This window comes from Manacus candei, unplaced genomic scaffold, assembly GCF_025592945.1.
Source record: "Manacus candei isolate 608988 ecotype Guabito, Panama unplaced genomic scaffold, ASM2559294v1 h1tg000072l, whole genome shotgun sequence".
Lineage (NCBI taxonomy): Eukaryota > Metazoa > Chordata > Aves > Passeriformes > Pipridae > Manacus > Manacus candei.
In genome coordinates this window covers 2314806-2381806 of record NW_026138120.1, presented here as the reverse complement: position 1 = coordinate 2381806, position 67001 = coordinate 2314806, and the positions used below count along the sequence as shown (strand labels likewise).

The 67001-nt window shown below is 39.2% G+C and overlaps 2 protein-coding genes across 5 annotated transcripts; one reads left to right on the top strand and one right to left on the bottom strand.

Annotated features, from left to right (window-relative positions):
* The first annotated feature begins 6293 nt into the window (after nucleotides 1–6293).
* KAT2B (lysine acetyltransferase 2B) lies at nucleotides 6294–46593 on the top strand. 3 transcript variants are annotated; one of them, XR_007907840.1, is made up of 19 exons: nucleotides 6294–6524; nucleotides 14930–15056; nucleotides 19898–20043; nucleotides 20540–20629; nucleotides 22373–22554; nucleotides 24835–25026; nucleotides 27397–27503; nucleotides 28183–28308; nucleotides 29685–29821; nucleotides 31163–31371; nucleotides 33667–33793; nucleotides 36133–36243; nucleotides 37870–38013; nucleotides 40054–40168; nucleotides 40918–40954; nucleotides 41300–41363; nucleotides 41461–41545; nucleotides 41659–41843; nucleotides 44601–44709. XR_007907840.1 is itself a non-coding variant. In XM_051808372.1 (18 exons), exons 1-18 carry the CDS (start codon nucleotides 6309–6311, stop codon nucleotides 44792–44794), a joined length of 2409 nt encoding a protein of 802 aa, XP_051664332.1. In that variant the 5' UTR covers nucleotides 6294–6308; the 3' UTR covers nucleotides 44795–46593. The 3 variants fall into 3 exon arrangements, 2 of the variants coding, with proteins under 2 accessions (XP_051664332.1, XP_051664333.1); XM_051808372.1 differs by lacking the exon at nucleotides 41659–41843 and having other exon boundaries at nucleotides 44601–46593; XM_051808373.1 differs by lacking the exons at nucleotides 41461–41545; nucleotides 41659–41843 and having other exon boundaries at nucleotides 44601–46593.
* Nucleotides 46594–48168: 1575 nt separating this feature from the next.
* SGO1 (shugoshin 1) lies at nucleotides 48169–53427 on the bottom strand. 2 transcript variants are annotated; one of them, XM_051808379.1, is made up of 9 exons: nucleotides 53307–53427; nucleotides 52815–52957; nucleotides 52535–52731; nucleotides 52047–52151; nucleotides 51514–51581; nucleotides 51213–51352; nucleotides 49705–50634; nucleotides 49030–49201; nucleotides 48169–48774 (listed from the first exon to the last, which is right to left on the bottom strand). In XM_051808379.1, the coding sequence occupies exons 2-9, from the start codon at nucleotides 52948–52950 to the stop codon at nucleotides 48696–48698; spliced, it is 1827 nt and encodes a 608-aa protein (XP_051664339.1). In that variant the 5' UTR covers nucleotides 52951–52957; nucleotides 53307–53427; the 3' UTR covers nucleotides 48169–48695. The 2 variants fall into 2 exon arrangements, with proteins under 2 accessions (XP_051664339.1, XP_051664340.1); XM_051808380.1 differs by having other exon boundaries at nucleotides 51213–51349.
* Between the last annotated feature and the right edge of the window lie 13574 nt (nucleotides 53428–67001).

Here is a 67001-nt window from a genome sequence, read left to right as displayed (position 1 = left end):
GACACCATCAGCACCTGCCAAGGAGTCACTGTGTAAGGCGGTAGCATTTGCCTGGTGCAGCCTGGCTGTGCTGTGCAGTGCATGCCCAGTGGCACAGTCAGAGCCAGCCTCTGCTTTGCAGGTGCTGCCTTAGCAGGTCCCAGCTTTATGTGGATACCTTTGGCTGAAGCAGCAAAGAGCCAATATCTTATGTGAAAACCCTTATGTAGCCTTTCTTAAACTCATATAAGGCCTCTGAAAAACTCTTCACCTGAAAAGATGAACTCACTTGCTAACTCAGCAGCCATGCCCTATACCTTTCACTACTTTTAGAAGACCTGGCCCTCTTGTTCTCTAAAACCATCTGCAGTGGGAATCGTGCCGAAGGAACAAGACATCTTCTCCCAAGTGAGTCAACTTCGATATGCATAGTATGGCCTACTTACTGCATCCCCAGAAGCAACAATGCAGTTTCAAGAAAATCTAGTTATGAAAGGTGTGGGAAGAGATAAAGACTAACCTGGTGAGTCACAGGAGCATGCCACGGGCAGAGCCTGCATTCAGGACTTGGGAACAGTCCTGCCTCTAGACCTGATGATAGGCAAGAAAGAAGGAAGTGATTAATAATTAAAATAATTATGGAATAAATTAAGATAATTAGTCTCCTTATTTATCTTCCTAAGTGTTGTCCAAAACTATAATCTTGGGATTCCAGGCCCACTGGTTTTGTGTCATCCTATAAAATAAGAGTCCCCATCATTAGGTCTTCTTGGACAAGAGTTATAATTTGTGACGCTGTCCGCTTGGGCAGAGATGCAGCTTCTCAGCTGGGAGGAAGCATCAGACTGGGAAATGGGAGTAGCAAAACAATTGCAAACCTAGTTCTGTTTACACTCCAGATATTTAGCAGCTCTTCCTTGTAGATGGGTTAGTCTTGGTGGGGCAAAGGTAATAGTTTGCAGCCCACCAAGTGCCTGTGTTAGGCAGAGAGGCAGTGAAGCATTGAGCGGGGATGACAAGCCTGCTGGCCTTGCCATGGGAGGGGAGGTACATGAGGTTTTGGAGATACTCAAAGAGAAAGCTGTGGCAGAAAGTGGAACACGGGTGAAGACAATGTAACTGTGCCTTCTGCATTCCCAGTGTCATCCTGTCTCCCTCACCTCACAAACCCACATCTGGGGTTGCTGCCGTATTCTTGGGGTTCCTCTATTTTTTTCAGCTGTACACAGCACTATTACATTTGATCTAAATGGAGATTTTTAAACTGTTTAATTTCTTCTGCTTGGCCAAGCTGTGGAGCTTGAGGCTGTGTTCCCAGTTCCTAGGGTTTCCAGTGCCCTTGCACACTGATATAGGGAAGGCCCATGACTGGGTTTGCACAGTTAGATGTTCTTAGGCCACTGTAACTTCATCTTATAGAAATAATATGAATTTTCTATGCAGAGTTTTGTTATCTAAATTGGTATCATATTAAGGGTGCTGGCTGGCAGCTACTCGGGTGCAGGTAGCAAAAAGGAGGTCCCTTCCCTCTCACCTCTGCCAGCAGAGCCTGTGCCAGTCTCCTGGTGGTCTGTCAGGCTTCCAGCAGCAAATGACCTGCCCTACATAGGAATGGGGTGGTTTGCAAAACTGTCAGAGCACAGGCAGTCAAAGTATGCCAAGTGGGGTCCCAGAGAATTGTGGAGATCTCTACCACAAATAAAGAAGAAGGAAGAACAGAAAAATATGTTAGAGAAAGGAATCGACAAAAGAATTGTGGGGAGTCAGAAGAAAGAGAAGGTAAGGAAAAAATAGATAGTATATCCCATGTTTGTATGAAGCAATCCAGAGCTCTCAGTACCATGAAATAACAGTGTTAGCCTATGTAGTAACTGCTGATAGCTAAATAACTTTAACAAACAGCTTCTGAACTTGACACGCACAATTCACACTGAGCAAAGGCACAAGTGACTGTCCTGTGCTGCATGATTCCAGCCTTCGGTTTTCTCACCTGGTTTGTGCTAAACCAAAACTCTGACTGCAGTCAAGAAGAGCATCTTCTGTGTAAGAAGCATATAAAAACTGCTAAATGCTCCATTACTAACAAGAAGTTTGTGTGACTGAAACAGCCCTGAGTGTTGCAATGACATTTTTTCCATTTATTTTCCCTCTTTTTTTCCTTTAAAAACTGGGTAATTGGGGTGTGAAGTTTCCTATGACAGACAAAAGCCTAATGGGAAGGTCTGCCATCTGCATTATTAAAGTCACATGTTAGCGTCATGGGAAGCAGATGAGGTGCTAGAGACAGCATAATGAACAAAACCTTTGCACTGTTAATACTACCAGTGACTCATAAGATATTGATAGCAGTCCTGAACGCGTGGTGGCCAAGAGGGAGGTCACTTCACCCATAAGGAATGCGCTAATGAAAGGACACAATAGGATTTTTTTCTCATAGAAATTCCCTGGAGGAGAAAGAGATGCACTTTGCATTGAATGGCAAGAGTAAAAGCAGGTGGGAGCACTGGAAGAGAGACCCATCTTGAATAAAAAGGGAGACAAGGCTGGGTTGGGCACACTGGATCTGACCAGGCTGAGAGGCAGGGAAGAGGGGTAGAGGTGGGCTCCCAGAGCTCGGCTGCAGGCTGGGTGGTCCCTGTCAGAGAGGTAGCATTCCGCATTAGGCTGCTATTAGTTGAGTAATTTTTTTTATTTATATGAGCAAGATAGGCCCCAAAAGCCCTAAATGACAACTAGGTAATAACCAGGAGTCTGGTACACCCTAACCAGCATTTTAATTTCTCTTTTGTGACTCAAGAATGCAACCTTTGATGGAATAATAATAACACACATACTCTTGCATTTAAGCCTGTCAGGTGTTCACAGGGAATTTGTGCGGGAGCAACAAACATGAGATGCACCTGTGACCTGCTGGGAGCAAGGGCTCTGAGCAGGCACCTCCTCGGGGCTATCAGTAACCTGAGAGAGACCTGAAACCCACAAGAGCTGGGACTTGTGTCTCACCCAGCTCCTGGTTTACTTAATTTGATGTAGATGAGTTGTCTTCCTGACGTCACCCAGCTACTCACCTGAGTTTGCGGGCTGAGCAACACAGGCAGGCCAAAGGCAGCCAGGATCACCCGCTCCCACCAGGACTTCCTAATGCAGGTTTCAGAGTCAGCTCAACTTGTGCAAACCCACTGATGTACCCCAAAGGACAAAAAGTGAAAAAGATGGCAAGGGCTTTTCAGACAATGCTCTGAGTTTTAATCTAATTTAATATCTTCATAGTGCATGTTAAATGATAAAAAGCAACCAACAGAGGAATTGTATGGTGCTCAGATTTATGCACGTATTATAATTAGAAAATTAGTATGTGCTCTGCTGGCGAATTCAGCCAACAGAAAAAGCCAGCTTGGATATGCAATCAACAATGACATGTGTCCACTCATATGTCAAAGCATAGGCTTTTTTGTTTGTTGTTTTGTTTTTTTTTCCTACTGTAGTGCAACCTGTTGTGACCTAATTGCATTCACTGGAGCCACCACAAGTCAACATAACCCAAGTTATAGTCCCACATTTCCAGACAGCAAATGGTCTTTTCACTCCTTATTCTTGCCAAAATTGTGAATGCAACATTTTACCTTTCACTGGAGCAGTTTAAGACAAAGTCAAGCTTTTTTTCTTTAAAAATATATTTGCACAAAGTTAGAATGTGAGCAATGATTTAAATTAGGTTTAAAGTTAAAAAAAAGAAAAATATTTACCTATATGCAGCTAACGAGTGATTTCTTTCTCAGCTGCTCCTAGCAGGCAGCAGTTCTGCATGTGTAGTGACATTAGTGTTTATAAATGTTACTATAGTAACTGTACGTGTAGTCACAGACTGGTAGACTTACTGTTCTGGTTATCTGGTGAGCAACAAGGTATAATGGAAAAAAAAGACACAGCCATGCTCTGGAGGATTCAAGAAGGAACTGCAGAAAAAGTATTTTTTTGCCTTTATACCAACCAGTGCCTTACTGTGTGCATTATGGCAGTGTTTTTCCCATTAGACCCTCATAAACACACCATAAAATGTAAAGACACATTCAGGCATTTAAACCAAAGTCACTACCTGCTTCCTAACAACTTTCACATTTAATTCTACTTTAATGGAAGCAATAAGTTTTCAGGCTTTTAAGGACCCTGAAGAATGAATGAGGTGAAAGAATAAGGTTATTCACCTGTGTAGCTTCAGACATAAATGCCTGCAAGTTGCCTTAATGAACATCAGTGGAGTTACTCACCTGTGTGAAAACAGTAAAGGTATTTTCAGTATCAAAATTTATAATTTATTATATGCAAGTGTGCAAACTTAATGCTGGGTTAAATATAATTAATTAACTGGTTAAAGGAGAAGCTGATAATTTTGGAGGGAAAACAAATAAACAAACAAAAAACGTCAGAGAGGATTTAAAAGCTACAGCAACTCCCAGAAAAACCAGGAGTGTATGTTCAGGCGTGGGTATTAAGTGGTCCATCGGAGCTAGAGTGTTGTTACAGATGCGCTCTTCGCTCATAACATTTGCTGCCGAGGAGGAGTCGTGGGAAAGCTGAAAGTGAAACTAAGCAGAACAGTTTCATTTTCAATTCCGAAAGTAGAAACCCGAGCTGCATAAAAAAATGCAAAGAACTTCTTAGGTAGCTGCTACCATACAGCGGCTATTTTTTCTTTTAAAACATGATTCGGACACTTAAAAAAATTACAAGGATAATTCTTAAATTTCAGAGAAACTGGATTTTTTTTTATCACGCTTGATTTGCTGTCAAGCTTGGGGCAGTAACCGCCAAGGGCAGCGGCTCCTCCACCTTAAACAGTCCGTCTTAAAGCAGCGGGGATGGCAGCAGCCATCTTACGGGTCGCTGTCACAGCTGCTGGGAAGCCCGAAGCCAGTCTCGACCTCTGCCGAGGGCTCCCCGGGGTACCCCGGCTCCAAGGAGCCCGTAGTGGAGGCCGGCGAGCAGGTCCCGACTCCCACCCGCATCAACGCTGTTGATTTTAGGACCTCAGCAAAATAAAAATATTAAATAAGTAAATAAAGGAAAACAACAGAACTCCCCCCCCCCCCCATTTCATGAAATATTGTAGCACTTCACTCCATTTTTTTCCTATCGTTTAATGAAAGTGCAAACTCGCCGTATAAACCTATCTCCAGAAGCTGAGAAGAGGAAGGAAGAAGGAGACGTCAGGGAAAGGGTTTTGTCACAACCCCGCACCCCCTCCACCTTTAAATGCTACAACTAACTTCGCTCAAGTCTGGAGTCATCTTTGCTTGCCCCATGCAAGGTGGCAAGGCCCTGTGCCTGCGAGAGGTCTCTACGCTGAGATTCCCTTCCAAACTCATGCTACTACTTTAGGTTTACACATCAAAGAGCCGTAGATCCTACGCAAGCGCCCAGCCTCAATCCCAACCTTTTAAACCGCGATGCTGTTCTACAGAATTGCCATTTGTGGTTTCTCACGGCTCAACCACGTTTTTACATACGTGCAACGGGGCAGAACCGCCTTAAACTCAATGCACTTGGCTCTTGTATATGGAGTACAGTCTCTATGGCAGGATCATTTGCGTAATTTTACCTTTCAATTAAAAGGTAATCACTTGAAGACATAAACTGACCTGCTGTCAACACTTGTTTCCGGATACAAAGAAAAAAAAATTAAAAAAAAAAATCAAGCCCCAGAACCATGACACGAGGAGCTGAGCAGAGAGTTTTTGAATTATCCGGTATTTCAAACTGAGCCATGTTTATCTATTGAATTAGAAATCATCTGGGGAGGGGAAAAAAAAAGAAAAGGACCCTTTAAAGGCGGCCTCAAAGTGCACAATGTGGAAACGCAATGGTTAAGCCAAACAAAGTAGCGGCACTTCGAGGGGCCACAGAGGCTGCGGCGGCTGCACCACGGGCTCACCGGGGCTCGGGACCGCTCGACACCGCCAGCGATGCCGCCTCCTTCTGGGGCAACTTTGCGCGCAGCCTCCCGGAGGGCCAGGATGGCTCCGTAGCGGCTCCCGCACCCAGCGGGTACCGCCGCCGCCGCCCTTCCCGCGGGGGCGCCGCCCGCCCCGCGCAGCCCCCGCGCAGGGAGGCGGGCGCGCCCTTGCGGTGCGCAGCGGCGGGAGGCGAGCGCCGGCCCCCCCGCCACCGCCGCCGGCGGGGCAGGAGCCGCCCGCGGAGCGGCGGGTCCCTCCTCCTGCCCCCCCCGGGGAGCAGCCGGCGGCGGCGGAGCGGCGAAGGGGAGGGTCTAAGGCCGGTCGCCCCGCACCGCGCCGGCTGGCCGGACGGGCGGCTGCCGCCGCGCCGCGGGTATGGCGGAGCCTGGCGGCGCCGGGGCCGGGGCGGCGGGCGGGCCGCAGCAGGGCTCCCCGGCCGCCGCGGCGGTGACCGCCGGGGGGCCGGTCCGCGGCGCCGCCGAGAGCTCCGGGGGGCCCGGCTCGGCGCGCACCGCGGGGAAGAAGGCGCAGCTGCGCGCCGCGCCGCGGGCCAAAAAGCTGGAGAAGCTGGGCGTCTACTCCGCCTGCAAGGTACCCGGCCGGGCGGCCACGGGCGCCCACCCGCCCACGGAGGGTGGGGATTGACGGGAGAGGAAGGAGGGAGGTGGCGGGGAAGGGCCGTGCCCCGCCGCGCCGGGCGCGGGAGGCGGCCCCGCTGCCGCCCGGCGCTGCCCGCGGAAGTGGCGGCTCTGGCGGTGCCGGCGGATCCTTCTCCCCCTGGAGCTTTCCGGCTGGCGGTGGCAAAAACAAAACACACGCGCACTCGACGCGGGTACTGCCAACTCCCTGCTGCCCGTCTGTCTGTCTGCCTGTCCCTCCCTCCGTCTGTCCGTCCTTCCGAGGGAGGCGGTGGCGGGCGGGGCAGCCCCCGGGCCGGCGGTAAGCGCGGAGTTAATTAACAGGGCTGCCGCAGCACCCGCCCGTAAACACCTCGGCGGGGAGCGGGGACCGGGGACATACCCGGGGCGGGCGGCCCCGGGCGGGGGCTGCTGTGGCCCCGCATCGCAGAGCTGTTGACCCCGCCGGAGCCGCTGCCCCGATCCGAGAATGGCACCATCGCCACCGCTCTGGAAGAGGAGCCATGGGGCGCGGCCTCCGCGCTTGGGAAAGTTGTGTCCCTGGCGGTCACGTAGCGCCGGGCCGGTGCCCGGTGTGTGGTGAGCGAGCTCCCCCGGCCACCCTCACCCTGCCCTAGTGGGGGTCTCTTCGCCGTTGTCTGTCCGGCACTCGTATTCAGGAGAGCTGCCCTGGGTTTCCCTCCACAAGCACTTTATGTCCACCTGCGATTTTTCTCTTGGTGAGAGAAACAGGACTCGCCTGTTTATTGTAGAGCGCGGTGAGAGCTGTCGCTCCCGCCTCCGGAGCTCAGTGACCGCGGGCATTGTCGCCTGTGCGCACGTGCGGGGTGCAGGAGAGGACCAGGGAGCTCAGGACACGGACTGCACTGCTGCTGTCAGGGCAATTCCTGGATGCACAGGAGTGCTGACATGTTGAGATTGGCAGTGCTGATGTCAAATCCTCTAGTAATGCTTTCAGAGTTGAAGAATAGCTGTTTGTGAGAAATGTGCGTCTTATTTTCTCTCTTCCGCATGCAGATGTTAAGTGAAAGGCCAAACTAAATGCTAACATACAAGAGGAAACATCACTGTATGGCTCTGTAGTCCTGTGGTGGTGTGAGGAGCTTTAACTGTATGCTGAAGGCATGCCACAATGCTGTCCTCGGAGGGCAAATTACACATATTGCAGTTACTTAGCTGTTTCCAAATGTGCAGCCACCTACGCTTCAGCTTTGGCACATAGCTGGGACATTGCAAGATTACACTGGTGTCAGCAGTTTGTGTACTTGAACCTTGTGGCCCTCATTGCAGACTGGGTGCCATGAATTGAAGCTTTCCCAGTGTTGAGTCTCCTTTGCACCCCTATATTTTAATGTTACTAAGACTTGCTGTTAAACGTAGCTGGTTGTGGAGTGGGTAAATTTTTCATGGACTGCTAGAGAAATGAGTGTGTGCTTGAATTGCTTTTTTCTTCCTTGATTGGTGCATTTTTTCTTCCTCTGATGTGTCTCCAGATGATGTTTTTGAGGATTAAAGCTTTCTCCTATAGTGCTTTGCCCCACAGAGGTGGCTGTGCTATAAGGAAGTGCAGGCAGCCTTGTCTCTTCCCAAACCCTTTGCTTTTTTGGGGACTCACTGGCCTCACATATGTGCTGTCACAGTGCCTTGTTGTCAGGGACACATACCATTTCAGATGGGAGGAGGGCACGCTGTGGCCTGCTGTCAGCCCCTCTTTTCCTCTCACAGGACTCTGGTGCTGGAGTGCAGATTGGGGACCACTTGTATTGTCAGTCTTCTGCTGGGGTGTCCTTGCTGGCCCTCATCCACGACATGTCCTGGATGCATGTCCCATTGGCATTCCAGTGATGAATGGAACAGGACCCATGTCTGGGAGCACACCAGGGCCTCTTCCTCTTGCTAGGATGTAGGCACAGCGCCAGCACTAAACACTGTTTTGTATTAAGATTAGAATGCAAACTCTACCTTTGGTATTTGACTTCTCTTCAGTAATTCAGTGGCAGGCACCTTGCTTTCAGGTCTCATAACAGAAACAGGTGGGCAGACGGGAAGCTCCCTGTAAACTAACCACACAGTTTCTCCTATGGGATAAAGGGGGAAGGATGCAGCAGGATGGAAGAATGTTTTATTTTCCTTCTGGAAGACCTGGCAGGTGCTCCAGAATGACATTTATTGGCTTGTAACATTAGTGGTTTACCAGAAACTGTAGCAGTGCAGAGTGTAACTTTGAACTTTTTCTTACTTTGAGTTGCAACTTCTCTTCCATTTGTTTTGTGTTTCTGTGCGTGAATGCAGGCCAGTTAAGAGAAGGCAAAGACTTATGCCATCTCCACTGGGGATGTCTGTGTTCATTCAAGTAGTGACCATATTGGATCTTGTACAAGTTGGAGTGCTAAAATATGTAATGGCGTCCTTAGTGTCAGTCACCTTCTTCCACATAAATTTCATTGCAAGATTCAGCATGCAGAATTTATTAGGAGCCTAATTTCAGAGATGTTGAGAGTAACAGAGGCAAGGAGCATCTGTTTACTGGGGATGAAGGTGGAGAGGTCAGTGACCATGCAGAGGGTGAGTCTCACTGGTGATAGCAGAAAGATCGAACAGAAGAGAGTGAAAGGCACTTCTCTGGAGTAGGGTGCTTGGTCCCCAAGTGAGGGACCTCCTTCTTCAAGAGGGGTCCTTTTACAAGCTACTCCTTTTCTTCATAGGAAACATGGACAAAGCCTGCTGGGAAAGACATGTTCAGCATGCATGTATCCTGAGCAGAACGAGACTGAAGTTTGCGCAGCTGTTACCAAGGCTAGACAAATGGGGGTTTGCTTCTTTTTCTTGATAAAAGAACTGCAGAAGAGAGTTGTAGGTGTTGGGCTGCTCCACTTGACTTGTTCCCCTGTGACAGAAAGTCTGGATGGAAGTGACAGGACAGGTTCTTTTGAGTAGAAAAAACCTTCTTAAAAGGCCCAGGTTTCAAGGAGGAGGGTGGCATTCTAAACAAGATATTAGAAGTTGGCACAGTTTTCTTGACTTTTGGGGGTACACAGTAGCACTGTGTGCTGTGAGGGATTTCGTATTTGGCACTTGCAATATCTGTGCACGTATGAATGGCTGCATACATCATTTTGTTTTTGTTCAGTGTGAAATTGAGCATTAGGCATGCGAACTTGCAGCACTTTATATAAAAGCAGCACTGTGTGACTTACACACGTACATATATTTAATGAAGATGTCGAAAGTAAACTCCTCTGCAGTTTTTTTTCCCTATTGGTTTACAGTATGTGAAAATACAACTCTCTCTTCAGTCTCCCTGGGAGTTTTTTTTACAAACAAGGTGAAATATGTACTATTTTAGTACACTAAGTTTTCTGTAAAGTTGTTTATTTCTCATTTTATGTATCTTACGGTAATGCCTGGGTGTTTATAAATATAATTATAACCCAGTAGCCTAAGGCATTTGCACAAGTAACAGGTAATAATACCTCCTTGAAGAAAGACTTTGTGCTTTAGATAAACAAAGTACACAGAGTGAGAAGGGTTGTGATGAGATGACATGGCCAAAGACCTGCAGCAGGTGAGCCACAGATCTGAGTAAACTCTGGGTCCCAGGCTCCAGACCATCTGCTGACCCTTGCTAGAAGCACTTCTTCCCCCTTATAATCCTTGAGTGACCTCTATGGAATTTTCCCACACATGAGTTCATAAGGTAAACTTGTACCACCTTTTCATAAGGATTTTTACAAGGCAGATTAAGATGAGGCAGACTTGACCATGTTACTGCTGGGCTCTGTATAGAGCTCCTTGAAGCTCAGCTTGAAATGTGTATTTAGATTATTTTCTGCACAAGTGTATAGGAGACATACGAGACATCTAAAACTTTCTTGTAATCATTTTTGTATTGGGGCAGATCTGTTTTACAGTGTCTTACAGGCCCAATTAAAGCATCTTCCATTAAATTAAATAGGAAATTTACCATTAACTTTACAAGGTAGAAACAGGGTGTCTATTATTAATAAAAGCTTTATATGGTAGCCTAATTTTCTTCTCTAAGTAAAACTGGAAAATACATGGAATGAAATAATTGGATTGATCAGTAAATGAACAGCATGTCCTTAGAGCTGCCCATTGAACTGATTTTTTTGTATTTTTAAAGATAAATGGGTCAGCTAATTTCCTGATATGTATGAGTGGCTCTCCAAGCAGTGTCTAGCTGTCTGGTTGCTGGGTACTGGACGTTTGAGTGGGAAAAAAATGTATTTTAAATTCATCAATGTATTTGTTATCATTTGTGTGGAGTTCTTTGAAATCATCCATTTGAGCTTGTTGCTTGCAGGAAAAAGCTTATAGGGTGTTTTACATGGCTTTTGTGTTGGGAGGACGAGTATTTTTTCTAGAGTAATTATACTTGCTGGAAATAAAAAAGATCTGTAATGTTTTGTGTGTATAATGTGTTGAGTCTGCTTTGCATCTCAGTTACCAAGCAGGACAACCTGTATGATTTTGAGTTGGAAAGAAAAGTCCAATACAACAGCTATTTGAAACTCAGTCTTAAAACTGTTGGGTATTTTACTTTATAATTAAGTTAGCTTGAAGTTTCCATGTTCTTAGGCTCATTTCACTGTCTGAAAAGGGGAGGAATGTTTAAGTCCATAAGTTACTGTAACATTCTTCATTTATTCTTTATTATTTGGACACCTGGAATCCACTTAAAAGGAAGTAAGATGTGCAATGTTGTAACATTCATGTGTTTCCTTTCTAAATGAAAATACTAGCAAGGCATGTAAAATGTGCTGTATTTTTTCACTGTCCATTTATATTCAGTGTATATCAATATATTCAGTATTCTAAAGGAAATGGTAACTTTAGTTTACCCAGTCCTGTAGATTTCCCTGCCTAGGGCTACTGGACAGTTTGATTTCCCGCCTTGTAACACTCAACTGAACATGGAAGGATTAAAAAAAAAAGCAAAAAAACCCCAAAACCAGATTGAAATTATAATTCATTTATATTTCAATTATATTACATTTGCAGTGCAAAATGTACATAATTTCTGCCCGTTTGTTTTTGTGGTTGGGGTTTTTTTTGGAGGGAGAGTGCAGGCAACAGTTGTGTAGTTGTTGTGTTTTATTATATTGCACTCACCCAATTTTATTAAAAACCACTAATGAGGGTGCAATGTTCATGATCCCTGGGCCTATAAAAATGACAGTCATTATGCTGAAGGCCTTGGTAAGGCAGAAGTCATCCCTAGCTTTCTCCAATGGATTTATTAAAGCTCTGCAAATGTCCCAGAAAAAAGGCTTTAAGGACTAGATATGCTAGTTCAAATGCTTTTTTCCTTCCTCTCCTCAAAACTGTTTTGATCTGGAATTGAGTTTTTGAGGAGGTGAAGTCATACTTTATTTTCTAATGAAAAGCAGATGAGTGACATTAAAAAAAAAGCAATAAAGGAAAAAGCTGAAGATAGTCAAAGAAAGGTCTGAATGAACAAAATGCTGTGGAGGATTTAAAACAACTCAGCAGTTTAAGCCATTGAGGAATGCACATTGCATATTCACTGCAAAATACTTGCACTGTCAACAGCTACAGTGAAAGCTAAGTTTTAAAGAGGACCTTTTTGGGTTCTGTTTCTCCTTGGTTAACAGAACATTTCTGTTCTGATTCTGGTGTTTCGTAGAGAGATTAAAAAAAACCAAACACCCTGGTGGTTGTTTGAGAGAGGTCTCTGAAATAATTTGAACAATACAAATTAACAGCTGCTGCAAAAAGATCTGGCGAGGAAATACCAACGAGGGCAGAAAAATTTGCCGTTGAACACGCTGTTTTTATTCTTCTGTGGGTGGGTTGATATTTATTTTTGGCAGTTTAACTAAGCTGTTATCACTATTCGTGTATCTGTTTGCAGCTTTGCTGCTAATTATTGTGTGACACTAAAGTTTGTGTAGTTACTCGCTGTTTATAGTTTTTTGCTTTGATAGTAAACATTGTTTGGTGAGTTTCTGTGAAATACTGCCTCCACTCAAAGAAAAAACTCTTAAAAAGCTTGTGCCTTGTTTGAGGACACGTTTCATTATGGCATGATTTAAGATAATTAATAATAAGCATTATATTATGTCATTAATTTAGAGTGTTAAACATTTGTCTGGACAGCTGCATGGGAAGGATCAACTCTTACTTCCCTAGAATAATATTCAATCATTTTTTGTTTGACAGCTCTTTCACAATTGTATCTTTTATTTTCTTTGGCAATAATCTCACTTTCAGACTTTTTTTTCTAGCAGTTTCTCTATCATTGTTTTCAATGCAAAAACTTTCATGGCAACGTGTCCTTTCCCACAAAACAAATGTGTAAAGTTTATTTGGCCTCAGTTTTGTCTAGCTTGAGGTGCTAATGGAAAATGGTGTTTCAAGTCATCTTGCAGATGTCCAAAGTTCTTGCACTAGGGCAATCTGTGGTACACAGGTATCGCTTAGTCACTGATCTCTCTAGTAATTAAATTTTAAGAGGTGCTGTAGGGCTGGATGACAAACAAAAGTAAAACTGGCTCAATGCCTGTGAAACTGTAAGAGATAAATAGCTAAATAAAATAGATAAATGCTAAAATAGCATTGGACTGCCTTCAGTTCTCTGCCAATCATATTAGTCATAGAAAACATGATGGGTGAAGTTTATGTTCTTTTTCTAAGTCTTTTCAGATTGCATTTTATGAGACTTAAAAAAACGTGTTCTATTCTTCCCCTCATTTCGTTCTGAAACCTTCCTGAATACATGGGGTGGCAGGTGGTCTGCACCCATACAGTGAGTTTGGAGAGCCAGGAGGCTCAAGCACTGCAGATTGTTCTTTTTTCAAGGGAAATATGTGGATGTGGTTTTGCTGGGCACTTACAGGTTAATTTCTGAGTCATCTTGGTGGCTCTGGCTGTTGAAAATGCCACTCATGGCCCTTGGTACCTGCCAGACTGCCCTGGGTGCAGGCAGAAGCCATGGCACTCAGGGCCAAGAGCCCAGCTGGATAAATGTTTAAGTGCTAGAGATGGTAAAAATATCGTGTGGTGCTCAGCAAACTGCAGGCAGCAGTTTTCTTGGTGCTCAGGTTGCTGAATATTAAAATTAGTTTAGAAGATCAATTTACCAGCCATCTACAAAACTGTCAGTGTTAGGAGCTGTCAAGCTGTGATCCCTTCTGCTTCTCCCGGGTGCTTCTTCCTTAGGTAGGGTGGGATTTGGAAACTTAATAGGAAAATGAAATAGATTCCTGAAATAGGTTGCATTAAATGTATGCAGAATCGCTTTTGAAAAATGACATGGGTGCTGGATATATTAACATCACAATTTTTCCTACTAAGATTGTTTCAGCCATAAATATTACGCAGCACTTGGCATACTTTCCTCACTGAGGTCTTGGCAGTGCAATTTCCTGAGTATCTTTTTACAACCCAGTGCACAGATATCTCTGAACAGTAGAAAAGCAACTTTCCTTCCAATTAGATCTTCAAATAGGAGCGTGAATGATGTACTTTGCCATCAAAATAAATAAATAAGATCTTTTGGATATGCAGAAGGAAATTCCCTCTTCTAAAGCTGTTCTTTGGATAACTGGAATCCGAGCTTTGAACTTCTGAGTGATTTGAGATATGATTACCAAAGTCACAACCTCTCCCTTCATGATCTTCCCTTTTAGCTGCAGTCTGTTGCTGATGTTTCACACTCAGTGAGTGTAAACAAACTTTCCAGGGAAAGCAGCAGGTTACAGTGGAAGTGTCTTTGACATCTTTTGCCTTTGTGGCCAAGCCTTACCTTGAACAGCATTCTCCAATAGTGCAGTTATTGTTTTGTTATTTCAGCATTGGTTAACCCTTGCTTGGGTTGTCATGGGCTTGGTTTCAGTTGCATGATTCCTTGTTGCCGGTGTAGCTGATGAGGCAGTGATTAATGTGTTTCCTGCTAGGTAACCTGTTTGTGTTTAAATCATTAAAACTGTCTCAGTGGCATATACCAGTCAATGTTTGAAAACTTCTTTCACTTGTGTGAGGGCTTTCTCTAAAGGAATTAGTCAGGGTTTGTGTGTGTACTCTGTTTACCATAACTGTGTTAATATCTCTGTTTGGGGTACTATTCTGTTTCTGACTATTTCAAGGGCCAGTAATGTGGTCGATAAAAATGCAAACCCGGGCAAAACAACAGCAAAGCACCTCAAGTCCCCCTCCCCTCAACATCAATCCCCTTCCCCCCCAAAAAAGCGTCTTGTAATTAAAAAAAAACCAACAAACAACAACTTGTATTTCTTTTTATGTCTTTTGAAATAACACGCTATCAAGTTCCTGTGTTTTACAGTGTTGATCGATATCCCTTTGCTTTGATTTCAGGCTGAGGAATCCTGTAAATGCAATGGCTGGAAGAACCCCAACCCGCCTCCCACGCCACCCCGGGCCGAGCTGCAGCAGGCGGCTGTCAGCCTGGCTGAGCCCTGCCGCAGCTGCAGCCACACTCTGGGTAAGTGTCTCCCTTTCTCCTGCAGTCCGTGCACCCATGCCCCGAAATCTCTGCTTTGGCGAGATGAAAGTCAAGATGCCACGCCAAGACCTAGAAGTGGAGATTACGGTTAGATGTAAATGTCAATAACTTTGGTTAAATATGTTTAATATTTAAGAAGCATGTTTAACATAGAAATATCCTAAAATTAGTTTTGAATAAATTCAGCTATGGTAAAACTTCTAACAACACAGACATTCAAAGCTGTTAAAATGCAAAAGCACTGTTAAGCTACCCATTGCACTTTTAATATTTTGTGTTACATATGCATTAACCTCACATAGATTTATGTCAGCTGCCTTAGATACCACATGAATGACTCTTTGGTAAGCTGTATTAGGTTTCCTTATTTTAGCATTAAGTATAAAATATTCTTAAAAGCAGGTACTCCTACCTACCAAAAGAACTGTGCCTTTTCTGTGTCACACAAAATAATACCTAGGTTGTACATCTTAACATTGTCTAAGTTATGTGCAGACAGCTTGCATATCTTGGAAGCAACTGCTGAAAATCCGCTGTTAAATACTGTTGTGGTTTTGGGGATTTTGTTTTTCAGACAGAATAAATAACAATTTATTACCCACATAGCCTGAAAAATAGTGGTGAATTACTGTAGTAATTATTTTAAGAATTTATACTTATCCAGAATAAAAGCTGATGACTTTTTTTGTATTTATTGCAATCACAGGATAGTTCGAGTTTGAAGGGATGTTTTAAAGGTCCAACCCTCCTGCACTAAGCAGGTACAGCTACTAAAGCAGGTGCACCTTCCACTAGATCAGGTTGCTCAGAGCCCTGTCTGACCTGAACTTGAATGTTTCCAGGGAAGGGGCATCCACTACCTCTTTGGGCAACCTGTTCCAATTTTCTACCACACTCATTGTAAAAAAACTTTTCTTATATCTAATCTAAACCTAGTCTCTTTCAGTTTAAAGCCATCACCCGTTGTCCTGCATGTCCTTATAAAAAGTCCCTGTCTCTCTTGTAGGCCCCTATAGGTGCTAGAAGGCTGCTCAGAGGTGTCTCTGGAACATTCTCTCCTCCATACTCCCAGCTCATAAGAGAGGTGCTCCACCCCTCTGATCACCTTCGTCACCCTCCTCTAGACTTGTTCCAACTGATACATGTCCTTTTTAGCAAATATCAAATAAAAATTGAGCTAAAATAAAATTCAGAACTAATTGAAAAGGAGCAGTTGCTATTTAATTGTTGTTGCTGTCCAAAACTTAGGACAGTGAAATAAGAAAAAGGAAATTTAAAACCTTCACAATAGATGATTTATTTTTTTAGTTTTGAAAAATAATCTTGCAGTTTGTATGGCATACTTTTTTTTTTAAGTTGGGGTTTGTTTCCATTTCTTCTCTATTCTTTTTATGCTCTCATTACATGCAATTTATTTCTAGGCTTTTCAGCAGTTCTTTCCTTTCCTGATACTCCCAATCTCTGGGTTTCCTTGCAGGAGATTAAGAAATGCATGGCATCCCAGAAAATTTAGTCACTTTAACCAAGTTAGTTCCAACTTTTCATCACATAGCTTCTCCGTGCTGCTTCTGTTTATGTGGTTGAGGTGGCTTGTGTTACCCATCCCTTTAATTCCTGGCCTTTGAAGAAAGAGCTTATTCTTTTATTTATTTTTTTTTTAATTTTCTTTTAAAGTAGCAAGATGTGCCTGTCAGTTCTCTGTTCTTCAGCAGAATTTGTGGATGTTATGTATTTGTGTAGAAAACTTCACTTTTCTAAAGGCTGAGGCCGGTTTTGGTCTTCACTCATTACCTAGGGAACAAGGGAAACCCAGTAGTGTAAAACCAGTAAAAGTACTTTATGGAAGAAACTGTATTTTTATTTACTGCTCTTTTTAGGAAAGTTAAAGTTTCTTATTCTTCTGACCGCAGCAAATGAGGAAGATGTTTCATTTGAAATAACTGAAATGAGTTGCTGTGTGCTTCCTCATACTACTGGCAAAAACATGTCTTCCAGTGGTGTTTTCCAAGATAATTTTCCTATTCATCTCCTCTAAATGAGTGTGTTCCTGCTGAACACCTTTGAAACCAAATTTACGACAAGGTGTGTAGGCTTCAGATTATCTGTGCTGAATTTTCTCCTCCTTGGAAAGCCTTTGACATAGCCATGTAGAAATTCCTGTACTGGTTAAAGTTGTACCTGATGTAAAATGTAGGATGTTCTTTTTTTTTTTTCCCTTTTTAAGATTTATTATTTTCTTTCAAAGGTAAGGTAATCCTAGATACTTGTCTTGCTTGAGATGTCTCTTTTTGGCAGTGTGGTTTGATCTTCAAGCCAGTGCAGGTTTTAGTGCATAAATCTATTTAATGGTGTGTATTAATTTTTAGTCTACTTACCTACAACTTGTATTCATCTCTTTGGTGCTCAGCCCCACAACTTGGCTCAATATGGTTGTTCTAATGAATATTTCTTTTATTTGGGTGATATGTTGCTGTGAAGTGGTAACTGAATTGGGTGCTGGGAGAATTCACTTCCTGCCAGCCTCAAGACCAGGTGTTGTGTAGTTAGAGACTCTTTTTTATATTTGATTGTTTTTTCCTGTTACAGGGTTTATTTTTCTGTTGGTAAACATTTTCAGTCTTGAATCACTTTAAAAACTAGTTAATTAATATGCTAATACTTTGTATACACATTCAGCCCCTTTTTTTTCCCTAGCACTGCCTTCAGTTCCTGCTATGCACCTTCATGAGCATATTTGGGTATTTCTTGGTTTGTCTGTCCAATATACATTGCTAGTGTTTTTATGTACACACTGATTTTGAGACAGACTTTGGACACATTCCTCTTTTTTCACTGTTCCTAATTGCAGTACTTGCTTATTGAATTTGCAGGTCTTCGTATCAGTGCAGACCTTTGCTATTTCTACTTGTTTCCTCTGCATGCTGCAGCAATCTATACATGTGATATTTGAATTTTTTTTTCAGGCATGACAGCAGCTGAGGAAGGGTGTACCAGCTGGGCAGTGCATGTGACTGGGACTGTGTGACTCTAGTCAAGAGTAATGCAGTATTTGATATCAGTGTTCTAAAACTTTGATTTTAACAGAAGGTTTACTAATGGCCACAGAATTCGGGAATGGGCTGTGAACATCTGAAAAAACAATAGTTTGTTGGGCTGATGTACAAACACTGGTGTCTTTATGGGAAATGGTAACAGGTACTAAATACATGCTGTTAATACACTTATTGTACTTTTAAATTCACAGTAGGGGTAATAATTGTCTAGTTTAATAAAATGTTTAAACATGGCCACTAAGTAATCAAGGTTCAGTATTGTTATGGATACTGTATAGAAATGGCTTCCTGTGGTGATATTTTATTCATTTGTTAGTTGATGCAAAGTTTCTTTACAATGTTATCAGTTTCTAATGCAAAGCTCATCTAGGAGGCTAGTCATTACTTTTAAACATCGGGGCAGACAGCTTGGAATATTAACCCTTCATGCCTGTCTCAAGGACAGAAATTAAATCATTTTATTCTACCTAGAATGCTGAATATTTGTCCTTAAAGGAGGCTCATGATAGCCATCCTCCTAAGATACTGTATTATAAATGTTCACTTAAGTGGAAACAATTGCTGGTATCTTTTTCGTGTTCTGAGCTATGGTGTGCTTTTTACTTGAAGCTGAACAAATTTTTTGAATTTAAATGTTTTGGTGTCATACTAAACTTCTCAAAACAAACCATCTTTTTTGGGTGGCCAATAAATATGATCGTTTTCAAATCAGGTGTTATTTTTCCTCACTACCTCCCCAACTGAGGACTCAGATTTCTGATGAAAAGATACGATGTTAATCTTAAAAAGTAAATATTGATAAAATTCATTAAAATTCATTAAAATATAGAAATGCTAATGCCCAAAAAGAAATGCCCAAACTTTAAAGTTATTTTCCCTTTCTTTGTAACGTGTTTTGTTGTCCTTTCAGAGGAAAGGATATGCATACCATGTACATTGGCCAAGAGTCACCGAAGATCTTGTTGCTTTTTGTAATGCAAATATCTTCTTTCTGGGAATTGACCTCTTGTTTTACATTGCCTTCTCTCTTCCTGGGGCCAGTTGTTCAAACCAGCTTGAACTGAATGCCCTGTTTTACATGTAGAAACCTCAAGCTTTTGAAAATTACAGATGAGGAGCTGTATTTACCTTTGGAGATGATAAAAGGGAGTTTGTCACTTAGAAATTACAATAAATGTAAAGATACTCTTTTGTAAACTTCCAAACAAATGAGCAGCTAAAGTCTGCAAAGTCTCTGTTAATGTATTGTGCACAAAGCATAGTTTAATCTTACATCATATGAAAGTAAGAGACTTAGCCAATAATTTTGTTTTCCAGGCTGATTTTCAGCACTGATTTTTTTTTTTTTTACTTTTCACAAAGTGTCGTGCTACTTGCACCTGGATTACCTAATTTATGGGAATTATGGATTTATTTTCTTTAGTCAAGAAACCTTGTCTCAAAGGGACAAAAATGTATGTAGTTATATAGTGCAACATATTAATAAAAGCAGGACTTGTGTGGTCAGCTTTAAGTGTTAACAGATGATATCATTCCAAGCAGCCATCATTCCTCTGCTGTGGAAATTACCACCACTGGACAGCCTTTACAAATTGCTTCGATGTGATACATGTTTCAGTTACCTCTGATAAGATGTTCTGTTTAAATAGGTTATTACAGGATCAGTGCCTTTATGGTTATGGCTTTGTTAAAGATCTCCTGGGGAATCCTTGTGTTATTGGTTCTCTCAGTAGGCTCTTAATAAGTTTGAGTTTTTATTTTGTTTAGCTGCTCATGTTTCTCACCTGGAGAATGTGTCTGAAGAAGAAATGAATAGGCTTCTGGGCATTGTATTGGATGTGGAGTATCTGTTCACCTGTGTCCACAAAGAAGAAGATGCAGACACCAAGCAAGTTTATTTCTACCTGTTCAAAGTAAGCTGAACTTGTGAAGTGTCTTCTTGGATTTTTCATTCTCCCACACATAAGCCAATTTCACTCATGCATGGATTGACTTTATCTGATGGGACGTTTTTTCACTAGGGTGAGGCTCTACTGAGTAGATCAGTGTGGGCTGGACATTCTGGTACTTGAAGTGTATTGATTCTTATTCCAAAAGTCATCCAGATGATAGAGGAACTGACCCTGAGTCCCATCTATAAACTGCACAACTTTACTTACATAAAATAAAGTCAGTTAATATCAAAGCTAACTTAGCTGCCTACATTTCCTCAGAGAAACCTCTTGTATGCATTTCAAAGAAGGCGAATTAACAGTGAAGTTTAGTAATCACAAATTCAGATGACTAAACAAGCAGATATATAGCCAAGAGATTTACAACACTGCTCGCAGTGTTTTGCACTTGTGACTTCCATTGACTCTGTGTATGCAAATATACTAATTTTAAAAAAAATCTCTATGTTTCAAACAGCTTTTGAGGAAGTGCATTTTACAAATGGGAAAACCTGTAGTAGAAGGATCTTTGGAAAGTCCTCCATTTGAGAAACCTAGCATTGAACAGGTAAAGAGTCAAGATGTGGGTTTGGTTTGTGTGGTGGTCTTTATTTTTTGTTTTTGGGGTTGTTCTGTTTTTATTTGTTTGATTTTTAATTTTTTATTTACTTTTTATTATTTGGTGAGGGGTTGGGAGTGTGGGGATTTTTTTGTTGGATTTTTCTTTTTTTTTGGTAAATGTATGCACTGGTTTTGAAAACAGGGCAATTTAGGCACTTTGCAGAAGTTTCTATGTATTGCTTAGGACAAATGGGGGACTATAGGAGACTTCTGCTGATTCTCCTTTAGTATTGGCACAATAGTTACATTATTTGACTTCTCTCATCATTCATCTTATGCTTTAATGAAACTGACTTTTTTGTGAGTTCAGAAAATTAGCTTGAAATGCTACTTTTATGTGGGCACTTCTAATCTTTCTTTGTTTCAAGTGATGAAAAATGCTGTTGAAGTTTTGAAATCCAATATTAAAATGACACTTGCCTTCTGTAAATCAAGGAAAATGTTGCAATCCAATTCAGTGAGATCATAGCCTTCTCTTTCAAAGGGTACACAACAAATGAGCAAAGCCAAAACCAAAGAATAACTGAGGCTTTTGTAACTCACGATGGATAAAGAACATATGACAAATTCAGTTTTTCATGAAGTGAGCTCCCAAGAATGCACTTTTGGCAGACAAGTGGGCCCATTAGCTCCAGTGAGACTATGCAGTGGCTCACATACCTTGCTGAAATGGGAGCTCAATGTTTTCCCATCAGTGAATGAATGGATGCTCTATTCTTAAACAGGGTATTTTAAATGTGAGGACTGTTACCTGTAGTAATTATTTCTTGCAACCGTCACTTCTTATAATTTAGAAAATCAAACCACTTTATTGCTGAATTTCTGAGAAGTCTTCACCTGAAGTTCTCCTTTAGTTTGAATATAAACAAAAAATGAGGGTATGTAATCTCCATATACTCTTAGTCCTTAAAATACACTATTAAAAAGGTGTATATAATAAAAATTATGCAATATAATTTTTTGTCACCTTCTTTTTACTGTTTGCTCAATTTGCCTAAGAAAATAAAGCATAGAGATAAAAGAGTAATTCTTCTTACAGTTTATTTGAAATAATTTTTGCTTTAAAATAGACCAGTATTTTCCATTCTGTTTTTAGCAGCTCAGCAACTCAATCAAACAAAATTATTTGCTAAGCATAGGTGTTATAATTGATTTATAATAAATATATATTGCAACACTTTTAGTCAAATATTTTAACTATATTCAGTAGATTTTTCTTTAAAGTGGACAGTATCCAAAGTGCAATGAGGAGATATGCTTCTGAAGTAGTGTCACTTCTTGAAGAAGTAATATGATGTGTAGAGACAAAGTTAAGTAGAAGTCCACAAGCCCTACTCTACTGAAAAGTAGGTACTTGATTTATGGAGCATATAGAAGAAAGCCTACCAGAACTTTCTCTGTTCCCTCACTTTGAGAAACAAGGAAAAATAAAGAATTTTCTTTTCTACCTTTACATCAGCTGCTGGAGATGGATTACATAAAAATACCTGTATGTACCTGCTCCTGTGTGCACAGGAACCAGCCTGTGGCAGCTACATAAGTAGCTGAGCAAGGAGTTCATGGTCTCTAATATTTTTCTTTCCCATGTAATGCAAGTTCAGGGTTAATAAACATAAAGTGAGGAATATTTGAGGATTCTCCTACAAAAATTATGGCTAAATACTTAAACAGGATTTTCTTCCTTCTTAAGGGTGTGAATAATTTTGTGCAGTACAAATTTAGCCACTTACCCTCGAAGGAAAGACAAACCATAGTGGAACTGGCTAAAATGTTTCTGAACCGCATTAACTACTGGCACCTGGAGACACCTTCTCAGCGAAGACTGCGATCACCCAATGACGATATTGCGGGCTATAAAGTGAATTATACCAGGTAACACCGCTTTTGCTTGTTACAAGTCTTCCTCACAACATGTACAACTTTCAGGAATATACCAGTTGTTTTGTGCCATGGATGTACCTTGTGAGTATTTTGCAGTCGTGGAGTTTACATGAAAACCTGGGGATTTTAATGAGAGTACATCTGTTTCACATGCAGCCTTGCGTTTTGAGAGGTGTGCAACAGGGAGTAGAGGCAACAGGGAGTAGAGGCTGTGAACATCTGTATCTAACAATGGTTTTGCTTGTTCTGTGTTTGCAAAGTGCTCTTGGTCTTCATAAGCTGTGAGCCGTATCTAAGATCCCTATTTGTTATTCAGCTTAAAAAAGAAAAAGAAGATAACATTAAGCATTGTAAAGCATCACTGTTTGAAACCAAATCACAGAGGAGTTGAAAAATCAAAATAATTTTGCAAGTGCTTGAATGCTGACTGGGGAGTAGATATTATTCGGTTCCTTAAAATGGTAGTTCTTGTTATGACCTTTTAATACATTGTTAGAATTCAAAGGAATAACTTAGTCACTGGGGGAAGAAGAGCTAGAATAAAAAGCAGTGTCTCTTTTAAGTTTCTTTTTCTCACAACGGTAGTACACTGCCTTTTTTAGTTAGCATAGTCACAGCAGCTAAGTGCAGGCAGCAGTTAGCTAACCTCTGTCAGCACCCTGGTTACCAGGAACTGCTGGGGACTTTTCGTGGCTGAGGATGAGCAACACCTTCTGACTGCTTTCCTGATGGCCTTTCCTCTGACACAGGTCAGCTTCATGAAGGTGAACAGCAAACCCTGGTGTGAGTTGAGGCTGTGGCTAGTGATACAGCAGACTGTGCTGTGTCTGTACCTGACTGGGATGCTCTCATGACTTGTCACCTTAAATAACTGCCTGGCATAAAGGACAGTTATAATCCATGAGGCTCCTAAGACCATGTTTGATGGGTGTTTGACCTCTATTTGTTTGTGATAACAGATATCAACCAGAGTTCGTAGGAGCTAACTTTTATTGGGAAACAATAGCTAATTGGCTCTGGTCAGTGGCTTTTGTTGTTAATAATTTTGTCACTTGTCATTTCTCAAACCCACCTGCCCACAGTCCCTAAGGTTCCCTCTGACCCAAAGTGCCATCTCTTCCCATCGGATCTAACCTGTCACTGTAAGCTTCTTCCCTCTGTGCTGCTTGAAGCATTGCTCGGGGTGCTGCTGTGCACCACGGGCATACCTCCTGAATTTTTGCAGTCACCGACTTCACTGGAAAACCTGAGGATCCAAATGAAACCATATCAGAATTTCACATGCATCCTTGTGTTTTGAGAGATGTTCTTTATCAACCAAGAGCAGGGAGTAGAGGTCTGTTAACAACTCTGTCTCACAACTCTTTTGCAACTCATGTTTGCAAAGATTAAGGAACAAGAGTTTGGGAGACCATTTTGAGACAGGCTGTACTTTGGGTCTGGGTGAGGATCCATGTAGGATCCAACACAGTCTGTTTGCATCCAGTTCTTAACATTTTCTTGTAATTGCTGGAGCTTTCATCATGGTTGTGATCTGAGTCTGCTACAGCACCAGATACCAATGACTGTTCACTTATACACAGATATTGAAGACTCATTTGTAAGATTAACAGATTTTGTGACCTACATAGGCAGTGTACTCCTGAATTATCTCTTCAGTACCATGGTCCCTTTTCCAAGAAGAGAAACGTGACATGCTATAATTTTCGTATGTACTTCTTAATGCAAAACTCATTATGGAGGGAGATACTGGTAATGAAAGAGTAACAAGTCAGGGTGTGATGGGAAGAAGAAAACTGGTGGGAAACCCAGACAGAAGTCCAGTCAGTTTAGCGTGCAGCTAGTTAAAAGTGTCACCCCTTTTGCCTCTGTGTGGAGAAACATAGAAGTTTTAAGAGGGGAAAACAGACCATACTAAGGGTCTTTGGAATCAGAGGCAGGGGATGTGGGAGGCTGAATGAATAAGCTGTGGAGAGAATCCCTGACATCAACATGAATTTTCTGTAATGTATGATTATTTTCTGGAACAAGAACACTTTGTAGAAACTAGACTGCAGAGAAAAAGAATATATGGAGACTTAAAACTACTTTTCTGTCATTTCTTTAAAATACTGAGCAATATACATACTGCTTAATTCTGTCCAGCCATGTTGTAGAACTGATTTATACAGTCATATAGCTCTCAGCTGAGTTATAAATGATGTAGATAGTGGTTTTATTGCACTAAGTCTTATATTAGATGGTGATAATTATCTTTTTTCCTTTTTACAGGTGGCTTTGTTATTGCAATGTCCCTCAGTTCTGTGACAGCCTACCTAGGTATGAAACCACCCAGGTTTTTGGTAGGACCTTGCTTCGCTCTGTTTTCACCGTAATGAGGCGGCAACTGCTGGAGCAGGCCAGGCAAGAGAAAGACAAGCTTCCTCAAGAAAAACGAACACTAATCCTCACTCATTTTCCAAAGTAAGGGGTCACAGCATGCCTGCATTCAAAGTTAACCATAACTTTGTTGTGGAAAGCAGAAAATTACCTGCGGTTTAAAACAATTTCTCTTTTTGTTCAGTTACAAGTAGATACTGCAGCTTTATTTACTGCCATAGCTTGAACTAGTGTATTTTATGTACAGAAACCTCTTGCTTTGCTTTGGGTACTTTAGGGTTTACTTTATGAAAAGGAGTGTTCATCTTGCTGGTGGATTGTGCTTTTTGGCTATTAAGCAGGTATTACTGGTCAATTACTTTCTTTTTCCGTAGTCTTTGGAAACAATGTAGGTCCAGATCTCCAAAAACACATGCTCACTTCTGCTTTAGTGATGGAGCAGTAAAAAAGAGAGTGTTGTACAGGAGTTTATAAACACCTAAGAACTTCAGTTTAGTTCAACATTGTAATAGGGAACAAAGGAGTCACCCCATGCCCAGAAGAGATGGGTTTATTTGACAAAGAAGAGAGGAGTCAGTGCAAAACTGCACCAGTGAATCCTAAACTCATAAATTTTGTATTGACTACCTGTTCTGCTACTGGAATGTTGACAACTCTCTGTCACAATTAAGCAACAATAATTACACATTGGGGAATGTGGGAGAATGACTTATCTCAAAACATGCTCAACATTGACAGTCCTTAATTTCAAACGTTTTACTGGTGATCCTTGAAAAACCTGTCCCTCCTAAGAACAAATAAACTGAACCTCGGGAGACCTGGTGGCACTGATGCTATGCAAGCTACTGTGTTGGGCTGCAAGTTGGCTTAGTGCTCAACATGAGCTTTCCAAAGCTGAGTAGAGCCAGGATTTGTTGCTTCTACTGTTATTAATAGCATATTTTACCGCTTTGAAAGACGTACACTGTCTCTGGGGTAGACTGTTATGGATACAGGGTTTGTATGTATCTTGGAAAAGGATCTTGACCTGGTCCTGAAATAGGTATAAAGAAGGATTTAACATGACACTGATGCAAGGAGTAGATTTGTGGAGGATGTAGGTGTGCATATGCCCCTGTTTTCAGTGCCTTTTACACCCTTTTACAGCAATTCGAAAAGCATTATTATTCACTGCAGTTCCTTTTGATATTCTACTGGGGAAAAAAAGAAAGACAAGCACTGTTTGCAGATGATCTGTGAGATATATGAATAACATTTTAAATCTTTTATGGGCTGTACTTGTGTGAAGCTTTTTTCTCTCTGCTGGCATTATGCTGAGTGAACCCTACAGAGATGCTGATTCTCAGAGCATGGAGCCTGGCATTGGCACAGGCTCCCATCTGCCCCAGACTCTCCTTTCTGGCCAAAGGAAGCACCCACTAGTTATGTCTGTGTACCTAGGAGTTAGTCACTAACAGGGCTGAAGGCAGAGCCTCTGTACTGCCTATAAATGTAGCTTTGGCTAAAGTTTAATTTGTCCTTCTACTCTGTCACAGATGGTCGGTCAGGTCACTGTTACAAACCTTTTTAGCCATTATCAGCTGTATAATCAGCAGCAAACACAGCTCATTGCCTAGATATAGCTGTTCTGTATATACAATACAAGAGCCCAACTTGATCCTGAAAATCCTTATCCTGTTCAAGAAAGTCTTACTCAACAGTCCTTTTGATTTCAGCTAATTTCTATACATGTAGATGACTCTAGGGAGTAAAAATGTGCCATGTCAACTTCTGCTCTGAAAACTCCTTTTGTGGAACATAGAATAAGCAGCTGTCTTGCTTCTGAGTGGGAATTGATGTATCCCGAGAAGGCAAGTGTGCTGGATTATCTGACCTGTGGAATTTCTCCCATGTAGTAATGCCAAGAGACGTTTAAAATCGTGCAGTTTCTGTAACTGTACCAAAATAAGGTTAAAAATACTGTTATGCAAGCACAAACATGCAATTGAGTGTTAAAATAGGACACTTAAAGGATTGAAAATATCTTCCTAAGAGCATTGTTAATAACTAACACTGGGATTTTATAAATCTGTAAGAGGCAGAAAGCAAGTACATCTGGAAAGCACTGGTTTATCCAAATATATTTTTTCATCACTGTATAACATTAGTCAGCTTATAACTTTCTTAGTGCGGTTTTGTTCTGTAAAAGTAGTTTGTAACTGCTTCTTTCTGCATTTACAAATTAGATAAATATTACTTATAATCAAAGATAAATTCTTGTAAGTGAAAGTACTCTACTGAATTAAGATACTTAATGTCTACTCTGGCTTGTGATTTTGTGTGTGTTCTTTTTTTTGAAAGAATTGGCCATTTACTGACTCAGTAAATATTTTTAATTTAAAAGTGTTGCAAGTTCTTTTTTTGAAAAAGAACCTGTTTTGATTGATCCTATATTTCACCTGGTTTTGTGCCTAGGTTTCTGTCTATGCTGGAAGAAGAAGTGTACAGCCAGAATTCTCCCATTTGGGATCAGGATTTCATGGTGTCTAGTTCCCGAACTGGCCAGCTAGGAATCCAGACAGGTAATTTGCATTTAGTGGTGAGTAACGCAAATGAAACTTGGATAATTTCAGATTAGTAGGGTTTCTTTTTTTTTTTTTTTCTAAGTGGGGGTGGGTGGGAGGGTTTTTTTTTTTGTTTGTCTCTTTCTTTTGTTTTGTGGGTTTTTTTCTTTTCTAATATTAGAGAGAGATATGTTAGTCAGTGGCCTTTTAAAATAATAGTTTCATCCTCTTAACTGGTGAAACAAGTCCTTTTATTGAGTGTGATTTATCCAGCCAGTCTTTGAATGCTGTTAAAGCGGACAGCTGAAGCTGAATGATGAGATTTTGCTTTTCAATAAACCCCTACAAAAAGCCCTTTCATGAAGTTAAATGCCAGCAGGCTTGGCAGGTATGTGAAGGAAGTTTGTTTTCTTAGCTTCTGCTCAGCACTGCAAAATAATAAAGCCTGATGTTTGCAATCTCTGTTATCCAGCAGTCCCTCATTAGATAGAAGTTAGGTTAGAAAAACACATTGAGATAAAGCTTTAATGTCTCTGCTTGCGAACTGGTGGCATTGCTCTGTTGCACAATGCTAATTGTTACTTTTCAAGTGAAGGTAGGTTTGAAGGTGGATCCAACTTTGTGACAGTCCTTCAGTCAGCACCATAATGGGTTCCATGTCCTGAATTTTTTGTGTTTATCTTTTATGTCATTGCAGTTATCAGTCCACCTCCTGTTGCAAGATCTGTTGCATACAGTACAAGTCCTTCATCACTGGAGCAACCCAACAGTGGGAATATGAGTCCAGCTTGCAAAGTTTCTTCTGCCCTTGACCCAAACTTAGGTAATGGGCACAGAGACTTGCTTTTTTTTTGGCTTCTATTGATATTACTGGTAGTTGCAGTGTATGGTAACCTTTGCCTTCACTCTGCAATAGCAAACCTGAGATGTTTTTGATGAAAGATGTGCACACATAGTTTTTCTCCAGTATGGTTAATGTTCAACTAGCAGAAGAGGCAACTGTATTTGGAAAAAGAAATTTGTTTAAATTAAATTAAAATGGGGAAAGGTCTGCTAGTGTCAGAGGTTTTTGAAAAAGACTTTACTTGGAATACATCTATTATACTGAAAAAAGGTTTAATTTAAATAATGACACAGTAGAAGGGACCATCACATTTGGTTTTTTATTCTTTCAAGCTACTGGAAGTGCCTACATTTGAGCAGTAAAGAAAAGCATAAACACATCAACAAGGTTAAATTTAAAACCTGAATGAGGTCAGGTAATAAAAAAAAAAAAGACTTGGAAGGAAAAAAGTTGGTGAATGCATAAATTCTCCTAATAAATCCTTTTTCAAACACCTCAGAATTAATGAGCCTGTCAAGAGAGTTTGTAGGTCAGAGAGATGATCCTAAGCTTATATAAAATGAGTCCTCAAAGAAGTGGCCTAAATTAATTCTTAGCCTCTGTTCACTCCAGAGGAATTCAAGGCATCTCCTGTCTGCAGCTTTCTTTAAGGCCATTTCTCAACTTGTCCCTCAGAACAGGGAATGAGTAGCATAATGAGTGGGGTAATCCTGATGTAGCAGCTGGCTCTATCTGCTACTGTACCTCTGTTAGTTCTTGGTGAACTTTTCTTTCATGAATTTTAACTAGTTGCTTTTGCTATAGTACATATTTCTCTGCAGTTAGTAGGGCGGTTAATAATTAACATGACATATTTTGATTTGGAAACTTTATATGGAATTTTTTAGTCAAATTTGTATGATGCATCAGAGGGTACATGCTGCTTGGTTTACAAAATAGGTGAAAGAAATATATAACGGATACTTAGTTTCCTTGAATCCTAAAATGGGGATTTCATGTTATGTGGAAATATGCACTACAATTTGTATATTGAGCACTGGCCTTCCAAGACAGCAGCACAGAGGTTCCATGAAGAGGATTTTGAATCAAATAGTTTCATGGAGGTATAGGAAAAGGAGAGGTACATTCATCCTGCTTCATGCTAATATTCCAGTGCAAAGCCAAAATCAAGCAGTGATAAGTATTGTTCAGATTTCATTTATTTCTCTTTCTCCCTTCCTATGGGGATTAAAGAAAAAAAAACCCAACCCCAAAACTTGCATACAAACTAAAAAATATAACAGAAGTGCTAGACTTCATAGTGCTAGTCTGTGACAGCTTGGTGGTTTCTAATTTGTCCTAGTTTTGTTTTATAGGGGAAAAGAGAAAAAATAATGAACCCTATTCTATGGAGGATTCCAAAAGACCAAGGGTTGTAGGAGATATTCCTATTGAGTTAATCAATGAAGTAATGTCAACAATTACAGATCCTGCAGCAATGCTTGGACCAGAGGTGAGAAATATATATATTTGGTGTTGAAAATGGTCTGTTTGTAAACAGTTTGTTTTTAGTAAATATTCCACTTGGATAGAGGATGATAAGCTGCAAGTCCTGTCAAGAAAAATAGACTTTGAAAGAGTATGATTAGGTGAAAAAAAATATTTGTGTGAAATACATCATTAACATGAAGAATAGTTCTACAATTTTTTAATGCAGTGTGTATGGCTAGCAAATAGACTTGGAAACTAGTGGTAGTAAAAAAGTAGACCCCGGGTTAAAATACCTTGCATTTTTATTACAGAACAGGTCCAGAGTATGCTTTTAATTGTTAATATAATAGATATAGCTCATAAGACAAGGTTAAATGGGGTTCAAATATTGCAGCAGAATGAAAGATCCAAAGTAAAACCTCTGGTTAAAACCACTAGCTAACTAGTGCAGAAACTGATCTAAACAGTTATTTGCTCTGTCTTCCCCAGTTGCTCTTTTCTCTGCTGAAACAGAAAAACAAACAGAATTGCGGAATTGTGCCATGGTACAGAATTGCAAACTTCTTTTTTTTTTCCTTGGCTGGCTTTTCCTCCTTCTGTTCCCTCTGCCAGGCTATGTTTTGCCAGCAGCTCGTTTGCCAAGGTTTAGCTAGAAACTGCTGAAGATTTGGAACCACCTACATTTCTTATTCAAACTGTGCACTGTGACTGATGGCTCTGCATACTGTAAATGCAGTGCCAGCCTGGCTGTTGAGGCTGGCAGTGACTAGAAACCCAGCAGCCAAACTTTTCTCTAAAAAGTAAACAGTATGTGCATGCAGAGATGTTTTGGCATCGTAAAATGATCTTGAAAAAATAAGTTAAATAAATGTTCTGTATTAATTTAATCTGTATTCAAGTATATGGATGCAATTGCTAGATGTAACAACAAATTCTGTAGGAATCAAAATGTTCTTTTTAGGCTCTTACAATAGTGGTAGAGATAGTGGAAAGCACCACTAAATGAAAATAACATGACTTTTCCTACACCAACATTAAAATGTGTGATTTCCGGTATGCATAGGCAGATCCACTACTCTTGCCCAAGCTGGCTAAGGCTAAAGAAAATATGACTTAGTGGCATAGGCAGGTGCTACCTAGCCTTTACCAATATAAGTTCAAATAGGCCTTTATACACTGTAATGTAGACTTATATCTGGCTTATTTGATGGTGACACTTATGCAAAGGTGCATTCCAAAGGCAATCATTGGTAACTCTGTTGGAAAAAAAGAGTGGGTTTTATTTGTTTGTTCATTAAGGCTGTTCTGTCAGAGGATGTGAAATCTCAAAAATTTAATTTTGTTCCTCTTTGGTGTGGTACAGACCAACTTCCTCTCAGCACACTCGGCCCGGGATGAGGCAGCAAGGCTGGAGGAGCGCAGGGGGGTGATTGAATTCCATGTGGTTGGCAATTCCCTGAACCAGAAGCCCAACAAGAAGATCATGATGTGGCTGGTTGGTTTGCAGAATGTGTTTTCCCATCAGCTGCCTCGAATGCCGAAGGAATACATCACACGCTTGGTCTTTGATCCGTGAGTATCCTTGGAGAGGTGTTTGGTGGGTGAGGCAGAGAGAGCCTGGTGCTCTTTGCAGGCAATGGTATAGGAAGGGGCCAGCAGAGGTGGCATGGAGGCAGCTCTGCTGGTGCTACACTTTTCTGTCTTTTCAAGACCTCACAGCTTCTGGTCAGCCTAGTTGGATTGTACCCAAATACTATCTTGATGGCTATATTAATGGCAAACAGTTTCTTTTTCATAAAATTGTGGTGGGTTGACCCTGGCTGGATGCCAGATGCCCACCAAACCAGCTCTGTCACTCCCCTCCTTAGCAGGACGGGGCAGGGAAAATACAACGAAAGGTTCTTGAGTAGAGATAAGGACAGGGAGAGATTACTTACTAGCTGATTACTGTCACAGGCAAAACAGACTCAGCTTGGGGAAATTAGTTAGTTTAATTTTTTACAAATCAGATCAGGGTAGGATAATGAGAAAATAATACCTAAATCTTAAAATACCTTCCCTCCAACCCTTCCTTCTTCCCAGGCTTAGTTTCATTCATGATTTTCTCTACCTCCGCCCCCAGGAAGTGCAGGGGGATAGGGAATGGGGGCTGCAGTCACTTCATCACACATTGTCTCTGCTGCTCCTTCTTCCACAGGCAGGACTCCTCACACACTTTCCCTGCTCCAGCATGGGCTCCTTCCCATGACAGACAGTCCTCCATGAACTTCTCGAACATGGGTCCTTCCCAGAGGCTGCAGTTCTTCATGAACTGCTGTAGCAGTTTCTCCTTCCATGGTGAAAACCATGGTGAGGCAGACTGTGCCCCTGCAGCCCATGGAGGAGCCGCATACTGGAGCATGTGGATGTCCAAAAGAAGGCTATGACCCTGTGGGAAGCCCACACTGGAGCAGGCTCCAGGCAGGTCCTGTAGCCCTGTGGAGAGAAGTGCCCACACTACAGCAGGTTTGATAACAGGACTTGTGACCCCATGGAAAGAGGATGCTAGGATGGTTTGTGAAGAGCTGTAACCTGGAGGAGGAAGCCCACACTGGAGCAGGGGAAGAACTCCTCTCCCTGAAGAGAAAGCAGCAACATAGACAACACATGATGAACTGACTGTTACCCCCATTCCCCGTGCCCCTGTGCCACTGGGCGGATGGAGTTGGAGGATTGGGAAAGAGGAGGGGTGGGGGGAAGACATTTTTAGAATTTGCTTTACTTCTCATTATCCTGCTCTGATTTTAATTGGTAATAAATTCAACTTATTCCCTGAAGTTGAGTCTGTTTGGCCTGTCATAGTAATTGGTGAGTGATCTCTCCCTGCCCTTATCTCAACTCATGAGCCTTTCATTATATTTTCTCTCCTCTGTGCAGTTTAGGGGAGTGATAGAGAGGCTTTGGTGGCCACCTGTCATCCAGCCAGGGTCAAACCACAACAGAAGCTCTAGCTACTACATTGCTGCTGTCATTCCACAACTAAAGAGCATTAAAATAAGTATAGGAAGAAGAATAATACATAAAATATATGTATAAACCTCCTTCATGCATTCTTCAAACTAACTTCTTTGACAGAGGCTTGCTGTTGGCACTAGCTTTCCTCCCAAAAATATCTTCTGTAAATTTACTGTATTGTTTATACAATTTATATGATACTATGTCTTGAATAATCTAAAGAAAGATGCTGTGTAAATCTTTTCACACCTTGAAGATTACACTAAAATTCTTTATCCTTGACACAAGAGTTCAGACTGCACCTCATTACAACTTCCCTGGCAGTGCAACAGGAAAGGATATTTTTTCTGGTCTTGATTCCGCTGGGAGTGGGTGATTTGAAATAAGAAATGTCATCTCTTGCTTCATCAGCTGCATTTGAAACTGATAGCTTCAGTTTCAGAATAGGTAAACAGAGTACATGCAAGGAAACAGGAATCCCTTAGAAAGGACTTGCTGTACTGTAACTCCATTAATTTCTAATTTACTGAGGGTAAAATCATCCTGAGCACTGCACAGTGGCATAACTGTCATCAATGGATTCAATAAAAGCAACACAACTTTTATTTATTGGATATTACCCTAGTATATCAGAGTACTTGGCAAGGCCAGGACTTTGCTTCATGATGATGATCTTTATAGTAAATTCAAATCATGATGTTAAAATAACAACTCTTCTGTAGATACAAGCGGCTAACTTGAGGCATATACAATTGCATTAGCACTGTGAAAAGAAGTGAATCAAGAGATTCAAGAATTCTGAGAAAAGGTAGGTAATGGCACTTTATGTACTATGTACATGAATTAAAGCGATTGTTATTTTTGTCTACTCAGGAAACACAAAACTCTTGCATTAATAAAAGATGGTCGTGTTATCGGTGGTATCTGCTTCCGGATGTTCCCTTCCCAAGGATTTACGGAGATTGTCTTCTGTGCTGTGACTTCCAATGAGCAAGTCAAGGTAAAAATAATTCCCTATTTGAGTTTATTAAATGCATTCCCTACTGTGTGTGTTCCTAATTTGTTAGTCACATTGAATATTCTGTTGAGTTCCCAGAGAGAAAGAGTTTGAAAGATAAAGTGATTCTGAATATAACACACAAAAACTAAACAAATATGCAGATTTAGAATCATCATCATAATAGTAGGAGCAGCTGTAATTAATTAATTAAATAAAATCTTTCTCAACACAGCAATAGTTGGTCAGTTGTCTCCCATTTTTGGACTGTTCACTCCTGTGTCTCCAGTAGTTGTGTCTCTGTGTAGTGTAACACCTCACTGTTTACTGAAATAGGTGTTGCTTGTATGCGACATTATCATGTTAAATCACTTTGTGATATTAAATGACTTCAATCAAAATGAGATATTTTTAAAAAAAGGTAGAGTTTTGCATCTCAAAATAAGCACAGGGTCCCTTCTATGCATGCTTTTTTGAGTTAATTTTACAGAACGTTCTCAGAATGTTGAGAATTAGCATCTATGTTGGAAAAATACAGAGCACTATGAATACATATTCCTCCAGCTTTTTCGGTGACTGCAGGTAGATCAATCAGCTATGGCCATTTGGTTCAGTATTTTACCTTTAGATGGTGCTGTAGCTTCATGATTTTCAGTAGAAGCAGTGAAAGCTGAGATGTGAGTTAATTCAGAGTTTGTAACAGCTAACATGCAGAAATTGTACACCCTGGTGTGAAAGGGTAACACAGTGGGATTGAAAGCCTGTGACAACTGTTAGTACTCGGCTTATATTTAATTTTATTCAACTCTGATGTTAAAAAGGAACATTCCCCTACACTTAGCAGTGGCCTATCATAAAAGTATCCGAAGTGTTTTAGCAAATGCAAACTCTAACAATATATGCTTAAATTATGCTTAACTGCACTGCACAGATGAGGCTGCCAAAGGTGTGCTGTGATTTTCTAGGAATAATGTTTCAAAATCAAAGAGCAGATAATTCTGACCCATCCGACTGCCCTCGAGGTTGCATAATGCACAACTTATTCTTTTACTCTCTGGGTGCCTCGCTGTATCAGTTGACTGTTTCTGAAAATGTGCCTTCCCAACTTTCTTTCTGAGTAAGGTGACCCCTGTCAGTAGGTAACTGAGAAAAAAATAAATGGTCACACATTCCCTCTGCCTAGTCTTGGGAAAATTAAATTCCTATTTTAATTCAGTTTGAGGCTGGCATAAGAAATATAGGAACTGTTTTCCCATATAAGTTCAATTGTTTTTGTGATCATTTGATCCTATGTTGCAAAATTATTTTAAATTTTACTGTACACGGCTTAGTTTCCTTTTAGAATTGTTTTATTTGCCTATTACCATGTTTGGGGATACTAAATAGTAAATTAAATCAGAAGTTTGTATTTTCTAATTTATTTTTCTGGCTTATGTACATAAATAAAAATTTCCCCAGTTTTCAAGAACTGAGTACCCAAAACAAATCCATGTATATTTCTTTAAGCATCCATCAGCATACCTGATGATAAAATTGGAACATATTCAGGAACAAAACACTATTGTGGGCTTTCCTGTCTATTTTACATTTCTTCATTTCACAGCAGAAGGAGAAGGCTATAGCTTGCTTGGTAATGTGAATAAATGGAACCTTTTGTTTACTTTGGGGTTGAATGAAAATGGAAATCATGCTTGTGTGCAGTCAGAAGGCATAGCTATTTATTTGATTGTGGACTCAATAATTTTCTGCTGCTTATTATGGTAATTCTTTCACTGTTCCCTTTTATGCCTTGTGATAAATTTAGATTATAAATCCTTTGAGGCAGAGGCTGTTTCTGCTACAGGTGCACAGACTACTGGAATAATTTCAGTATTGCTGCTGCTTTGCAGTTTTGAAGTGATATGGGTAAGAAAGAATGCCCTATTGTTACAGTATATGTAGGTTTGTTATTGGTGAAATATGTGACTATTGATAGTTATTATTTAATTTAAAAGAGAAAAAAGAAGGGCGGGCACCTTGAATTGCAATTTCCAGGACAATGTACCTCTTTACCCCTCAAAAGAGTCCAGGTTTTGGTCTCCTTTAGATTAAAAGTGAATCAGACACCAGAAACTGGTATTTTGTGTTCCATGCTGGGTCACAAAGATACCCTTACAAGGCTGAAAAGCGTTTGCACTTGAGTATGCCTCACCAAGTTAGTTATGAAAAAATCGTTAAAAATAGGATCTAGAGGAAAGACTGCATTTTACAAAAGAGTCTGTTATAACCCTCAGTCCACAGTTTCTAATACGTGCAGTCCCCAAAGGCTCTGTCATGTTTTTTTGCTCATACGTTTCATACAGGGTTATGGGACTCATCTAATGAACCACCTGAAGGAGTACCACATCAAACACAACATTCTCAATTTTCTCACGTATGCAGATGAATATGCTATTGGCTACTTCAAAAAACAAGTAAGTCAATGCAAGCAATTACTTGGTGCAAGAATTTTAATATCTGCCAGTGATGTACTAAACAACTTGACATGACAAAGTAGTTGGATAAAATGCATAGTGCAATTTTAAGGTGGGGTTTTTTTAAAAAAAAACTATAAAATGTGCTCTGTGTTCATCCTATGTAATGTTATTGGCTTCTAACACATTTTAGTTTGATAGAATTGTCTGAGTACAGGTATATGGTATAGTCTATAATTTCTCAAGTCTAAAAAATAGTCAAATATTGCTTGGCTGCTTCTTCATTCATTCAGTTCCTTCACTGGTTCTATAAGAAATATAAAGAAGGACTAGACATGTCTGTGACAGAATAGACCTTTCCTAACCTAAACTCACAGCTCCTCCTGATTTGAAGCATGAATTTCAGGTTCAGGAAAGATTCCAATGTCTAATCTGTCAAATAAATTTGATAAACAAGTGTCAACTATCTGGTCAGATGATAGAGCAAAAATTGTGTCAGATTATTCTCAGAGGTGTACAGCATTAGGACTAAAGGCAACAGACATGAGTTGGATAGCAGGAAATTGCAACTAGATAGAAGGAAAATGTTTTGTTTGTGTTTTTTTCTTCCTTTTCTAAGGGTGGTGAAATACCAAAAAATGTTGCCCAGAGAGATGGTACAATCTCTGTCCTTTACAGTCTTAAACACTGGTCATGGCATTGAGCAACCAGATGTGGTGAGACCTGCTCTGAGTGGGGATGAGGCTACATGACCTCCTTAAATTCCCTCTAACCTCAGCTGTTCCATGATTCTCTATATAAAACTGATCCAATTTACTCTTCACACGTTCAAAATGAATAAAAGCTGGGCTTGTGATACACCTGTTGGATCTGTGCAGACAGACCCTTTTCATGTATGCAATATCCCTTCCCCAGTTTGGAAGTGCTCAGCCTCCATCTGAGTCTGAAGTCTTTGATGCTAAATTGTGAGGCAGAAGTCCTATTTGGGTTTCTGCTTATTACTGAGGTTTCATAGGTACCACTGTAACAGAAAAATAAAATGCAGCCCAAATGAGAGTCCTACACTGCTTTTTATTCTCTTAGTCAATTCTTTTGTGGGTTTGTTTTTCAATTAACTTTTGATCTTTAACTTTTTTTTTCAATTAACTTTTTAAACTTTTTTTAACTTTGGAACTTTAAATAGGATTTGTTAACTTTTTTTTCGCTTGAAATACACAAGTAAAAAAAAAAAAATAAAATTTTCCAGCTGTAAGATTGCTATCATCTCATCAAGTTCAACAGCAACTTCCCTTGACCTATGACTACAGGACTGCCATTCTTTAATATTAAATAGCAAATTTTTGGAAAAACCTAGGAAATTTGTCCACAGAAAAAATATTTTCTGTGATCTTTTTGTCTCTCCTATCTCCCTTCTTAGCAATTCTTGTATCTTGTATCTTAGCAATTCACGTGCCTCCTGTAAGAAGGTGTTTGCAACACTGAACCATGCCCTGTAACTCACTCCACTGTATTGTTTGTATATGAACGTCGTGATGAATTTGTTTCTAAATCCTCATAGCATTTCAGTTAAAACAAATGTAAAAGGAAAAAGGCATTATGACAATGTAAGGTTTTTTTCTTTGTCAGGGTTTCTCCAAAGACATTAAAGTACCAAAAGCGAAATATGTTGGCTACATCAAGGATTATGAGGGTGCCACATTAATGGGATGTGAATTAAATCCGAGGATCCCCTACACAGAATTTTCTGTCATCATCAAAAAGCAAAAAGAGGTAAAGGCCAAAATGAAATGCTTAACATTATAATCTATTGAGATGTTTAGAAACAATTCAGTCAGTGCCAGGTTAGCTCTCTTCTCTGCTTTGGTGCTTAAAACATTTGAATGTATATTTTTATTAGTTAGAATAATCCTTTCATTCAAGTCCCAGTGCCATAATTTTGCAGTTGAAGCATTATATTGTACCTTATTGACTTAATGATAACAAAAGTGTTAAAGTACTGATATTTTGAGGAGTAATTCACAGCTAAATTTTGTCCTGGTTGATAACTAAGCAAAATCTTGTGAGACTGATTTATTTTATGGCTTTGTCAGTTCTCCCCCTGCCCATAACAGTAGAGTTCATTAGAGTGACATTTGAATGGAGTGTTTGTACTGTGTAGCCTCTATTTTACTTGAACGAAAGATGATTAATGTTTCTGCCATTGTTTTAATATATAAATCAAGAGTGTACTGTCTTAATTTCCAGTCTATCCCTCTTTGCAGTTTCTGTGGGCTGTTCTTTATTTAGTTCATAGTAGTATTCCATATAATAAGGCAGTTTATTAGCAAAATAATTAAGATGTTTCCAGTTGTGTTTAAATACCTTCCTGGGTTTTTAAAGAAATACAAATTATAAGGATAATTTGTTCTTTCAAGGTTATTAAAACCTGACATTTTATTTTGTTAAAAAGCCTCTTTATGGGACAATAATTTTTCTTCCAGTAGAACTATTTGGTCCATGCTTGCAGAAAGAAAGAGAGAATCTGATTGCTATACATTTAGTTTACAAGATTTCTTAATTTTACTCATTGGGAAAGTTTTCGTATGTCCATACAACATAGACCATAATTTTTTCCCTTTCATTTCTGCTTGGCTGGGTTACTCTTCAGATTCCAGTCTACTGCTGGATGTGCCACCTTCCTCTCAGGGATGGGATGTTGTCTGTGTTTGTGTGGATAGTGGACATGTCCCTTGGAGCCTGTTACATCTCAGGCATGCTTAACTTCAGTAATACATTTCTGGGCCCAAACCATCAACATAGCATGTCACTTCCGAAAACTTGATAGTTTCTAAGATTTTGGCTCTGGGACTGCTCTATTCTTAACTCTCTTATGTTGGGTTATGTACATGTTATTCTAAAGAACCTAGAGACATTCCACTTGTAGATAAAGTGCTTGGTCCTCCAGATATCTCATGTTTAACATTATTAGAAAAAAAGCTACTGTTATGCAGTGATCTATGCTGCTAATCTTCTCTGAGAATAATTATATACACCTTTGGAAGTGCATCTTAGAATTGCCTGTTTAACACTCAAAACACAGATCAGGCCTTTTATTCTCCCTGTTCCAAGGAAATCTAGAAAGAGGCCTCACAGCCTGCAGCTTTATGAAGAATATTTGCTCGTCTGCTCATATCAAAAGCAGTGAAGATGATACCTGGAAATAAAGAGAATTTTGAATGTTGACAGTTTGGATTATGTACTGATTTCCTTGGGTGCTTGTACTGGCCAGTACTGGACAACATACATTTCAAGACCTGTTCTTTTAGAAGTGAAGCTTTTCATGGGATCTAAATTTTTATTTAAAGAATTGGAGTATGTGTCTGTGGCTGCTGAGACCATGTCACCTGCCACTATTCACCTCTAGCTCATTTACAGTCATTCTGAAAAAACACGAGCATTCCCTTTATGCAAATCTTTGTGACCTACTGACTTGTGAGCAGTCAATGTTACTGATTGAACAGCTTGTTTTAATCAGGAAGAGCTACTAGTTCCTAAGTTATAAGAAGGGTCTAAGTTGAATTTGACAATTAGTCAGAAAGTATTTTGATGTTATACTGGAATCTGGCCCTGGTGCTGTTGTATATTCTCTTAACATTTCTAAGCTCTATTGAAGGTCTGGTTTTATCTTTTCCTCTTCTTTGAGAGTAAATACTACATGTGAAGGGAGTGAAGGTCCTTAAAAACAAAAATATGTTAATCTCTATTATTTCCAAAGAAAATAGTCTGTAAAACCATAGCGGTCTGAATGTTTTCTCTGCTGCTTTATTACAGATCATTAAAAAGCTTATTGAAAGGAAACAAGCTCAAATACGAAAAGTTTATCCTGGCCTTTCTTGCTTCAAAGATGGAGTACGGCAGATTCCTATAGAAAGCATTCCTGGAATTAGTATGTATCACCCTCTTCTAATGTAGAACAGAAGCAGAACAGCCAAAGAAAGGTCTAAGACTAGAAATACTAATGTAGTCACATATTTCTTTTTGATTAGAATGTAATTGTTTTGGTTTGCTGATTTGATTTCTGTGGAGATTGTTGTGTTTCCATTGCAATTGCTGTCTTTTAGATTTCCCCAAGGTATCCCAGGCTGATCCTCTTTTATGTACATGTGTGTAATTTTATTTACATGTGATCCCTCTTTGATTTGCATCAGTGTAGGCAGCACTTTCCCTTTGGCACCGTTGTTAATGCACTGCACTTCTGAACAATGATGATTTTTGTGCTAGACATGAACTTAGAGGACAAAATAGAATTAAAAAATTTAAGTATTATCTTTTGAGAGTTTTTTTTCAGCTGTGCTTTTCTTCAATTTATTCTCTGTCCCTAGGGAATCAAATTGAATAGCTTTGTCATTATTATTCTTTACAGGGGTTGTGGTAAAATATGTATTGAATTATTGAAAAAAATGTGTGTTTCATATAGAAATATTTTAGAATCTTTTCAGCAGTCTGGAGGAAGAGCATGTAGGAAATTGAATGGGGCTGTAGGCCGTGTTATTTATTAGGAGTAGCTTTTATTAAAACAAACCCATTTTACTGCAGCAGTGCTGAAATGGCTTTTCTTTATAGAGTTGCAATAACTCAGTTAATATTGTGACCTACTGTAGTTCCCATGTAATGTCTCATGTTGTTGATGTACAGGAGAGACTGGCTGGAAACCAAGTGGAAAAGAAAGAGGGTAAGTGCTGCACAAAGTAAAATGATGAAGCAGTTGGGATATTCCTTTCAGAAAAGTCTATAAAAAATGTAATTTGGTATTTCCTTCCATCCATTGGAAAACAGATAAATAATCTGCAAGGGAAGAGTTCTTAAGTAGTTTTGTTTGGGTTTTTTGTGGGCAGGTGCAGTTTGGGTGGTGGTGTTCATTTTTTGAGGGTTTGTGTTTGTTTCTTTGCTTGTTTTACATTTTATTTCTTCTGTAAAATGCTTGAAACTTCGTAGTTGCTTTTAGGTAAGATGCAAATCATAGGAATAAAGAAAAGAGATTCAAGCTAATCTTTTTGTATTCATGTTTTCCTTCAAGTAAGGAGTCCAAGGATCCAGACCAACTTTACAGCACATTAAAAACCATCCTGCAGCAGGTGAAGGTGAGTGCTAGTTTTAATTTATCTTCTGTAAAGATTTTTAAATTATTTCCAATATAGAGTTTCCATATTAGATACCTTACTCTTTTCTTTACCAAAGAGCCATCAAAGCGCTTGGCCCTTCATGGAACCTGTGAAGAGAACAGAAGCTCCTGGATATTATGAAGTTATAAGGTTTCCCATGGGTAATGCCATTAACATTTTTTAAGTATAGAGTTTAAAAATCATTATAGCTGGAGACATAGCAGTTAAATTTTAGTCTGATTGTTTAATGGTAAAAGATATATATTACTTGCAGCTGAATACCTTGCAGCTCTGAAGTACCAAGAGAATGATGCTGTAATTTGAATTGATGACTGTTCTGTGACCTCTGTGAAACATCTACAGTGTATACATCTGAAATCTTAGCATGCCCTAGAGAGCCCTAACAACCTCTTAAATGGTGCAGTCAGCTAGAAACTTTCAGGACTGAGTTGGTGTTGGGTGAGTTGTAGGAATATGTTCTTGTGTGTGGTAACTGGTCATTGCAGATCCTACTGGTGTGATAAATAATCTCTCAAGGCAAACTTTCAGGAACACCTGAGCATTTGTGTTGCTTTGAAATACAAACTTAAGCTTTGCAAATCACATGGAAAAAAAACCTTTCCAAAAGTATCAGGGTTTTCTAATTAGGTCTTAACAGTTTGCTCCAGTTTAAGTTTAGGAAAATGCTTCATGTGAGCTGATTGTAAGCTAACTTTTATCTTTGTGTTTTAGATCTGCCACAGGTCTCTGAGGTGGTTTATTTATTTATTTATTTTTATGTATAAGTCATGCACCTGTTGTTTATGTAGGATTACTTGCAAAGGGAAGTACACAACTACTAATAATGTTTTTCTTTTGACTGCTTTTCTTATGACCCAGCTTTTTATTGCAGGTTTCAATGGTAATTCAGTAATGCTCTAAACAGATGCTTGTTTTGATTTGTACTGATGCAGTTTTAAAAATGATTCCTGCTAGTCCTTCCTTATTTATGCAGTACTCGCCTCTATCTTTCTGATTACAGTTTCTGAACCTTTTAATATTGTTAGAGAATGAAATACAGGTTCATGGCAGGCTACTAGCAATCCATTTCTCAGAGAATGGAAGTATTTGTTTATATTGCTTTGCATAGGCTCCAAGCCCATGTATATCAGTTTAGTTTAGTGATTTTTTTATGTTCAATTTATTATTTCCAAATAGCAGATGGACATATACTTTATAAACCAATAGCTGGCTTCCTGTGTCCCTGACACAAATGTATTTTATAGCAATGAATGTTGACACCCTCCTGTGGCAGTGTTCTGCATCTGCTTTTCTGAGCAGAGGCTGGGTCTAGGTGGCTGTTTAATCTGGACAGTGGTTACAGCCAGCCTGAGCTGGTGAACCCAAAGTAGGAATGTTGTCTGTGCTTTCCTTGTTCAGATGCATTACACTGGGGGGTGGGAAGCAGCTCTCCTTTGAGAGGACTAAGCTGAGGTCTTTGGTTTAGTTTTGCTTTGTTTTTTCAGCTGAGGAACCCAGTATGACTAAGCTATGTCTTGATTCATGATCAACTTCAGATTTCTTTCTGCTCTCCCTGCCAGCGTGCTGATACTGTAAAAAGTTGCTCAGACAAGATATAACAATTGCCTTTATGTTGCGTACAGACAAATTGTACAGTATTTGAGAGGTATGGCTGTAGAGTTTTTGGCTGCCTCCTAAGGTCAGTTCTCATGTGTAAATGCTTTTTTACCTCAGTTTTAAGTGCTCTTCAGGTGCTCTTTCAAGCAATACTTTTGGGGTTTCTTCCTTTCAATCTGCCATACAAAAGTTGTGTGGCTGAGTGACAGATGGAACCAAACTTCCACTGTAGTCAGAGGAGAACATCTTACTTAACTCACCAGCTAGGCAACGTTTGCTTTAGGGTAAGCTGAACAGCCTTCTTAGCTGGGTACTATAACTAGACTATGGATATCCAGTTTAGATGTAGGCACCTGAATTTCAGACTTTACGAGAGCTGAATGAGCCTTTACTTTCACAAAATATTATGCAAAACTATTGAATGGCAAGTTGTGTATCATTGGAAAAGGTATTTGAGAGCGTCCATCAAACTTTTCTTAAATAATCCCATCTTGTCAGTTTGATGGGTTTTCCTGTTTTTTAACAAATTCAAATCTCCCTTAAAACCAATCCAAAAACTACCAGCAAACCCACCAAAAGTATACCAACCCCCCCCCCATATTTTTAAATCTGATGTTGAAAAGTTTGATTACTTTGCTTTGGAGGTCTTTGGTCTCTGCTGTCCTTGCAATACTCGTTGACCCGTTTCAGCTGCTTCTGTTAAAGTTTCAAAAAGGTGCTGCTGAAGCCTGGCTCAAGCGTTGCTAAAAAAAATAGTTGTTAGAGCACCTGAGGTGAGAAAAGCCATGGCGTCCAGCACACCTCCCACTACTTCTATTCCTGTACTCACTCCTAGAACACTTGTAATATAGACAAAATTTTTAAATGCCTGATGAGAATGACTGGTAAAGCAACTGTCTGGAGAACACTGAGATGATTTACATATTTTATGGATGACTGATTTTCGTATAAAGGAGAACACTTAAAGAATGTTCTGTAAGTAAATGTTTTGCATGATGCTCTGAAAGCAGGAGAGATTTGTTCTCACATGACTCTTGAAAAGAAAACATAACTATAAACTCTTAAGAGGTAATAAAAATATATGTAGAGTGTAGAACAAATTTAATCTTTTTTTTCAAAGCTGCAAGTACTGCTTGTAGTATAGACCAATGTCTCTTCTCTGCTGTGTTCACACAGCAGTGAGGATTTTAGGTTAACATACGTGTTTTGTGATGTTTGAATTCTTTGCCTATACTCCTAAGGCCTCCTCCAGCAGAGCTGAGAACAGTTTGCCTCACAGAGCAGTTAGAAGAGCGTTAGGGACACCTAATACCTATGGAAAACTCAGAGCTCTGAGAACAGAAAAGAAATTATGCTTTAATGTTTTAAAGAAATAAAAATAAACTCTACATAAATTAATCCTTACAGTGAAATATTGCTTAGTTCCAGCGGCTCAGCTGCTTTTGAAGCTAAAAAATGGACCATCCCTTAGATGAAGGCAATTTCCATTCCAAATCCTAGCTTTGCCAGTTCATGTTAAATGGCAAATCAGTCTAAAGGGATATTGCATACAAAAACTATTTGAATCAAATGCTGTTAATCTGTTTCTCTTCTGTACAGATCTCAAAACAATGAGTGAGCGACTCAAGAACAGGTACTACGTGTCTAAGAAATTATTCATGGCAGACTTGCAGCGAGTCTTTACAAACTGCAGAGAGTACAACCCCCCCGAGAGTGAATACTACAAATGTGCCAATATACTGGAGAAATTCTTCTACACAAAAATTAAAGAAGCTGGATTAATTGACAAATGACAGTCTTTTTTACAACCAAATAGCGTGCCTACATTATGGGCAGGGGAAGCTGTTCTATATATGAGTTGTGGGACTTTCAAGAAACTTCTGTTTAATACTTAGCACTTTTAAAAACCCTTTTAGTTTTGAAAACATGTATTATACTGAAGTTACAGAAATTATTTTATTAAAATGCTTTATAATGTATTTAATTACGGAAAATTTCTTTTGTGTGCCGATTACCGTATGTTCCTAATACGTTTATCAGCTACAGCCTCAGAAACCCCACAAACATGGGGGAAGTTGCACATATTTGGGAAGATGAAGAAAATTCCCAGACAACAGATGTTATAGCTTACCTAATGCAGTACCTATTTGATATAGTTTTATTATTTTTTTTCCAGTAAAAAAGAAAATTGTAAGGGAAAACAACAGTTGGGGGGTTCTGAAACACTTGTTTCTTTGTAGAATCTTTTTATAAGATATTATTTTTTAAAAGAAACAGCTGGTTGAAAAGCTGTGAGAGAACAGTCAGTTCTGAGAAAGGACTGCCTGTAAACTTTGATAGATGCAAGTTTTTCTATTAGTTTTCAGTTTTGATAAATATTTTACCTGCAAATTGTAATCTCATAACCACTCTTTTAAAAACAACCAAATCTGGCTAGGTGTTTAATGTCATAGTGACTTGGCTTATGCAGGACATAAGTACCCAAAATAACTTTAAAGACTACTTCTCATCTACTAGACAATTTCAGTTGGTTTAGTAGAGTTAAGGTTTTGATGCACTTCATGATCCACCCTACTTACTACTCTTCACTGTTAAATTCTTTAGATTATTCAGCAGAGATAAGACTATTGTACACAAAAGAAGTCAATATAGGACAGCTTTGAGCTTAGATACTTGGCTCCATGATAAACTGGATTTTCTACCAAGCTTTATTGTAAATGCTTATTAACCGTAATTATTTAGACCCAGGAACATATTAACATTTTACAACTCATGTTAGAATATCTTCAAGTAGAGCACACATATATATATATATATATATTATATATGTGTATATATACGTATTTTGCTGCTTACACTACATTTAAGGGGTACACCTAACTCCTTAATGGAGATCAGTACAGGCCAAAAACCTGTCCCTTATGTTTTCTAATTGGAGTTTGTAACTGTAAATTATAATTGCTTTCATGAAAAACAGATTTAACTTCCACTCTTGATGTTTTATATTTACAGATGTTACACTGGTAAAATTCAATAGCTATAAGACTGAAAAAAACCCAGTCCTGTACTGTGTCAAAGAGTCTATTCCTGCAAAATGCCTGTGCAGTGTTAGATCACAAGTCAATTCAGCAAGTAGTTGTCAGGAACTACCTGGTAGTAGCAAATGTGGTACCCAAGGTATTCGAAATGTTAACGCTGGACTTGCCCTCCTCTTTTGTATGAGATTAGTCTGACCTACACTGAGATCTATAACAAAGGTACAGTGAGTACTTTTTTTTAATAGCCAGAACAGGACGCTATAAACCTGTTTTGTAGATTGGGCCTACAGATGCACATGTTAAGCTTGGTATCCTGTGAATTTTTTTTATTTTCAGAGTAGATTTTCTTATTGTCTTTCAATCAGATTGTCTCTTCTATATTGAAACGTGTTTTCTAATTTAAGAATTAATATTTTCTTAGATACTGTGCAATAAAGTTATGGTAGAATATGTGGTTTTGCAAATGCTTTAACAGCTGATGAACTTTACATTTGTCAAATTAATATATTGTACTGGTACAGAATAGTTTTAAATTATATATGTACAAAACCCTACTTATTTTGGTCTCTTTTTTTCATTAATGAGTACTTGTGGTACAAATGTACTCAGTGAAGCAATCTCACAAGGGAGCACAATGGATCTACAAGAGTGCTGTCAGGATAAGCTGAGCTGTGACCAGTCCAAGTACCATTCCCAGCTCCACACTGAGATACAATGCTGTTATTCCCATCTCCTCAACACTTCCAATACTTCCTTGACTTAGCTGTTTCCAAGTTTTGAGTTTTTCACCTCTATGCATGCTTATACTATTTGCTTATATTTGCCTATGAGACCCCTTTACTCACAAGACACAATAGATGTAGCAGTCCATGTTGAGCTTGTACTGTCACCATGATGTTACTGAGATGGTCACTTACTTTGCATGCCATAAATAAACCTTGCACCTGTCTGATACCTGACAGGTTATTAGAGAGTAGGAAGAGGTTTTTTGGTTTCCCATCAACTCAAATTTTGGTCCCGTGTCACATCATGTAAAAGTGCACTATTCAGAGGGTGGTCAAAAGAGACTCATTTGTTTTCCTGAACACTTCTAGAGATAGCAGTAGAGATTAGGTAATCTGGACTGATTCCTTCCCTACAGTTTCATCACTTCAATTCTTCAAATGCTTTCAATCCAATTAAAAAAAACAAACACAAAAAACCCAGACCCAGTACACCTGCCCTGGGCTGCTCTGCAATCATGCTGTTCTTTTACTGCCCCTGATAAACAGCTGTTACAGATTTGTTTGCTGTTCAATCATTCTACTGAAATTCCTCTAGTACTAGAATTCCAGACTGAAGATGGTAACACTCAGGGCTAGAATTTTAGGATACAAAGGTAAACTTTCAGTACGAACATTCAAAGGCTGTGTTCTGAACAACTATGTTCAAACACTCAGTAGCTGCAGCTAGTATTACTACTGTTGAGAGAAACTTGTAAGTTACAAGTAAAATAGTAATTAACACTATTCATTTTTATTACAGAAAGGGAGAGATCTTGCACCTGTTTAGGTGGGACAGGTGAGACAGACACTTGCAAAGCAAATGAAGAGCCTGTATTTTTGTACTTTCCCATTATTTATTTGGAATGTAGCTTTCATTGGGTTATTCATGTATCAGTTAATACTTAAGTGTTTCTCAAGCAAAGAAAAAGCAGTTTGTGTGCTGGAGAGTTGATAACAGTGTTCTCACATGCAGCCTGTTGTGGCACCAAATAGCACCAGCTCAGATGGGGCAGCTCTTCTTCTGCAAAAGGCACTTGGCAAAGCAGGGACAAAATTATTATAAATTAATAAATTATTATTATAATCCCAGAACAGCTGAGACTAATAGTTTGCTTTACATTCCACCAAAGCAGAGCCCTCTTCACCAACCTTCATGGAGAAATTTGCTTTGTTTCTGTCTGGTTAAGTTCATTCTAGCTTGCACTCAGAGCAGGACCAACCAAGCCTAAGTTGCTGCTTTTGAAAGTTGCAGCTACAGAATCAAACTACAACTGACAGTCATGCTTCTAAACAGTGCTTATGTCACCACGTGAGATGGGGAGAGTACATAAGCCTCTAATGCCCACTGCTGATGTTACTGCCCTTGGAGCACATAAGGAAACTGCAAAAAAACCACCAACCCACTCTGAGCTGCTTCCAAACACTAAGACATTTATTATAAAGATTCAATATGAAACTACAACCACTACATAAACAACATCTGTACAAAAACTGTTATTAAAAAGACTCCCTACACAAAACATGTCAAGTGCCTAAAGTTCAGCCTTACTGACTACAAGTCATAACATGACATTCAGCATCTTATCCATCAGATTTCTCATACACTCCCAGATCCAGTCAAAAAGAGCTTGAAAAAGCTTCAGTTATAAAAGTAATTGATCTGTATCATTAAAAACAAGTCACTAGATTAAATTTATACCTCCTTAATCTGATACCCTTAATATTAGATACACAAATATTCACATACTTATATAAGGTATTGTGCAACAGCAATTTGGATGAAAGATTTCCTTTCCTCATGGCATGAGCACGGTTTTGCTGAAAATCTCAAATGACAGGTAACCAATTTCTCATTGTCTTTTTTCAGAGATTCATTCTTAGGAGAACATCATTTAGCATTTTTTCTTCGTCTTGAAAATTGGAGACGTCAGGAACTGTGTATCTGTAAATGGATCTCCTCTCCTGAGCTTCCTGCTTAGGAAAAAGAAAAAAAAAAAGAAAAAAAAAGGCAAAAACTGAGTTCTGCTCCCTACATTACTTAAAACAATAACTTTTAGCTAGTAAGTTCCCTTTCACATGAACTAGGCTGTATTATTAACTCTAGATCTCTTTGAATAAGCTCTTTTGTTAAAGGACTTATTTTCAAGATTTAAATAAGCCTCTCAAATCCTCCAGTGGATGGAATATCATGAACTTTATTTTAAATTGGAAAGTAAAGATACCTACCCTGTAATACTTGGTTCTTTATAGCTCACGATAACAGTACAGCTTCGCTTGCGTTTTGGAGACCGTGGTCCTTCTCCTTCTGGGACAGGTGCTGCATCCCCAGTGCTGGGGAGCAATGCAGTGGTATTGGTGACATCACAGAGATGCCCACGAGGTGGCTCAGAAGGCTGCCCTGTGAAGAAATTAGGCACACTTCAGATCATTCACACAAGTCAGCTTAAAAGAAAATGTCAGTGAACGTACAAGATGTGCACTAAATCTCAGCTGTCACTATCATCTCCATTTTTGCACTTTAAAATACCTAAGAGGAAAAACACAGATTCAGGATTTTAATTTGGAAAAATAAATAACACTGAGCAGGGCCAGGCAAAGTGTCATTTCTTATTCCACTTCTCTCTCAATTTATATCTTGCTCACTTTTTGCAGCTTTAATGTATCATTAACATAGCTATAGCAAAATATTAATTTGCTGGCCAATTTCTTAAAAACATATCTTTAATTCTAATATCTGCCAAGTGAAAATAAAAGGCAGACAGAACAAATCTAACCATTCTTATAACATTATTCTGTTTGTTGTTATTGAATAAAAACCCTAAAATATAAAAGCCTTAACCACTTAAACAATGTTATCTTCCAAAGAAACAAAGCCAATTCCAGAACACTTTCCGCACTTACTAATAGACTTGTCACTTGATTTGCTGTTTTCAGTCTCTTCTTCATGACAGAATTTCTGCTCACGCTGTGCCAAACATCTTTTAGACCTTGGTCTTGGATGGATTGGCGATGTAGCATTATTGTCTGCTGAACTTCGCCTTTTCTTTGATTTACTCTTGTAAGGCTCATAGAGACTGTCGTCTGAATCATCTTCAGTGTCGCTCGACTCGATGGAATCAGTTTTATCTGAGTCTTCTGTGTCATCCACAGCAGTATCTCTGTCATTCACCTTGTTTTGTCGAAAAGGTGTAACATGGACACTCTCTTCCAAATGAAAGTCATAAGCATCACTGATGCCACCCAAGAAATTCAGCTTTTTTTTGGAAGTCTCTTTATCCTGTTTTCCTGGTCCTTGTTGGGAAGTATTTTTAGGCTGTTTCAGTACTCTCTTCTGGTGCTTCTCTTTCCTTCCTTGAGAGTTTTCTCTGCTTTTACGCTCAGGTTGTTTAAGATTAGAATTATGTTTTAAGTTGAACTGTGCAGTTTCAGAATTTCTCGGCCTCAACACCTGCTCTGAATCTACCTTGCTTTCATTCAAGTGAGAAATAGCTGCATTTACATTGCCTGTAGCACGCTCCTCTGGACTTTCGGCACTTACATTTTCTGTAGCACGCTCCTCTGGATGTTCAGCATTTACATTTTCTGTAGCACACTCCTCTAGACTTTCCTCAAGCCTAATTTCTTTCTCTTCAGAAAGTTCTTCTATTGAATCAGGTGCTTCTGAGTGGTCCAAGACACCACTGCAAATTCCATTGAGGTTTCTCGTCTTTGAAAAGCAACGTCTGGTGGACACATTTTTTGGTAACACCCTACCAAATCCAGCCTTTCCATTTGAAGAAATGTTTTGCAGTTCTGATTCTATGTTGTCCAGATGAATATCAAAAGTCCATCCTTACAATCAAAGAGAAAATGTCATATTAAATTAACAGTAACACCATGTTAAGGTTTTGTGCAAGAAATTCCAAAACTGTCAAAAATTCAGACTAGTCTTTGGGTTTTCTCCACAGATTTGTATACACTAGGATTTGGAAATCGAGTTTAATACAGTTTCCATGCAGAAAGCAATTAGGCATGCGGCATTAGTATTTTCCTCTAAACTGTTCCTTTTGGAAAGGTTATCTACAGGTCATTTTTTCCCCTGAGTGGTTTGCTTTGTTAACAAATTTTTATTGCTTTCATAAATGCTAATGCATGTCTAACAGTGATTTTATTTGGTTGAACTGTTTGGTAGTTAATGAAACTGGATTGCAGGTATAGGGAAGAAAAAAGTTTCAAATTCCTCCTGATTTTGCTGGGCATCTTCATTCAAACATTTTACCAGTTGCCAGCATTAATATCTCCCCCTTATGACAGTAAGTAGAAAGTTACCTGTCAGTTCCTTCAAAAGCAGCAGTTACATTTTAAACTTGTACTCACACTTTTGTTCCTAATTCAGAACAGAGCAGTGTTTGATACTTTGATTCAGTTACCTTTTTTTGGAATTATTTTGGTTAAGGAAATGTCACTGTCAGATTCCACACAGGTCTTTGACCAAGAATTTCTATCACTACTGTCTTCTGTCCTACTTGGAAACACTGGATCATCTCCATAAGCACACTGCAGAGGCCTTCTAGAGAAAATACCAAACACAGTATTTACTGAACAGCAATATATTTTATGACAAGGAACAATTTAATTACACTGGGTTTCTTCCCTTCTTCCAGTCAGAAAATTAAACTTACTGTAACAGAGTTTTCAAACATAAACATAGCATTGATAAAATATACTTACATTGAACCTGTTGGTCCTGTGACACTGCAGCAACTGTTTTCAGGACCTGAAGAAAGCACTCTTTTATTCTGTCAACAAAATAAATCTTACCGTGACTAAATAACTAAAACAAGCTTGCACCATCTACAAATTTTAGACAACAGCCAAGTTACCCAGTGAAGGACCAAAGAGGCCCTTGGGTCTTTTTCTTTTTGGGTGGTTAACACCAAGTGCTGTGGGATGTCACGTACTGAGCTTCTGCACGTCAGCACACACATCACCAGCCCAATCCTATAAAGACCGGACAGGGAAAAGAACTGTGCACAAAACTCCAGAAAATCAGAGTGCCCCAACCACCTCCTATCAGAGCCTCAGTCCCACTCACAGTGTAATGACAACCCCCAAAGTGTGCACCCTGCGGCATACTGGGAACTGTAGGACTAGTCCATCCTCTAAACTAAGGCTTGAATCTCAAAAGTACGTGCATCTATGGCGGAACAAGTGAGGGGAATAATTAACAGAAGTCCTGCTCCTCAAGAGGAAAAGGTACTTACCATGTCTATGGAACACAAATTCTTTGCTGGGACAAGGAGATCAATTGAGTCCAGTAAATTCTGAGAGACTTTGGAAATTATCTCATTCAAGGCTGACAGTTGATTCTAATGGACAGAAGAAGGACAGTAACTGTTACTGTCATACTCTAGTATCAACTACTAACTTCTTATTGGCATTACAAGATAACTAAAAGAAGAAAACTTTTGTCAGGTGCCTTCACATGTGATAAAAAGCCCATAATTTCACAGAAGATAGATTTTAAGTAAATAAGAAAGAGTAGCAACAACAACAACAAAATAGTTAATTACCAGGTGTCATGATGTCCAAACCAGCACACTAGGTTAGGTGAAAACACTAAAATAAACTTGGTGCATATACTGAGTTAATTTTTTATGAAACATTTAAGATTGTAAAGACATCCGTCAGTGGATTGGTTCAGATTCTGATACTTAGCTTCACCAACTCATAAAGTTATTATAAAAAATACCTCCACAAGTCCTTTTTCTTGCTGGAACCTATGATTTCTTTGCAAGTCAAACATCTGAGCCTTCAAATTGTGATAATCTTTCCTTAACTGAAGAATGGTAGCTTCGGCTTCCCTCAGTTTGAGCTTTTCTTCTTGCAAAGACAGAGCTAGATCTCTGTTGTTTGCTTGAATGATCTTCATTTTGCAGGAGCTGTTGGCTGCAACAGAATAGTGAGCGTTTTAACTGGCTTTTAAAAGAAAACAAATACATTACAAATATTAAGATATTTAAGCATCTTACTTGCTCTTTTGGCCTTTACGGTGGAGAACTGGATAGTTTTACCCAGCCTTGCCCATTTCTGATTTCTTTTCTCTCTCATACGCTGTTTTATGCCTCTCAGACTGTCCTTGAAGGACTTCCTCGAGTATTCTGTCATCTTCTACCTTTAAAAACAGAAAGGGTGAAGAACCCATGAAGAACCCAGCGCAAAAACAAAAAAGACGGAGACACACGAGTAAAGCTTGCGGCAGTTTTAAGCGGACGTACACACACACAGAGCAGAGACACGCAAATACAGCAAGACCCGCAGCTGGGCCCATTTTCACCACAATGTCTGTCTGCAGCGCGGCCGCTGCATTGTCTGAACTGCAAAACACTGTGCCCGCGACCAGGGCCGCGCCGAGGGCTTTTAAACACCGGCATCGCGGGGCATCCCGGGCCACGGGGGTTTCTCCCAGCCCCCCGCTCCCCTTAACCCCGCAGACAGAGCGTCCCCACCACCCTGAGCCGTACCTGCTCGGGGAGGCGGGGGCGCCGCCGGGAACCGACTGCCGACTGGCCGCGGGCGCCCGAGCCCCCGGCGGAGGCGGCCAGGCCCGCAAAAGGACCGGCGGCTGTGCCCGGATCTCTGCGGCCCCGCAGGTGGGCGGCTCGGCCCGGGGGGCTCCGCGGCGGCACCTCCGGCCCCGCGCGCCCGGACACCGCCACGCGCCGTTCAAACCCCGCCGCCGCCGCCTCCCATTGGCGCGTCCCGAGCGCCGCGTCACAGCGCGCGCGCCGCGCGTACGCGGCCCCGCCCGTGGCCGGCGGAGCGTCGGGAAGCGCCGCGCTGCGGGGGGCACAGGGGGCGGCCAAAGCGGCTGGGTATGGAACAGCGAGACCAGGGGATAAAAATCGTTAATCTTGGGTATTTTATTTCTAGCAGTTGCTTGTTCTTGCAGCAGTAGCAGGATGAGCCTTTCTCGCTCTTCCTGTAGCGTACTTCTTGTGAAGCGCTTCTGAATCCTGCTGTTGCAGGTTGAAGTGGAAATCCTGTAAAAGCCGCAGGGTTAAACATGCTTTCGAGCACTTAGTGGGTGAAAAAACCTGTTCCAAAATCCCGTGGATGAGGGCAGCTGATGCTCTGTGAGGGTGCTGTCCGAGGCGGTGAAGCACAGGAGCAGCGTGGCTGAGCTCAGCCCGGCCCTGAGGGAAGGTGGATCTTCCATGTCCTGGTGTCTCTCCACACTGAACATGGAGTGCTGAACCTTGTTTAAACACTGCTTTATGATGGGAGGAAAAAAAAAATCAGCTACACGATACCTTATTAACAATAAAATAAATGGTATTCTCAATCCTGATAAATCAACATTTCATATCTGGTACTCTTCTTTCTTACAGCTGCTCCTGACTTCTTGATTTTGTTTGATACAGCTTGGAGGTGGTGTAGCAAGCTGATTTCAAACTTGGGAAATTCTCATGGATTGTGACAGAAACTATAGTCCATGATGTAAATGCATATATCCTTTCCCACTCCTTGGAAGATTATGTAACTTGTTTCTCAGAATAACTGGCCTTATCTGTGCAGTAATGTAAATAAATATCATTGAACTTGCTCTCTTACTCCATTAATAGACATTGTTACAGTTGTGGTTTCGTTCCTGTCAGCAAATAAGTTGCCCTGCAAACACAGTTCTTGATGCAGCGTGACAATCCCCTTTTGAGACACAAGATCATGTAAAAAAGGACATTAGTATTTTCTTTAGGATTCAGCATGAAAAGATATAAGCAATTTAAATGCAATGGACCCTCTTATTTAGTAGCGTCACACAAAACCAGAGCAACACACAATTTCAGTTTCTCATTACATATTTTTGCTTCTGTCTGTTTGCTTAGTTTTACAAACAATTACCAACCCCTCCTTCCAACCCCCAAACAACTATCCCAAAACAAAACAAAAAAAAAGCCCACAGACCTGGGGGGGGGGGGGAGGGAAGAAAATAATAATAATAAAAAAATTCACATACCCTCTCGAAATACTGTTTTAAAGGCAATAATTGGGTACACTCCTCCACTCAGCAGCAGCTAACAGCATCACCTGGACCCTTGCAAACAGCTCTCTCTAAACGTTGTATGAAACAATCTTGTTGAACTCTTTGTTGAACTCCTTTTCTGAGGGCTTGTGGGGTTGTTTTTTCTCAGCCTTTTTTTTTCTCAGGCCTAAACAATAAGATACTATCATAGTCAAAGCAACCTTCAAGCCTGGCACCTTGGAGAAGCTCCAAAGACAGTAGTGCTGTGAAGGAGGTGAAGATGAGGAAGAAAGGGGTCTTGAGATCTCTGACTCAATTCTGGGGAGGTGGCTAGAGGGGCAGATGTGGGGAGGATCTGGTGGGCGGATAGTTCTGGGATTGGATGGTTAATACTATAAAATTGTAGAATCACTGGACATAGTGCATGCATCTTTTGTACTCCTTGTGCCAGAAGGCCTTCATTAAAGACCTGCTCTTTATCTTATTCATACTAAATTTGCCTGGAGTTTTTTTTCCCCAGATCTTTAGGCAACAAAATGAACCATATTTTGATTAAAAAAGTAATGTTTTCCTTATTGCTATCTAAGTACTACTCTTAATTACTTTTTTTTGTTGTTATCCTGAGTATACCTGTATCAAGATAAGAAATCTTCTCTTCACCTTTTTTCTTTCTATTGCTTCCATCAATTTTGTTACACCTCTTTCAGAAGCACTTTGGGATCTTTCTGCAGATTATCTTTGTGTTTTTAATGTTGAATTTCTATATCCACATTTTCACTGTTACCAAGGTGTGCTCATTTCTGCATTATTTTTATCTCAAGACAGTTGTGTTTCTATTAGATTATTTGTGGGTTACATCCTCCATATAATTTTATTTATTTATAGTGTAGGATTCCAAGTAGTGAATTTTTCTAGCTTGACTGACTCTTTGCTGTAAGCAATTTCACATTTTCCTCTATAAAAATTGATGCTGTCATTGATGCCAGAGTTGCTCTGGATTATTAGTTTATTTCTAGTGGGTGTACTCACGTGGCAAAACAGCTGCTGCTGCGACTGGAGTTGGACTATGAAAAGATTTCCTCTCATCTGAGATTTACTGACTTGCATTACAAGGGAAGAGTTTCTTCATATAATTACAGCAAATTACAGGAATCAGAGCTGTGATTCTGGGAGCATTCCAGATACTTCTCATCAGAGCTCACATCTGAGTGTGGTGTTACATGCTGATGTCCAACACATTCTTAGTTAATGGTCTATGTAAAGGACTCAAAGTTAGAAAGTTGTTGTTTTTCCTGACTAAGCAAGCAATCAGATATGAAATATCCTATGCAATATCTATTAGTTACTTGTATTGCTACCAACATAAAAGTCTTCAAATAAAGAGAATTTAAACTTTTTTAGTGGATGGTTGTGAGAGGTATTGATAATCCAGTCCTTGCTGAGTAATATTTTTAAAACTTCTACTGGCTTCAATAACAGGATAAACTGTATGGCTCTATAAGAACATATGTTTAGACTTGCTCTATCTATTTTTCACTCATTTTTGGTAATCACCAGTAGGGGAGAGAAGAGTAGCCATGATATTGTGACAGATGATAAGCTTTTGTCGATGGGGGCAGCTGGATAACCTCCAGATACCCACCATGAATATCTCACTCATCTCTTCAGCTGCTCCACGTCCAGCCCCACATCAGGCAACCACAGTGATGATGTTTATACTGTCTGTTAACCATCAGAGTAGCTCAGTTAGGGTAGTATATATGACTCATATTTTACTACCTCTACCAAAAATGATGCAGAAGTGGAAACTACAATGTATGAAATGCAGTGCATACTGTGACGACAAACTAAAAAGTATATACAATATTCTTTTTTGTGTAATACCAAATTAATGAATACTGCAAAGTATTCTCTGTTAGAGGACATCCTTAGAAGTGGCTCTTAAACACTACCAGTATTTCCTTCCTTTAGCTAGAGAGAGAGAGACTGGTTAGTGACACACAGGACTGTTTTGCCTTCCATTACCTTTGGGGTTTGGAAAGATCATTTATGGCTTGCTGAGTCGGCTCTGTTTCTCATTTCTTGTGACTTGGACACTGATGCTGCCTTGCAGTGCTTTTCTCCTTGACCATCAGATGGCTTGTTTCTGAATTGCCCTCAAACTGTTCAGTTCTAATCAATTTTGATTAGGATGTTTGTAGCTATCATCATCTTGGAAATGTCATGTCAGGAGTCTAAGACTGTTTGATATGTGAGAGCTGTGGCGATTGCAAGATGCTGATGCAGTCATTTCATCTCTGAAAACAGAAAAGCAGCAAACTTTTTTAATAAGCTTGCACAGATGTATCTGAGTGAAAAGGTCTTGTACTAACTTGACCAAGTTTGGCTGAAAATCCTGTAGAAATAATGAGCTGAAAAGATTTTGACAACCAGAGAATTGATACATGTCCTTTATCAAGATTAAAAAGAAGCATGAGCATTGCTTGGGTGTCATTATTTTTTATGTATATCCCTATGTGCTATTTCTTTCACATTTCAGAAAGATTTATCAAATTAGAACCATAAGCTGCCAAAGTTCAGACCACTTTTTTTTTAATGTGTTATTAGTATTATATTCTCTATTCTGTTATCCATAACCACTTTCTAATTACAATTTCAATATTTTTCTGTCTCAAAAATAGTGTTATTCTGCTTACAATAAAACCACAGATGTAAGAGGAAAAGAAGCCTAAAGCATGAGACATGTTTCATTAAGATAAAAATAATAAACTATAAATCATCATACCTACATTAGTGTCAGTGTCTTTTTGATGTACATATGTATGCTAAATAGTTCTAAATTTATGTATATACACAAATCTATATATTCTAAATAATTCTAAAATGTTTTCAATTATTAATCAGTTTAATGTAAGGAGGTGAAAGATTAATAAGTATCTTTATCTATTCACGAGGGAGACTCCAGAGACAAAAATATATGCACTGATTATTATATGGGTGAGATACAGCCATCTTTTCCACTATAGGCACTGTGATAAACAGTCTGAGTTGCCACAAAATCTTTCCTTTCAGTGCCAGGGAAAATACAGAATCCCAGAAGAGTGTCTTAATCCATAGCACTATCACAACAATATAAGTACCAATCTGAGATCTTTAAATACATGGATCTAATGAACAAAGGAGGAATCACAAGTTAATAAAGTGTATATTAACATTTAACATTTTCTTAGTGTTTCCATTGAGTACCTATTTTAATTTCATTATACTATCTGTCAGTTGACTAGAACCCTGGCTTTCCCCAGTATGCAGAATTTATAGAGCATGAAGTCAGAAGCAACCTCCTCCCCCTCAAATTTTCTACCCCCAAATCTCATACCAACCTCTGTCTCACTTCTTACTGAAGTGAGGCTTATTACTGGTTCTAGGTTTCCAGGTAATTTTAAGTAAGTAAACCTTTTTCTTTTTAAGTTTTAAAGTTTTTTTTAACTATTGAATAGCATATTTACTGACAAAACGGGGGTTCTTTTCCATCTAGTGTTTGTATAAATATATGGCTTTCCGCTAATAATTACCATTTTTTCCTGATGAATAAATAGCTCAGTAGTAGAATATGCCACTAGTAGAATAGTGGCATAAAGAGACAAAGGCAAAAATTACCTTCATAGTGGATCTTTGATGATGATGATGATACTATCAGACATAATGGGATGAAACTCTTCATGGATACAAGAGCATATTTTAGTGTAGTTTTTTTTTTGTAATGCTACATAATCTGAGTGGTGAATATTAAGCATATGATAATAAGTGCAGAAATCCTGGATCCTGATGGAACAGAGTGCCACCATCTTCCCATTCTTATATACCTTCTCTCTATATGTACTGTGATGCCAATGGAGAGAGTCTTGGTTTGTGTGGGTAAACCTGGAGTTAGAACTGATCTTTTTGCTTTTACCTTTCTCTTTAAACACAACTACTCTATATGTACACATTATGTACAAGTATTTATTTGAGGTCTTAGAGCATTAGGTACTGTACAACCCTTACTGGCTCCTAAAGCCACTGGTAAAACACATTGAAAGACAGAAGACTGAAGAAATTAATAGCAGCATTTGGCATGCACATTGACTAGAGCACACTATCGCTGGGCAAGGAGGAAAATGTCTTGACAACCATCTCTGCCTCTAGATCAGAATATTCAGTTAAGGAGGATTTTTATGAAGTGTGGAAAAGCAATTTTCTTTCCTGCTGGGGTTGTATTGCTGCAGTCAGCTCTCAGAAGTTTGGGGCATTGGGTGAATGACTTTCAAAGAACTAATCATCGTTCGTAGGTAGAAGAGATAGTTATAGACTGACACTTTTTTTCTGTCACAAGAAGTCCTGCGCAAACACTCTTTAATGACTTCAGTCCACCACAGAGAGCAATGTGGGGAAGATAGGGCATAATTTATAACCAAGGATATACAAAGAAGCAAACATCATTACCCCATAGTGTTCCACTTGATTCTGCTCTGGGTACATTGCCCATATTAAAATAAGCAGGATTATTTTATTACTTAAAGGCTTTGTAGGAAATGCTGTCGGTACTACCAGACAGAAGACAGAGGCAAAAACAGAACGATCAGTTCTATGATAAAGGATTACATTGCAATCATCATTTGGTGCTTCTGTTGATGATGTACGTACTCACACTAAGGCTGCTGTTTTTTAAGAAATGAGGGGCTTGAATGACTAGGATCAACAGAAATAATAACTACATGGCCAAAATCACATTATAACATTTGAAGTTAAAATGGCTTATAAGGTTTTGTTTCTGTAGCTTGGCCTGCCACTAACATATTGATGTTTATTTTAACAGTTGAAGCAAATATGTCACCCATGAAAGCTGTAAGTGGCATGACAGTGGTAAAGAGACGTAGAAAGACAACTGAACTGCAGCAGATGTGAACTTCAAACATGACAAGATTTTTGACTGACAAAAGCAGAACAGAGGCAGAATTCTCCAAGCTTTTTATCTTTGCACTTTTCTTAACTTGTGCTTCTCTGTGTCTTACTACCTTTTATCATTCTATTAATCCTACTTTGCAATTGTATTATAGTGTCCGGTGTTACAGCTTTTCATTCCCATGATTTCACCTGGTTTTCTGTCCTTTCAGAATATTTTCTCTCAGTTTTGTTGAAGAAATCATAATAAAAAGATACCAATATTGGTATTTTATATTCATATGCAGATATGATTGGTGTGGTAAGAACTAGAGATTGTATTAAGGAAGAGGAAGCACAAAAGCAGTATGCTGCAAAAGTCTGTGTTTTAATAGATGTTCCATGGCTCTTTTAGTTTATTTTGTGTGATTCAGCTATTTAAAAATTTAAGAGCATTTGAAAAATGAGATACTGTGACCAAATTTCCTTCAATGTCAGCTGTTGAAGTCAATAGAAATAGATCATAGCATTTTTCATTATAAAATAATTGTAAAATGCTTGAATATTACTGTTAAAAAAGTAATTAAGCAACTATATAACAAATTTTGATGTAATCAATATGTTCCCAGAATTTTTTTTGCTGTAGTTAAGCCAACAATTTCTAAAATAAAAGGCTGGGAGGAGACCTGATAGAATCTGTGCATATGATGTGGAGAAAATGAAACTGCAGACACAGAGCCCACTCAACATGCAATTACCTTCCTACATGTCTCCTGCCAGTTTTGTGTTAGGAAGAGTAGCTGCAGACTGCCACAGGAGAGTCTCTCTTAGTTCCTGTTTTGTACGTTTAGATAAAACTTATTTCTGCTCTTCCTAGTTTCATTCCTACAGATACTGTCACACCCCTATCAGGTATGCTTGCTGCTGCCCCAGTCAGCCAAGGAAATAAAAAGATACACATACACACACACTCTCTTGGATGACTTAGGCCAGCAAAGAAATTATAGTGAATCTGGGACTCTTTCTTTTCTTTTTGGAAAATTTGTCTAGAAACACAGATGTCCTAGAAATAGGATGAAGATACTGCTATGCATAAACTGGAAGCTCAAAGTGCACACTATATTTTATCTGATTGTCTGTAGGCTGAACAACCACATATTACCCAGTTACCAACCCATTTTAATTCTGTTATTTTTATTTAATTTATCAGATTGTGCATTCATTGATAGTAAAGAGGCTCAGTCTTAGCATGTGGTCTTCTGTAGTCAGCTAGAAAGTATTTACTAGTGAGGAAGCAATGAGGAAGTCTGCATTTGCCATAATCCTTTTGCTGAAGATGATGGTTTCATGTGTCTTCCTTAGTACTGGTTTATTATAGTGTATCTATTGCCTCATGAAAGCTCACTATGGCTTTTCTTTTTAATCCTGAAATCTTGCATCAAAGTACAGTTTAATGCAAAATTACCAGACATTTCAACAGAGTATTTCTTTCCTTCAGTTCAGCCTTCAGCACAGACTTTCCCTGGATCTATACTTTCTTTTAATTTGTGTTGTATTCTACTTACCTATTCCTCTCTGTTTCCTGATTAAGATGATATTTGCTGGATAGTCAGTTTGCAGTTTGGGATAAGTATGATTTTAACCCTAGTGTGGATGTCTTCTTTTGGGAATTTGGTGTTGCTAGTTTTTGTTAGAGACAATAACACATTGTTCAGGATTCCTTTTTCCACTGATTGATACCTAAGTCCATAAGTCATACAAAGTCTATAACTCCAAAGGAATGAAGTCCCAGAATGCTAAGGACAGAATCCTGTTCAAAATCTAGAAAAAAAACCCCAAGATTTTTATTTTCCCCTGATCCTTAGCAAGGAGAGTGTCATTTCCCCCTCTCCCACCCCTTTATGTACAGTGTCAGATTAACAAAGAATCTAAGCAGAAATCTGACTTTAAGAAGCACCTCAATATGTTCTTCAAAAGGAATCAGTTTAGGTCCCAAGGTGATTTTCCTTGTTATTTTCTTCACAATCCCCTGCCCTTTCTCAGAATAACACCAGGATCTAGGACACTAGCAGCTTCCATTGGTCTGCAAGGTTGTCTGTTCCCTCCCGTGACAAGATGCAGAGTAGAGTACAGCTTTGATGTGGAAATGCCTTACACTTTCATCTTATAATGAGCTCCTGCAAAAGATCCAAAAAATTCCAAACTAAAAATTAGCTACACTTAATTTAAACAAGAGGTTGCCTCTCTACTTTTTTATATAAATAAAACTTAAGGCAACTTGAGGCGATAGAACAGAAATAAAATTTATGCACTGTTGTCTTGTCCACTATCACTTTGCGTAAAGAATGGATTTCAGCTACTGAGTGCCCACAATTTCTGTGTAGTCCTATTTGGGAAGTTCTTTTCAGTCTTTCTGGAGCAGGCTGTTCTTTGTTGTGAATGTCCTGTCTACTCCTTCTTGTGGTCCACTTTGACTTTCCCTTAGGCATGCTGAGTTATCTCCCGTTATCTGGAGCGGGCTTCCTCCTCATCCAGTCTTTTCAAAGGAACAGAACATGTAACTGAGAACACACAAACAAAACAAATACTGTGTTACTGTATAGCTAGAGGCAATGACAGACAGAACTATAATGCCAAAAATATTAATTTCTATTAATCTATATGCCCTCTGTGTGTGTGTACATGGGTATCTGTGTGCATGGGCTTATGATCCTTTCCAATAGCAACTGACCTCTTTTATTGCTTTCTCTGCTAATAATTAATCAATCTGAGGTAATGAAAGACAGCTTGCTCAGCCTTTCCATAGTCTTCCTTACCAAAAGTAACAAAACTGTAAGTAAAAATGATGATAAAGGAGATCCTGCTGTTTATGGTAAAATTTACAATTGACTAACAATGATATTTTAAACATATCAACTGCATCATGGTAGTTTCAAGTTTCAGCAGATCTACTTTTACATGCCTCTGTGAGCTTGCAAAAGCTAAGCCCAGGATCTTTGGGTGGGTTCACAGAGTCAATGCAGGCAGCATCTAATGCAACATCGGTCTCACTGTCTGACTTTCCATGGTATCTGCCTGGCCTTCAGTCTCCTCAGTCTGGAGTGCTTTAAAAATATTTCCTTTCAGAATATGCTGTCATTCAAAAATAATATTGCAGAATACATTTTTTAATAACCTTCCTTACACTTCTGATTTTTATCCACTTTGTTTCGAGCCTTCCAAAGCATGTTCTTTTAGACCTTACATGAAAGACAGCATAGCAAGCTCATTCATACACATTCCTTGTATGCCAGCAGACTTTCTCCAGTTATCTACCTGTGCAGCATCTGGAAGTTGTGGAAGGAATCTGGAGAAAAGAATTTGCTCTCCTGCCTCTCTCCTACCTTACTACAATTATTTTCATAGCTGTTATTGTTGGAGTTACTAGTAGTATGGGTACTTGTGTAAGCAAAATATCATCATCATCCAGTGGGGCAAATATGTTCCTTGCTACAATGCTTTCCAATGCCATCTACACTACAAGCTAATCTGTTTAAAATGTATGAATTACTGAAGTTCAAAGCTTTCCAACAGAATCCCAATGGTACCAAATTATTTTACTATTTAGTACCCATTTGTGTTATCTTTGGTTCAGGTGTAGATGAGCAATCACAGCAGTCGTCACTTGGTGGAGCCAGATCCCTCTGCAAATGAATATGCTTTACAAATAGCTTGCAGAAAAGCTTTCGAAGGCAGGATTTATAAATAGTACTTTGGAGAAAGATAATGAAAGAAATTGTGGGATTTCAATAAACCCTTGGAGGAATTAGAAGTTTTATATCTTTGCTTTTAATTACTCTAGCACAGGAGAAGTAAAGGACTTGCTGGCCTAAGTAAAGGTTATCTCCTTTTGCCAGAATAAAATGGGAATAGTGTAGGTATATTTGGCAATGTACATGCAAACCTGTGAGTATGAATAGCTGTCAACCTTTGTACAATTTTTAGAAATTCAGGTTGCTAATGCTAAGCTTATTAGCAATTTATACATTTTTTATTATTATTTTTCCTGCTAATATTTTAAATTTGTGCCATTCTTGTATCTATCTTTTAAATATTCTTCATGAAATCAAGAAGAGCGCCTAATGTATTTCTGTTGTAGAGGGAGAAGAGGAGAGGATACTAAACTGTAAACACCTTCTCTATACTCTGTGAAGTGTAGAGAACTCTCAGCAACTCTTCCTTACAATTTATTTCTTTTCTATCCATATGCATGAAACTCTATTTAAAGAAGTGTCAACAGTAGAAGTCACAACTTGTTCTTATTCTGCATTGTATGTACTGTGCACATTGTAACAAAGATCTTGGGGAATTTATAGCTCTCTCTGCCATTGTGATACTCAGTCATCAGAGGTTACTACTGGAAGTGTGTGCATATTCTGGCATTTTTGTGGTTTTTCTTTATTATTCTCACTTTTCAATGTTTGTGTGCGTTGAATTCCTCTGAGACAGATGGATAAGGATAGATACTTTTGAGGAGTTGTTCTGACTAGCATATGAATAAAGTCTTAAACTTTCAATATATTCTTTAGACTTGTCAGATCTCATTTATTCTGTCATTTGAGCCCCAGCTTCATATTTTATCTCATAATATATTGAGAACATTGCTCTTTCCTGATTTGTGACCCCACATGCCAAAAGAAGCTGGTTGTCTCAATCAGGCATCTGTTGACAGATATATCTGGTAACTGGGGGTATGGAATAGGAGAGAAGCCACAACACTGGGAGAGTGGAACTTAAGATTAGCCAGGTAGAGGGATCTGTGCTTTGAAAACGAAGTTAAAAGACAAAATTCCCAGTGCCATAATGGCCTCACAGTCTCATACATTGTATGTCTTCACTCAGCAGTTCTCTTGTGTGTATTTAGAAGTACATCTGCTTCTATGACCCACTGAGTCAGATGATGAGATTGTCAAGCCTTCAAGATACTGATAAACCTGGCACAGAGTCTTCTTATAACTTTTCCTATCCTAGTATGAAAAAGCGAGAAAGTATGTGAAAATTTGATGTTACAGCTTCCTGGACTTTACATACAAAATCATACTGGGGACGTTATTCAGAACTACTAAGATTTTCTAAGTAATTATATTTCCTCAATTATTTTCACATAGAACCTATTCTTTTCCAGTGAATGAAAACATTCATAATGAAAATAAACCATATTTCTGGAATATCTTAATTTATAACTGTGAGCATCAACAAGACATACCTTATGGAGAATTAAAAATTACCATATTTCTCCCCTACAAGAGGAAAAAAAAAAGAAAAGAAAAAGAAGAGTATATTAAATCTGCATGTAAAGAACAGATCATAGTTTATGGAAAGACAGCAATGAAATTACTGATTAAAAAGAGCAAAGGTCAAACAGAAGAGAATACCTGAAATGCTGAAGTTGACCTTCCCACCTACGTAAAGGCAGGATGTGGTGTGATTATGCTGGACAGTGAAATAGGGGCTGGATGAATGTGGAGTGTTGGTTTTGCAAATCCAGAATAGTTGGGAAGAGTCCTTGAGGTGGCCTCTTTCTGGATGATCATCCAGAACTTCCATTCAGGCAAAATGATGACAAACATCAAGTTTTGCAGTGTTTTTCCATATAATGAAGGCTGTGGAGATATGGGAGATTTTGTTTGTTTGTTTTTGTTTTATTTCTAACTGGACAGCATTATTACTTTTTTATATTTTTGATGGCACCCTGGCAATTTGCATTTGGTTTCACCCTTTTTCCTTAGGATAAGCAGTACTTATGTCAGGTCACACAGGATGTTTGACTTGCTTGAACAGGGAAGACAATATTTTTAGTTTCTTTCTTTTTCTGATTTTCTGCCTTTCCTCTGTGATATCATTTGAACAGCTGTATCTAACTCTGCCAACAAGGGAGAGAGGTTCTCAGCTGAAGAGTTTTAAAAGTTCATTAATTTAATTTATTCTGCCTCTCCAAAGGAGATTTGTATTATCATTGGAATAGTAGCTCTTATTTGTTTGTTGGGTTTTTTTTCCCCCTCTTCCTCCCTCCTTGGTGGAATTGGAGATTTACAAAAAAATCCCTGATTTAGTGTATTTTCTAACTGGTATGCCTAGTTTCATTCCTTTTATATAAGCTACTTGATTTTATGTGCTCTTATTTTCATTCAGTTTAATGCTCTTCTCTTTTTTACTATTTTCCCTGTGGTTTTGTGTCATCAGGAAATTTCACTTCTTACTGAATGCATCTTCATCCAGGTTAAAAGGGAGAGACAGTCAATCAGTCAGTAAATCCCTGCTCTCTGAAAACACAGTCAGCACCAGCTGTAGCTCAATTAAACTCAACACTTGAATAGTTCACAAGAGAACGCACACTTGTATACACACATTAATCAAATAAATCCATTTCAATCTGTAGTTGTATTCCAAATTTTCAGTTAATAACTTGGACAGTAAAGTGTAGGCTGGAGATATGTGATGGAAGTAGCAGATAATTAAACCTTCTCAGCATAATGTTTAAATTTACAGTGTCCGGACATGCACACTAAAGAAGGTATGATGAAGGAACCTAAAATATGTGGGGTTTACATGCTTAAATGTTGATGAACACTTCTGCTGAGTAATACAAGCAACTCAGCTGTTCAGAACTGCTTGATATGTTTCTAGTTTGAAAACAGAGAAAAATATTTCAATTTTTTTTCTTAGGATAGTGAATGGAATAGTTTGTAGAAAGAAGGGAATTTCTGTACATATTCCTAAGTCAGCTTTAAAAACATTGTAAGTAAAGTTATATTTACACTATTGAGATTAAAGCCCCACAGAATATTTGCTTGTGTTTCTTAATTCTGCATATATTAAGAATAATTCTCAATGATCAATGATTTCATAATCCATATTTAGGACAATTTGTATATAACAATATGTGCTTAAGTCCCACTGACTTCATGTTAATGACACAATTAAGTGCTGCCCTGACCATGGGACTGTACTGTCTGGGCACCAGACCCCTACTAAAGAGAACTCTAGCTAAAACAAAACAGTCTGTGGAGAATACAGGCCATGTCAGACTCTATTCTAGCTTTCTAGTCATGTTAATTGAATCTGTTCTGAACAGATTTCAGACAAGGTCAGGCTGGCCATGCTGACTGCTGTTTAGAATGTGTTCCAAAAGGACCATTCCTGCCACTGGTTGGGAATATTTTACTGAAATTATTTTTGTCATAAAATGACTAGTTGTCAAACTGAACTATATTTAGCTTAGTTTAGGACAGCTACC

What these genes read in the sequence shown, in the direction of transcription:
- KAT2B (XM_051808372.1), top strand. Translation starts at nt 6,309, where the DNA reads ATGGCGGAGCCTGGCGGCGCCGGGGCCGGGGCGGCGGGCGGGCCGCAG. An exon ending in TTTATTTCTACCTGTTCAAA is followed by an intron (nt 20,044 to 20,539) that starts GTAAGCTGAACT and finishes TGTTTCAAACAG; the next exon opens with CTTTTGAGGAAGTGCATTTT. An exon ending in AGAAAGCATTCCTGGAATTA is followed by an intron (nt 40,169 to 40,917) that starts GTATGTATCACC and finishes GTTGATGTACAG; the next exon opens with GAGAGACTGGCTGGAAACCA.
- SGO1 (XM_051808379.1), bottom strand. Translation starts at nt 52,950, where the DNA reads ATGACAGAATACTCGAGGAAGTCCTTCAAGGACAGTCTGAGAGGCATA. An exon ending in ATTTGTGTTCCATAGACATG is followed by an intron (nt 51,582 to 52,046) that starts GTAAGTACCTTT and finishes TTTTGTTGACAG; the next exon opens with AATAAAAGAGTGCTTTCTTC. An exon ending in ATCAAGTGACAAGTCTATTA is followed by an intron (nt 49,202 to 49,704) that starts GTAAGTGCGGAA and finishes ATTTCTTCACAG; the next exon opens with GGCAGCCTTCTGAGCCACCT.